This window comes from Citrus sinensis, chromosome 7 (assembly GCF_022201045.2).
Source record: "Citrus sinensis cultivar Valencia sweet orange chromosome 7, DVS_A1.0, whole genome shotgun sequence".
NCBI lineage: Eukaryota > Viridiplantae > Streptophyta > Magnoliopsida > Sapindales > Rutaceae > Citrus > Citrus sinensis.
The window spans coordinates 18,999,151-19,071,239 of NC_068562.1; the positions used below are offsets into that span (position 1 = coordinate 18,999,151).

A 72,089-nucleotide genomic window follows, 5' to 3' on the forward strand; every position below is an offset into this window, starting at 1 on the left:
TCATTGCCGTAAAATTCCCCTTGCATCTTGTTCTTCGTCTACTAGCTTCAGCTGTTAAGCTGCTTGACAATGCCTTAAAAGATCGTGATTGTGTAATTGCTTTGGTGGGCTTTGGTGGGCTTAAGCAATCTTTTCCTTTTACTCTTTTGATGCTGATTGGCCTAATAGCGCTCATTTTTTCTATCTTTGTGTTTCTTGCTTGCAACTTCCACTTTTTACCTTTGGGCTTCATTTTAGTCTTGTTTGGTCAATTATCTACCTCATCTTCATCCGATTTGGCGTACCATCATTAGCATTTTTTTTTATTAGCTAAAATCCTCAAAATTTTATTAGCTTGTAAGAACTTCGTTTTCCCTCCAATCCTCGTTTCCTACCCTTATACTTTTGCTTCTAAAATGGTTATCATTGCTAGCCACCCTATCCTGCTCCTTGTTCATCTCACTGCCCTTGCTTTGATCACTTGTAGATTTTTCAGCTTTTATCAATCAGCACTAATTGTTCCTTGTCAGCCTCTGATTTATGACTTGTAGCCATTGGTTCCCACTTTCATCAAACTCTGCACCTGCTTTGTTTGGATATGGGCCTTTTTGTCCAATCAGGCTGTGTTGTGTTTGATGTGATTTTGGACTGTTGGCTACTATGACATTTGCTTTTAATTGGAAAAGTTCATGGTTAGCTCTCTTCTTGATTTGGTTCTGCTTCACCCTTTTAGCCTATGCAACTGCTCTCATTTATCCGCCATAAGGCAAATCTTCATTTTGTTGACCTTTGTATTTCAAACATTCTCTATATTGATGAATATGTGCACAATAACAGTAGAAACCCGGCAATTTTTCATAACTGGCATTGGAATTCTACCACCTTCTTGCTACAAAAACACAATCTTTTTCAAAGGCTTTATGATGTCAATAAAGATTCTAACATGAGCAAACTAGCCTATGTGTTCCTCTGTTTCATTTGTTTCTATTTCCTTCACCATGCCAATCTTTTATCCCAGCTTTTAAATAGCATCCCTATTCATACACATTATGGGTATATCATAAGTCAGCACTCAAAATGATATATGCATGAAAGATTGATTCTTAATATCTCCAATACCATCTGGTTTAGATACCACTAACAGAGTTGTATCAAATGCCATGACCACCCACCCATGAACACCGTTTTCTTGTTTTCTTCAAAGCCAAACTTGAAGATGAATATATTATCCTCCATACTTTCAATCTTTACTTCTTTGACCGTTCTCCAAGCTTGTCTCTAAGCTTGTTGCATTGCTTCCTTCAAACCATCCTTGTTTATAGTTCGTGTGAGTAACACCTTTCCCACCCGGTAATGTGCCGCAATTTTCTCCATTTATCTTCATTCTCCCCATAAAAGTTACTATATCTTCCTCTTCTTCTTTTAAATCTATTGCCAGACATTTGTCGATTAATTCCTCAGCATCCATAATTTACTATGTTTTCAGCAAAGGAAGCTTCTCTGCCAACCCTTTAAAGACTATAATCAATTGCAACCCGTAAGAAGTAGCATAACCTAAGCTTTAATAAAAAATAGTAAAGAAAGAAAACTAAGAATAATAAAACACCCAATCAATGGGTAACTGAAAGTAAGCCATAAAAGCTTCAGTCCTATTTCATTTTAGTACCCTTTCTGGGAAAAAGTAGTGTAGAAGAAAGGCAAAGACAAGCTAAATTTTGCACAACTAAAAACGTGAAAAGCAAAAGCCATTATTATTTATTATTATTATTATTTTAAATATTTTTTTTTCTTTCATATTCTTGGAATTTTAGGAATTGAATACGAGATGTTGACTCTAATACATTGTTTAGAAGCTGTTCAATACTTTAGTCCAAGAAATCAGACTAACAAATAAAAGAGTGATACAAAAAATGAGTTAATGATAAAAAATACCCTTCATGCATGAAAAAGCAAAATTCTTTACTATGGTTAGAACTTCCAGTTGGTTGAAGTGTCTACAGACGACAAGGATACTAAAAGATCAAATGTCACATGGGTGATGGGTGGACAGAAATAACCGATGAAGATGATCGTCATTTGATCCAATCAGACGGTGCACATCTTTCATTGCTACCCTCCTCTGCACAACTAACGTTCTTGATGCACCACAAGTCTTGGCCCAAAACAATTTCCTCCAATGAGGGATGGGCTCTGTCATTTGTTCTTAGAACCCACCTCAGCAACAACCACATTCCCCATCATTAGGGATGGCAATGGTGCCTGCCCCATTCCTCATCCCCATTAAAAAATTTTGTCTCCATTCCCTACCCCATTTCCCATAATTTTAGTGGAGTGGGGATGGAGAATCCCTTTATTCTCCATTTATTTATTTTATAGTATATATAGATACATAATTTCAGTAAATTAAAAACTAGAGACTTAAAATAAAATCATCAACATATTATAAAGTATTTAAATTATTTTAAAAATTCTCTAAAAATTTGAAACAATATCTTAAAATGGTATCAAAATTAAAAAAATATTTGAAGAAAGCAACACCATAAAAGAGAAAAGTAAAACACAACAATATTTTAGAGTTGAAAAAGAATTATAGTATAGGGTTTTCTTTTAGTCACATCCTATTTATATTATATAAAAATAAAAATAAAATTTATTAATTGACATTATATTAGATAAAACAAAAATTATTAAATAAGAATTAAAAAGATATTTATATATAATGGGGATTGGGGTGGGGAATACAAAACTAAACCCCACCCCGTTAAGAATCTGGGGATTATTTCTCCCACATTCCCCACTCTATTCTCCAAAAATTATTTAAAATTTTCCTCATTTGGGGTGGGACTCCATAGGGCCCCGAACTCATGGAGAATTTTGCCCTCCCTACCCATCATTTCTAGACTCTAGCCATTTTATGAGTGAAGGCACATAGAAACTTCATAAGCCGGAATGCATACTTACCTTTCATGCAAACCATACAAAAAAATAAGCCCAAATGGCGTAAATACATCAGCAGCAATGCCAAAATTCGTATTCCATCTTAATTTGCATAATTTATAGTGGATCCAAATGTGAGTAATATCCATACACATTCTGGGCGGATATTCTAATTATGTGAATCCACACATTTAAAATATTTATTTGTAAATTTATAACGTTTTAATTGTTAAAAAAATAATCTTCTAATACAAGACAAATGTAAAATAATCTAAAATAATATTTATGAGTACTTGGGTGTATTATAATATTTATGTGTAATGTGTTTAGAGCTTATGATTTGTGTTTTCTTACATAAATTATGTTTTTTATTTAATTTATTTAAAAAAAATATCCAGATACAGATTTTTTTTTTTTTACACACTGTGCAAATCCTCAATTTATACATCTGGATCCGTATTTTTTATTATACGAATTTAATTTTTTTCAAATCCAAATTTTTTTTTATCTTTAGAGATGCAGGCCGAATCTGAATTTATTTGCCATCTCTGCATGATAGGAAAGAAGGCAGCTAAGCCATGGCATCCATGCATCAAGCGACCTTGAATTAACACAACGTGCATATTTTAAGGCTGCAGTTTGAATTCTTCCTTTTTATTCCATACACTTAAAATTGAAAAACTTGGGAGGAAGAATGCCGGCTTTCGGATCCCATTTAGATTAATAATATTTTGGGAAGGGCCATGAATGTGCCCATTTAGTAAGTGGAGAGTACTCATTTGGGCATATTTTAAGCCCAATATATATATATACTCTTAAACTCCCACCATTAAATAAATGAGAATTAACATAATTCTTTCATTTCTTGTTATCAAATAACCGAACAAGTTATATTTATGACTTAATTAAATAACAAGATCGCTTAAATGGATAGCAATAATTATTAATTTAAACGGATAGTAATTATACACTTTATTTATTTATCATGCGGACCATTTATTGGAAATTCTTACATATGCTAGAAAAAATAAGATTAATGTCTCTATGAAAAGCTCCAAATTAGTGAAAACTAGGGGATCAATCGATTCTGCGAGTTTTCTCGAGTTCGGGGATGTTGGGATAATCTCATCACTCATTAGCAATCAGGCATATTCAATTTTTCCCCTGTGGTTTGTGATCAACGTAACCAATAGCTATCTCAACTATGTTAATTCACAAGATAAATAGTTTTAAAGTAAAAACGAGAAATTGATCTTCAATTTAAACTTCCGAATACGTTTATTAATAGTAAACGAAGCTTTGTTTTTCAAAATACTTACTTAGGTAACCTCACTCTTCCAATATTACCCATTTCATTTATTTTAATTTAGATCTACAAATTAGGGCAGAAAATATAAATAACTTTCAGAGATAACAAAAAAAAAAATTACAGCATTCAATTGCGAGCTTTGTGAATTGATTGCATTAGATAACAAAAAAAATAGCTAGGTTTATATCTATCTCAATTTCTTAGCTCACAGGTAACATGTTATTTTGGGAAGCAGATTAATGTGATATATGAACAATCAAAAAATATAATGCCATCAACTTCTCATTCTCAAGAAAATCCTAAGAAGGTGAATTTTATTGATGTTAATAGTACATTCAGTACCATTCAGAGTTTAGATCACTTATATTAATTTCGATCAGTCTTTGAATTCGGAAAGGAATATCCTTATAAATTATTAATAAGTCTTGAAAAAATAAAAAAATCTATGTTACTCACAACCTTAAATTAGTTGTTTTTCCAAATATTGTCAGGGTCACATATACGGTCGAAGTCACCGTCCACAATTACGACAACAATTATAAACTGTTAAATTTTAATTTCAACAATATATAGGAGCAACATAAGCAGCTGTGGAAACTTTAATGACAGTATGTAGCCACGAGAATTAACTGCAACGTAGCCAACTTTAATTAATTTTTTACTGTATTATCTCATTAAGTTTTGTTTAATACTGCTGTATTATTATTTTTTATCCTTCATTCATTAATTAGCCGTCACAAGAAAAGAGAGTTTCTGTAAGCCCCAATGTGACTGCAAAAAGGCAGGCATTACAAACGCCACTTAATTTATGATCGAAAAATACTTATGTTTGTAAACGTTAGTGGCTGTGACAAAAGACTCCACCTTTGCCATACCTCAGCCATCACAAAGTCAATTAATATTTTAGTAGTCTTAAAAATTTCAAATTGTGAATTAAAAAAAAAATGATGAATCTCGACACGATATCTGCAATGGTCATTAATGAGGTATTATCGGTAAATAGAACGTAAAATAAGTAAAGTAAAATAAAATAGAACATAAATGATGTAAATAATAAGTAAATAAGTAAATAAAATAGAACATAAATAAAACATAAATGAAGTAAATAGAACATAAGACTTGTAAATGAAAGGTTAAATAAGTAAATTAATTTAGGAGTAGTAAATTGATGTATTATTGGTAAATAAAATAAAAACTTATCACTATAATATAAAACTAGTAAATTAACATTATATGTAAAATAAAGCATTAATCAAGCAAATAAAACATAAGACCTATAAATAGAAAGTAAAAGTGTGTTATTGGTAAATAAAACCAAAACTTATAGATATGATATAAAACTTGTAAATCCATATTAAGTATAAAATAAAATATAAATGATGTAAATAGAACATACGACTTGTAAATGATAAGTAAATTAAGAAAATTAACTTAGGAATAGTAAATTGATATATTATTGGTAAATATAACAAAAATTTATCAGTATAACATAAAACTCGTAAATCAACATTATATGTAAAATAAATTATTAATTAAGTAAATAAAACATAAGACCTGTATATATAAGATAAATCAAGTAGATTAACATAACAGTGGTAAAATGATGTATTATTGGTAAATAAAGCATAAACTTACATCTAACTTACAAATGTAACATAAAATCTGTAAATTAACATTATGTGTAAAATAACATATAAATTCTATAAATGAAATAGAAAACCTATAAATGACATGTAAAATAAGTAAATATTATAAGAGTTATTAAAAAAATAGAAACTTACAAATGTAAAATAAAAATTCACAATTTACTGTTTTTATTTCTAAAATGAAGAATGATAATTTTGGTTCTATGTAATATCTATGACGATATATACGAAATTTTATTAAAGATAAAACTTATTCCCAAAATTAAATTTTGAAAACTATTTTTTTATATTTTTCAAAGTCATTTGTAAGATAAGTGATTTTAAAAATTTCTAAACCTCATCGACAACAGTCTCAAATGATCTTTTGGTATAAGTAAGAAGAAAAGTTTGAAACTTCATAAATTTTTATAAAATTAAGAGTTAGATCCAATTTTATTGATATTTCATATATGTCTAGTAATATATGAATATTTTTATTTTATTTCAGCTTGATCTACATCAAGAAAAATAATTTTGTTAATTAACTTGTATAGTAAACAAATAATATGATAGAAAATGAGGAAAAAAAAGTTTTTAAATATCCTAGCATGAGTATAAAATTTATGGTTAAACCAATTTAAAAAAATTTATAATTCTTTTTAGTACAAATGTTTTGTTTTCAATTGATAAGTAATTTTTTTCTTTACTTAAACAAATTAAATAAATAAACTATTTTTAAAAAAAAGTCTAATGTTGATTTACAAGTAATGTTATTTTTATATGTATTTATTCTGTTTGCAATCTTAAAACACCAATTTACCACCTTTATACCTTTCATTTACTAACCTTATGTGTAGTTTATAGAATTTATATCTATGACAATATTAATATCGTAATTTTAATCGCAACATCGTAGAATTTTCCTTTGTTTATTTTAGTGTTTAGATAGTCAAACGATCAAACTATCAAACACTGCTTAGGACCTCAATCAAGAAAAATAAAGGTGCATAAGAACAAATGAATGCTCTAACTTGCTTAATAACGAACCAAGAACTTTAACCAAGATTTGAGATGATTAACAAACAAGAAAATGAACAAACTAACATGCAGTCACACACAGAAAAAGAACTCATACTTTATGTGGTTCAGTTGTGCAATGAACATAACCTAGATCAATGGGAGAAGCCACCACAATGAGATTTATTGATGATTCAAAGTATTTTTACAAAGCACACACAGAGAAACTAACAACGAACAAGATAACTCTTTCTCTCTCTCTCTCTCTTAATTATCTCTAGAAAGCTCTAAAGACCATGCTGAAACTGACTGAAAAATCAGCTTATATGGCTGCTGTCTCCAAACCCAGGTTTCATCAGATTCTGCCACGTGTACGACGACCTTGTAACAAACTTGATTCCTTCCTCACGTGCTTCATCACATGCATCACTTAATCTTTAGCCAAAACGCCTACAAGCAATGACGTTTTGAATTCATTGACTGAATCACATGCCTTGCTCGTGATAGCTTGAACATCACAATAGGCAAAACATTTCTTGTCATCAAAGAACCAAATAAGTTATACACTTTAACTTATGACTTATAACAATATCTCTTCCTTAAATGGGTAGTAATTATTGACTTATCTACTTTATTTAATTACCTAGCCAATATCATGTGCACCATTTATCGCATATTCTTACATCTGCTAGACAAAATAAAATTAATTTCTTTTTGAGAAGCTCTGAATTAGTGAAAACTCGGGGAGAGATCAATTCCTCGAGTTGGGAGATGTTGGGATCATCTCAACGCTCATTAGCAATCAGGCATATTCAATTTCTCCTCTGTGGCACGTAATCAATAGCAATCTCAACTTTTTTAATTCACATAGATAAATAGTTTTAAAATAGAAAAGAGAAATCGATCTTCATTTTAAATTTCCTAACATGTTTATCAATAGTAACAAAGCTTTGTTTTCAAAATACGGTACTTAAATTAGGTAAAACCACTCTTCCCATAATACCCAAACCCATCTCATTTATTTTAATTTAGATTTACCAATTAGGGCGGAAAATATAAATAACTTTCAGAGATAACCAAAATAATTTTGCGGCGTTCAATTGTGAGATTTGTGAATTGATTGCATTAGATAACAAAAGAATAGCGAGGTTCATATCTATCTCAATTTCTTAGCTCACAGGTAACATTTTATTTTGGGAAGTAGATTAACATAATTTATGAACAATCAAAAATTATAATGCCATCAATTTCTTGTTGGGGAAAAATCAGGTTTTTAATTTTTATAAAATCTTTTAAGGACCGCTCTCATATAATATATAGGAATTTGTAATCTAGAAATCGTACCTTGAAAATCTGATTTGGATTTTTCCGTTGAAGTGATTTAAGCTCCTAGATCACGATCCGCCACCACCACTCTTGTTAGATCACGATCCGTCACCACCACGCTTGTTAGATCACGAACTGTCACCAATGATCTTCCAGGTTATGACTCAGGTTCGATCTGCACTTGACGTGTGGGCGCCTTTATCACTACCAAAGCAACTAGCACAAGAAAAATTTTCTCTCAACAATAGAGAGAAAAATCTTTTTCTCTGATCTGTAAAAGTAGCTTTCGCTTTTCTTCTTTAGAGAAAAATAAGCCTTTTATATCACCCTTTAGTGAAAACCCTAGGCTCCAAATAATCAAAAAATAAAACCCACGTTATTTGCTTTTTCAATAGGGGACCCACCTTGTAAAATAACATAAAGTCCCTTACACAAAAGCTAATTAAATGGAGCCTCCCACTAAATGATATATTTAGGCTTTTAACCCAAATAGCTAGTTATCTTACTTATTAGTCTAGTAGTTGTGCAATCAATTAAATGAGCTAACCCGGAGATCATTTGGGAACATACAATAGTGGCTACAATAATTAGGCCTGTAATTAAACTAGCCCAATTATTTAATTCCAAATATACTCCACTAAAAGATTAGAACTGACTTCCATAATTGTATGCTCGAATAATAATTTGTCCGAAGCCATATTGATTTCTTTACTGCACAATCCTTTGTACCACATCGTTAATTAAATTGATATCTCAATTGTCCAATCAATTTAATAACATCTTATTCCTTGATCCTTACTGGTTTTCTCTAATGATCATTTTCAACATACTAAATATGTTGACACACTCTGGCCAGAGAATTCTATGATCAAGTGCCGAAAACCCATCAAGAGATGTGTTGTACAAATTCTATATTGTTAATCCATAACTCCAATACTCATAATTGCTCCCACCAAGATACCGGGTAATCTTGACCACAAGGATGTGTCGTGCCCATTGGTAACTCAAATGGAATAACAATTACAATCATGAAATCATAATTAACTCAAGATTAAGATTACAGTAAAATCAACGCCTATGAGATTTAATAAGTTTGACAGTTATTACAAAGTTAATTAAATCTCATATGTGATCCAGTTCAATGTAGTCGTACTACATCAATAAATTCATACATGATTAAGACAAATCATTCAATGAATTTATTACAGTCTATACCTAAATAAAGTGCCCAACTTTATTTATCAACTGCGAACTAAATTTATTTAATCATAAGATAACTTGTATTTATGTCTTCTGTGAATCCACATGGTGATCACATAAATACATATAATATGATTAAATAGACTTTAATACAAATATTAATGCAATTAAAATATTTGAATAAAATACTTCATTTATTTTATTAATCATAAAAATTGTTTATTACAATTAAATAAACACATATGCTTTTAAAGAGCATATTTTCCCAACATTTCTCATTCTCAAGCAAATCTTCATAAGGTGAATTTTATTGATGCTAATGATACATTCAGTACTGTTGAAAATTTAGATCATTTAAATATTAATTTCGATCAATCTTTGAATTCGGAAAGGTGAAAATTTTTAAAATTCCATGTTACTGACAGCCTTAAAATTAATTTTTTTTCTAATATTGTCAGGGTCACATATACGGTCGAAGTCACCATCCACGACAACGGTAATAATTATGAACTTTTAAATTTTAATTTCAACGATATATAGCAACAATACAGGGAGCTATGGAAACTTCAATGACAATATATAGCCACGAGAATTAGCTGCAACATAGCCAACTTTAATTAATTTTTCATTCTATTATCTCATTAGGTTTTGTTTAATACTGCTGTATTATCATTTTTTATCCTTCATTCATTAATTAGCCGTCACAAGAAAAGAGAGTTTCTGTAACCCCTAACGTGACTGCAAAAGCAGGCATTACAAACGCCACTTATTTTATGATCAAAAAATACTTACGTAACCCTGTTTGTAAACGCAAGTGGCTGTGTTTGTAAAGCATATAAATTGGATGCATGAGCAAAATCCAAAGATGCTAGGATTTGACTTGTGAATGCCTACTGCCTAATTATCGAACTTGCTTCAATTCTTAACAACTGAAAATCTAAGATTAAGATAACTGAATTTCAAGCTCTACCATTCTATATTGGTGAACTTTTGGGCTAGAATCTAAATAGATTTTGACTAAGTGTGGCTAGATCGAGTTCAGCCGACCAAGCGATTGATAAGAAGCTTGAATGAAGTTTTACACTACAAAGATTATGGGTTATGATTTCTTGTTGCTTCCAATATAGGCATTTCTAGTTACTTTCAGGAACTCAGATTCTTGTGTTCTAGTTTTTTGCACGTACTTTCTAATTTGTGTTTGTGATTCCATATCCTTATGCTTACTGGCCTATTTGCTTTTGCACCTAAGTGCTATTTTCACTTCATTGCCTAATTGTCAACAAGTTGCATGAAGTCTTGCAATGCTTATCAAAAACAATAATGTTGCTCATGTTCGTTATAAGCCAAAAATTGCATATGCATGAACCAATATATTTGGCACATTGAATGTGTAGGTCAATTTCAAATTTAGAGTTATATTGAAAATATAACTATATGTGTCTTAATGGATATGAAGTTCGCGTGATGTCTTTACAGTCTTAGGTCCGAATAAAAAATAGTATAAAAAAATAAATTTCTATAATCGGTATATTGGTTTGTAGAAGAAATATTGTTGAGTTTGTCATTGATAAGGGAAGAAGTTAACCTCTGACTTGATTTCTCGGTAACAGTAACTCTCCTTATCTGATTTTAATTTGAAGAACCAATCTTTTGTGATATTGATTTGAATACAAGAAAGACCTTGGCATAGTATCCAGTGCAAGAGCTACTCTCTTGCTTCATTGGTTAAGGCATATATGCAGTTTCTATTCTTTTATAGGCAATTCGAATTATGATTCCATGTGTTTTACTCAATGAAACAAACTTAAACCATTGAATATTGATTTCCACAAGGTAAGCTGTTGGTTAATACAGCCATGAGCTTTTTCAGAACTTAAGATGACTGTTGTTTTACTGCTTTGCATGCATTTGCAGGTTTGTGAATATTTTGTAGAAGCTGTGGAGAAAAATCAACATGGCTGGTTTTGGTTCTGTGTAAATGGCGATGCAAGTAATTTATTAGCTTGATGAGAAAATTAATTAGCTCTGCTTAATTTATGTTATTTACGAAAGGTTAGACCTGAAAGTTTAGACATTCAAAATGATAATGCAGAACAATAAATATGCATGCATGTGTTTATTGAGCTTACGTTACGTAGTTACTGTAGTTACTGTTGAGTAATGAAAATGACCAGCTCAGTTATGTGAGTAATGAAAAGTACCAGATCGGCTATGTCCTCATCCCTCACACTGAAGCGAATCTCCCCAGCTGAATGGTACGAGCAGAGTCCTGGTAAAACATCGTGTACGGACATGTGCCAACTAGAAACGAGCACCGACCAGAGATACGTACCGACCAGATGCTCATCACCCAAAGAAAGAGGACATGATTTCACGAAATCGCAACAGTTTCGCCATGCCCCGAACCGCTGGGGAGAACGTGACGTCCCACGTTTACCCACGATTCGGTGGTTGGAGACCCATGAGGGTCTGTCATCACCCGAAAATGGGGGGCATGAAGCATACTCAGAAAACGTGGGATGATGGCTATAAGAAGCCAAGAGACCGATGAAGAAAGGGATGAAAAAATTGAGAGGGAAGGGAAAACTCTACCAAATTGAAACCAGATTACATTCCATACAAATCTTTTAGATACGTGAGGTTGAGAACATTATAAGGAGTTCACACAATTTAAATTACATAGTTTTTCCGTAAACACCTTGTGCTAACTTAAGCTTTGGACGGTTTACGCCGGCAAAACCATCGGCGTCTCTGATATGTTTTTGTGAACGCAAGCTTAGAAAGAAGATAAATGGTGATTCGAACCCTAGGAGCTCGGGAAATTGCTGAAGTAGAGAGACGGCGGTATCTTCTCCATTGACCACACAAGCGTTGGTGGAACGATCTGGTCAGGTAAAGGGCGATCAGATTTCAGCATCAACAGTTACTAAATCATTTACAGTACAACCTTTATAAATTAATAGGGTTGATCATATAAAATTTATTAATTAAAAGAGATATTAAATAATTAATAATTTATTAATTTATAGAGTTATTTACAATTCAATTAACATATATTTAATAACTAAATATTTAATGTATTATATCAATATTGAATCTGGATTAAACTATATATTCAATAAGAAAAATAAGAGATGAAATTCAACTTAATTTAAATTTAAGAAAAAACAAGTAAATAGTAGAGTTACATTTTATATAAATAAGTAACAATAGAGTTATATTTTATGTAATTAGAATATTACAATCAATTACTTTGTAATTTCAATAAATTATTAATTTATTATTTGAATGAGACCACAAAGTTATATAAGATTTTTTTAAAAAAGTATTATTTTATCAAAATTATTAATTTAGTCCATTGACCCAATTGGGACCGTAAAAATTTATTATATAATGGAGATTATTAATTTATCAAATATTAATTTATAGGATCTACTGTACTTAGAAACTCATAAAATTCATACATATGCAAATGAAAATTAATGAGACAATCGTATCAATCAATATAAGCTCAAATTGTCACATTTCTTCACTATCCAATCATCTAATCATATAGCTAATTTATTGTACGTTTTCTTATGATAAAGAAAAAGATTAAGAAAAAATTACAAAGTAGCCACCACCATTTTAATTAAAGGTTAGGAAAAATAATTTGAAATTTTGTAACATCATCTAATTTATTTCTTACAGAGTTTTTCTTTTTTAATTCCCAAACGATGTTTCCCTTGGTTAATCTTGCACATTTTCATTTTTTGCTTGAAAATAAATAATGAAGATTGTTGTCCTTGCTCGATCAAATATATCTAGACAATATTTTCCTGTTTGGTATAATAAATTTAAACATATAAACACAATTATTAAAATAAATTCTTTTACCAAGAGTGTATTAGATATTTAGGTAAGTTTAGATAATAAAATTTAAAATTTAGAATTTTATTAAACAAATAGATTCATTAATAAGTAATTTAGAGGGTTCAAATAATCATGTCCGCACTGAATATGTTTATACATATTTCTTTTTTTTTTAGTAAATTAAATCATCTGGTATTCGAAGACCACATTGAGCTTCGAGTAATTCAGATTCGAGTCAGGTAGGACCACTAAGGTGGTAAATCTTTCTCAACAAATATTTAACGCAGTTGCATTCTCAAATCTCGAACCGAGGACCTTCGTTAAGTTAGAACAGCCCCATGTCAATTGATCTACGTGCTCTTTGGTGTTTATGCATATTTCTTATTGAGTGAGAAAAGAATTCGATGCAATTACTTTGCAAAGATAAATAGATAATTTTTTTTTCTTCTGTGTTTACTCTTTGGTATTAATTATAAATGTATCAAATAATAATTAAGTAGGTATCTTGCTTTCGATACTTAATAGATGACTATTGATCAAAGACATGCTGTTGTGCATGTTATGGTGCATGACGGTGCGCGTGTTATATATATATATAGAGAGAGAGAGAGAGAGAGAGTTATTTGTTATGAGAACCTTGTTCTTCCAGTCAAATTCGCGGACCAAATTTAACCATTAACTACCTTGGCATTTGTCAACTGTCAAATTTCTAAATCTTTGCTCCATCCCACATATATGTTTTCTCTCTAGGCTTGTTCCCTTTCCGTTCTTTAACTGTTTTTTTTTTTCCTTTTTTTTCATATTCTGCCAATCTTTTCTTTCTTTCTTTCTTTTTTTTTTTTTTTTTTCTGTTCATTTTGTCTCTCAATCAAGATCTTTCAATCTTACCATCATGTCGGATCCAAAAGTGCTAAACGAAACGATTCCTAATAAGGTTATGAATTTTATACTAACATGCCAATATACTAATCAAATCAACTCCCACGGCATTTGGCATCATAATCCCTTTAAATTCACCACACCAATGCTATTGCTGCAGATGGTTCTCATCTTCTTATCCACCAGAGCTGTATACGTTTTGCTTCGACCTTTACATCAAACTACAATCATGGCACAGATTATTGTAAGTTCATTGCATGCCTTAATTTCTAAGTATCAATGTCTCAGACATTTGTTGTCCAATGGCAGAACGAATTGATAGCATACGTTAATATTATGCCCCTGGGGTGCGGAATGCGGACGACTTGCTTTCGACCTCCTTGTCTGGCCAACCAATTGAATTCGAAATCATTAATTATATATGTGCAATGACGTGATTTAAATTATAAAATTCAATATTTTAGACATTTCTTGTCCAGTAGGATATGAACAGATAGCGTACATTATTATGTTCGTAGGCCATGATTAAGTGGCTTTCACCCTCTGTCTACCTAATAACCGGAGTTTGAATTCTAAGGTCACAAAACCGGAAAATTTCTAAGATATATTAAAGATGTCATGTCAATCATATAATAAATAAATGATGATATAATATGTGTTCGTTTATTTTTTAAAAATCACCATACAACTGATATTCGCGTTAAATTTAATTACATATTTCATTAATTAGTTGTATTACTTATAATATATTGTGGAATTTCTCCCACCACTGATAGCATTTTTCTTTGATTTCATTTATGAGTATTGTGTTTTACAATCTAGCTATACATGTTGATTATCTGCGTTTGCTTTTTCCAGGGTGGTGCATTAATGGGCCCCTCACTTCTGCGTGAAATTCCTTTGTTTCCAATGGGAAGTAGATACGTGCTTAGAACTTTTGCTGAATTTGGCATGATCTTACACGCATTCGTGTTAGGAGTGCAGATTGATCTAGGATTAGTAAAGCACATAAGAAAAAGAGCAGTGATAATTGGTATCACAAGCACATTACTACCATTAGTGTTTGGCTTGTCAAGCTTCCGAATCGTACAAAGAACAAGCCATCTAGATGATGAAACAGCAAGCTCAATCGCTGCTTCAGTGGTGGTTAATTCCATGACTTCATTGGTTGTCATAACTGGCCTCCTTAAAGAACTGAAAATGCTAAATTCAGAGCTGGGTCGCTTGGCTGCATCCATCACAATTGTTAGCCACATATTTGGTTGGAGTGCTAGTATGATTTTGTTGAGTGTTAGAGATTCTCAGGATAATTTAACAACTATAAAACCATTATATATAATTCTAGTAGTAATCGTTTATTACATCATTGTGATTTTTCTCGTGCGACCATTAACAATGCGGATAGTCAGCAAAAACTCAGAGGAAGAATCTATGAATCAAAATCACTTTATAATAACAATATGTATAGTTTTGGTAACTACAATTTTGGGTACCCTTGTTGGCCAAAACTCCATATTAACTGCCTTTTTTTTTGGCCTGTGTTTACCAGATGGACCACCATTAGGCACACAATTAGTACAAAAACTTGATTTTTTCACATCAGGATTCCTGCTTCCTGTTTTTTGTGCTATGAGTGGAATAAGAATGGAATTATATCTCATAAATGAGAAATCATTTATAAAGATCGAGTTCATCATCTTAATGTCCTATTTAGGGAAGTTCACAGGTGTAATCGTACCATCACTGTTCTTTGGCATGTCTTTCTTGAAAGCTTCGTGTCTTGCTCTCATCATGTGTTGCCGAGGAATTGCCGAGATAGCCGTCTATTGCATGTGGAAGGACAGGAAGGTAAATATCTAATCTCCAAATATTTTATTGAAAAATATTAAAGTAACAGAATACTAATAAAAAGAGAAGTAATAAGTAAATCTATTTATCACAGTTTTTATCTGTCTAAATATTATTGCTCTATTTTATTTAGAAGGGTAAATGCTTCTTTAATCCGTATAATTTAGATACTTATAATTTGTATTTTTAAAAAAATTACTAGTTTCATGTTATATACGTCTTGTTATCTCAATTTAGTAGTTTTTAATTTACAAAATTATTAGTTGGATTCAACAATTACAAGTAACGAAAGGGGGGTTTTAGTAAAATACAATGACTAACTAGGTAAGAGAAGCATTTAGCCTAAGTAGAAAATCTTTTTCAATTAATTTAGAGTACAGTTATGTAGATATTGTCATATATCAACTAGTGGATTGTGTTATGCGCAGATCATAACTAATCAGATATTTGCGATTATGATAACCAACATGGTGATTATAACTGGGATTTCAACAACTATCGTGGGTTACCTTTATGACCCGTCAAGAAGATACAAATTAGACGTGAGAAGGGCAATCTGTAAATCCAAGCAAAACAGTCTCCGAATATTGGTTTGCATACACAAAGAACAAAATGTGAATCCACTAATAAGTCTCCTTGAAGTGTCAAATCCAACAAGAAATAGTCCCATTGCTGCCTTTGTGCTTCAGCTTATGGAGTTGAAAGGCAGTGTCACCGCATTTCTTAAACCGCACCATCAACAAACCAAGAGTGAAGCGGCTTCTTCAACTCAACTTATCAATGCCTTTACTCAATTTCAAAGATGCTATTACGGACATGTTGTGGTTCAACATTTCACTACAATTGCTCCTTATGCAACCATGCATGATGATGTATGCACACTTGCACTTGACAAAAGGGTAGTCATTATAATTGTTCCCTTTCACAAACAATGGGGAGTTGGTGGCATATTGGAATCAACTGACCTTTCGATACGAGCCTTGAATAGAAATGTACTTCACAAGGCTCCTTGCTCCGTTGGGATACTTGTTCACCGAGGCCAAAACAAGAGCAACCGGCCGGTATATACGGGGGAATTGTTGTATCATATCGTTATGCTCTTCATAGGCGGTGCTGATGATCGAGAGGCGTTGGCATACAGTAGACGCATGGCTGAGCATCCAAATACCAGCCTCACTGTAGTTTGGTTTATAACAACTGATCAGAATAGACCTAGCACAGAGATGCCGGATGATCATGAGCTTGACAATCAAGCATTTGATGAGTTTAAAGATAGTATGGTAGGGAATAAGATTATTTTTAGAGAGGAGATTGTGAAAGATGGAATAGGAACAACACAAGTTATACAAGCGTTTGCGGAAACGTTTGATTTGTTCATTGTTGGTAAAAATCACGACCCGTGTTGTAAGGCTACATTAGGTCTTTCAGAATGGATTGAGTACCCTGAGCTAGGGATTCTGGGAGACACGCTGGTGAATTCAAACGATGAGTTTTCAGTTTTGGTGGTGCAACAGCAACCGAAAGAAAGTAGGCATGAACTTAAAAGCATTCAGTAAATCGTAGATTACCAGAAATTTAAGAGAGAAATTCAGCTAATTTCTTTAAGAAATTATACTAAGCATCATTCAAGTAAAAGCAGAAGGTGTTTGACAAAAGTATTAAATTGTTCGATGAAATGTCTCAATGGAGAAATGCTTAGCGGCAAAGTTTGTATTCGAATTTTGGAGCTACAAGACACCAGCAAGGCCTGAGAACAAAAAGTTCTTGAAGTTTCGAGAAGATCAATGGACAAGAAGTGCATAACCAACCTTATAATCTCGGTCCTTTGTAACAATAGCTCACCTTGTTATTAATACAGATATGTTGGTTTACAAAAAGTTCTGGACCTTTTTTTTTTTTTTTTTGTGCATTTTATTCTAAGTTTGGCTTTAGTACTTTTCAGGAAATTTAACTCTTCACATTCTAGTAGCTTTGAATTTCATTGCAAGCAATTAATCTGCTGCCATACTCCAACGTTAAAATTAATTAAACTTTACATATTTTTATGCAAGTTTAAAAGCTTTAAAAGGACTTGAATACAGCTTTGCAAAATTCTAAGCAATTTGCTTTTTCTTTTTTCTTTTTTATTTTCTCTCTACTGCCATTTTAAATTCACATGTTTTTTTCTTTTTTACTTAGCAAATTCCTAATTTAGCCATTGACTCACTGCTTAAGCGAAAGAAAATCAGTATTCTTCTGAGACTGGTACGCATTGTCATTACCATTTCAACTTCTAACTGGCCATTATTCTATATTTTTATTTTTATTTTTAATTATTCTTGTTTCCATTAGAGATATATATATATATATAAGGTTTGTACTTTCTAGAAAAAAGTGTATGTTTGTTTGTTTGCTGTTTAATAATGAACATGTCAATTAGAAAATGTGCATATAGAACTGAAAATCTTGAAAATGAAAAAATAATAGAAAATTTAAACAATATAAAAAAGAAGGTCTTGATAAATTAAAAAATTATATAGATTTAAGTGATGAATCAGTAATGAAACAATAACTCCAAGCAAGTTTTTAAAAAAATGAAACATTAATGTAGAATGTTCTAAACAAAATCACACTGTGAACAAAAATAATGTGACATAAGGATAAAATCAATGTAGAAAAGATTTTACACTAACTAGTAACTATAACTTATCGATTCCAAATACTCCAATTTTTTAAAATAGATTCTTCAATTAATAGCTTTTCTAACCAATACCTTGTCGTAACAAATTTTTCTTATATTCTTCTACCTCATTGAAAAGGTTGCAATAATCATCTTCATTTGAATCAAGTGGACACCATGAGATTGTACCAACCCTACTCGTTAATATAACAATTAACATAATTTTCACCACGATTTTTGTAGACAAAAATCTTTGTGAAAATCTAAATTTTCAATATTCTTGATGTAGGATGTGATTGCATGCCACATAATTTGAATACTATCAGATAATCAGATTTTATCGATTTTGATTAATTTTTTTGATCATCTGAAATGTGTAAGTTGTATAGTGTTTTGATATACCGCATAGACTCCTTGATCTAATCTTGTCTTTCTACAGATTTCATAATAAGAATAAATAAAATTAGCTCGTCGATATATTGTAATAATGTACCCATTTTAAAATCTTTTCCCTTTTTTTTAATATTTTCTTATTATTGGAAAGTCGTGCTCAACCTACTAACTTTTTGGAGGTTTACTTGAATGACAAAGAAAGAGGCCACAGAGGATCTCCATCAACTTTGTCATTGACTTTCATTTTTCCGATTTTCCAGTCATTTAAACAAGAGTCTAAGCCGCAGGTCTTTGCAATGAAGTTAAAATGAGATTAATTAATTAATTAAAGTGCAACACTAAAATTAACTAATTAATTAAGCCTAAAAGTTAAAACATGGATTAAGAAATAAAACACAAAATGGATATGTCCTCCTGTTAGGTGAGTCGGCATTAGTGGTGGGCACTGGGCAGCGCCAAATGGGACCATTGGGCTATTACTTTTTGTTTAAATGCAGCGTATTCATCACGTAAATGTCTTTTCTTCTTCTTATCTTTTTATTTTTTAAAATAATAATAAATGAATCTTGTCCTTATTAAGCCGTACAAAACTGCCTGCCATTCATTCTCCTTGGCTCACGCACATTAACAAAAAGAAAACGTCATCAAACATCTTACCAAATTTTAGAGAATCATATTTTTTTTAATTGATATTATTACAAAATATCACTTTTACCGCTATTAATTTGCTCTCAATTTTTTTAATTTTTTTAATTTTATATAAATGAAAATCAAAACCTTTCTATATAAACTTCGACATGCTGAAAATTCGGTCCTAAATATCTTTTTTCACGTCAAGATATCATTAGTTGTGCAAATTTATGTAAAAAAAAAAATTGACCTATATAACTTGTGAACGCTATTAATTTGATTACAAAAGCACTTATAAATCCCAATTAAAATAAATTAATTTTAAAATTTTGTAAAATTATGAGTAAATTTTCGAATAAATAATTTATGATACAATAAGAAGATCAAGAGAAACTTCATACACATGAATAGATTTATAACATATTACATAATATAATATTAAAAAAATATGGCCCGACTAAATAAGAGTAGAGCTTATTGCTATAAGTATTGGATCCAACACATTTCAACTGTAATAATTATCTTTTAATCGGGAATTGAGTAAAGTCTAAATAAAATTTTGTTATTTTGTACTTGTTTAAAATTCAAACTCAGATTATCAAATAAAGAAAACTATTTACTATTAAGTAACATATGCATGTAACCAAACTTTTAGGGATCAGGCTACGGTGCAACTGTGGTACCGTGCCACAGTTGTATCTAACCGTTGAATGCAGTTGGATTGGTGGAGTCCACTGATATCCAACGGTTAGATGCAACTGTGACACAGTACCACAATTGCATCTAAAGTTTTCCCAACTTGTAGATATATACACACATTCGGTTACTCTAAATTAGACCATCCCTACTCCCTAGCCTAGTTGTTGCCTATTAAAAAGATAAATAAATAAATAACCATTAAAGGAAATTTTGAAAACTATAAGAATGATGTGAACAAAGATGATGATTCTAGGGAAATATCAAAAATGGCCCACCAAAAGGCAGCAACGCGGAAGGTACAATCCAAATGTGAAACCAACAAACCGGTTGACATCGACCAACTTGTACAGCAAGTAAACCTTTTACCTCAGCTCCTCATCTTTGACTGGTCAAATCTCCAGAAGATGTGACCACCCAGTGACATTGGTGTGGGACCCAGTGGGACCCCTCACTTTTAACGAATTAGCGGTGACAATTGCTAACACGATTTGGATAGCAATTTATTTTGTCAGAATTTTAATTGAGTTTAAAATTTTTTAAAGTCTGAACGAATTTTAATAAATATGTGTGTTTGGATGGCATATTTATTTTTAATATAAACATTTAAATGATATATTTATTTAATTTTTTTTAATATCTAAATGTAAGTGATATTTTATATTATTTTTATAGATAAAGAAAATTTTAAATATGATTATTTGATATTTATATATTTATAAATTAAAATAAAAAATTAGAATTTTTTAGTTTAAGAAATACATATTTTCTTAAAGATATTTTTAGAATTCAATATTTATTTCTTATTTAAATTTTTCTTTATTCAGAAAAAATAAAAAAAATTACTTTTCTATTTAAATATAAACATCTAAAAATAAATTATAAATAAATAAATTTAAAAAATAAAATTAATAAAATTTCAGACTTAACACGTTTCACAAACAATTCCTTATGAACTCCTCAAATTTAGTATAGAGCTAGGAATTAGGATTAAAAATTTGGATTCATTTGCTTTTTCTATTATGTTTTTCAAAAAAAAATTTGATTTAGCTCCCAAGAATACGGTGAAATAACTTTATTTATCAGCCACTCAAATTTGAATCTAGAGGAGAGAGAAAAGGAGTTGCAAAAATTAATTTAACTTTATCTATGGCTATATCTTTCGAAAAAAAATTGGAAAAAAAAAACTACAGATTCTTATTTAATAACTAACGAATCACAGTGAGCACAAAGAATGAAACCAACCCTGAATTCAAATCCCGTGGTTAATTTAAATTATAATGATGTATAGAATCGGTACATAAAGACGACAATTTTTTCCAATTTTTTTTTTTTCCAATTTCTTTGTTTTTAAAAATGGATTTAATAGCAAGTGTAATTCAATACAAATACAAAATTGAATTGAGCCTCTCTGGTTCTAGCAAAGAGGCCTCAAAACAATATTAAGAAAAATAAGCAATAGAAGCTTCTATATGTATATATACCTACAATTTTGAATATACATTACAAAATGTGGTAGAAATATACAAACAAACAAACAAACAAACAGAATGCAATTAACAAATGAAGGTAATATTCTTATTCTTCTGAATTCTATCAGTCTAACTCCCTTCCAAATGTGTAGTAACTGTAAAATCTTTCCAATTCTGTGCAAGTTTCAAAAGAGCAATGACTCGAAGAATGTGTCATGATCCCTTGGTTCTTCCTTGGCTCTTGATAACACATTGTCTTGCTGCTGACCCTCATTCATATAAGACCTCAAAGCATTTCCATATCCGGGAAAACCGAAGCTGCCGCTGCCCTGCAACATTTCGAGGGTATAGGGTGCTTGGCCTTCAGATGAGGATACCCTCAGATTGTGAACAGGATTGAGAATCGAGTTGTTGTTAGGATGATGAGCCACTGCCGATGCCCTTACGGGCAGTGTCCCGTTGTTGTTACTATTGCTGTTACTGTTATGGTTATTATTGCTGCTATTATCCGGCAGAGCCCTGCTGCCGCTGCCGCGAGCTGCCGGAACATCATGGTTGTGCTTTCCCTCATAGGTTGTGATCACTGCTCTAAGATCGTGTGATGCTCTCTCAACATGCTTTCTCACTGGACAACCTGGATGCGTACACTTGTAATAACTCCTGCAATTTTAATTACATAACAAAATTAGATTACTTACCATAACTCAATAAAAGAAAAGTGTTAATTCCTAAGAAAGTGAATCCTGAAACTTGGGGATAAAAGCAATATGCATGCCATTTGCTGCTAAAAGGTTTAAAGCACTTGCTTTGCAGTTAGGCACCTTTAAAACAAGCCTATAAACAGAATCCACCTTTCAAGGTATATAAACTTAAACCTTATATAAAAAAAAAAAGTCTTACATAAAACCATAGTAACATCCAGAAGTCCTAACTTACAGTGAAAAAGGAACCATCAATGATGAAAAACATGGTAGATGTCACTTACAAATGCTACAATCCAGAGTAGAACATCCAAATAGAAGAAGATAATTTAAAGTGAATAAGAGAAAAGATATTCACCTTGGATTTGGATTCCCCTTTACAACTTTTTGGCCATATTTCCTCCATCTGTACCCATCATCTAGAATGTCAATGTCACTGGTGGTTTGAACAACAACTCTTGGTTCTCTCACTGTTCTACTTCCAGGAGCTGAAATGCCTTCACTTTCACCCTCAATTTTCCTGAATAAAATCAAGCAAGCAAATGTTAATCCAAACAAGTATTCTTAAAATAGTTATCTTAATAACTTAACAATTAAGATTACTCAAGCCTACCATCTTTTGGCCTCAGGTTCATCTTCATCAAAATCATCTCCTCCTCCAGCTCCTCCTCCTCCTGATTTACTCTTCTGTGAACCCTGATCAACGTCATCATCTCCCACCGATATCGAAGAATTCTCTGGGGTTGCAGCTGAATCCATCTGTCCACTTCCATGTGTAGCATATGACTGATCTTGTATTTCATTTGAATGTTGAGTAGATGCTTGGATGGCATTAGAATTAACCGAGGATGACGATGATCTCCTTGTAGATTGAGGCTTGGGATGATTGTGACTGCCCTTGTAAACAATCTCAGTTATCTGCCCATCCAATGACCTTTCAACTTTCTTCTTTGTTGGGCAACTTGGGAATGTGCACTTGTAATAACTTCTTGGATTTTCACTTCCTTTGACTTGTTTTTGCCCATATTTTCTCCAATTATATCCATCATCAGATTTTTTACTCTCTCTAATGGGCTGAGATTGTTGGTGTTGGTAGTTTCCAAAATCTGATTGGAACCCACTGTTGCTCTGATTGTTACTTTGCAAAGTTGTTGAAAAACTCTGTGCCAATTTCACATCTTGCTTTGTGGATTCCTGATAATTCCATGGTTGGTTTTGCTGTGCCTGAAAACATAAATCAATTTAAACCAATTAGTGAGAATTTAACAGACAACAACAATTTTACAAAGTCTAAAAAAAAAAAAGAGGCAGAGGTAGCTTTAAATTGAATGGATTTAAATTACGTTACATACAATTGATGATGTTGTGTTGGGCCTTGTTTGTGTTGGAAATGAGAAATCAGATTGATTTTTGTTTTCCTGTTTAACACGTTGCTGGTCGTTACTGCCAATATTGCTCTTCCAGTTGAAAGTTTGAAATGCTCCAGTTGTTGGAGATGGCAGAACCTGTACATCAAGACAAAAAATAACCAAAATTAAAAAATATATATACACCCATCAATCTAATTATGTCAAGAACTCAACAAGCATCATAAAACTCTGAGAAAATGTTCAAAACAGAACAAGAAAACAGAGACCTCTCATCATATTTATCAAGTCAACCCAAGTCTTCCAGATTTTAGATAAAAATTCATCTTCAATATAACATAAATATAAACTAAATCCTTCTCAGGCCCACCCCCGTGAACGGAATTCGAACCCAAAACTCTTGTACCATCCAGGGGTCGAATCCCGGAATTTGAACCCCAGAACTCTTTTACCATCCAGGTGTCACACCCCGGAGTTCTTATACCATCCTGGAAAGATTTTACCAATTGAACCAACAAGCAGAGACATGACATGATAACATATGAGTATATACAAAGAAGAACAAACTTACGTTGGAAGTGTTAAGCAAAACAGGGGAGTCCAAGAGCTCAGCAGGGCTGAGGCCAGCAGGAATAGAGAAGTAAGAAGAAGGAGAGAAAAGTGAAGGAGGGGAGATGGGCAATGAAGGAGGCTGGATAGACTTGAATTTCGGCACACCCGACCCGGTTCTCTCAGCTATACGATCCGACAATCCATGAGTTGTTGTTGTTGTTGTTGTTGTTGTGTTGCTGTTATTGCTATGAAGTTGAGCATGATCGGCCGGTGCGGAAGATGTAAGAAGATCAGTGAAAGAAGTGGGGTTCATGAAGGGATGTGTTGAGAAAGTGAAGTTGTTTGTTGGGTGGTGATGGTGTGAGTTTGTTAAAGTGTCTAAGTTACCAGAAGAAGAGGCCATTAAAATTGAGAAGCGAGTATGATTGACCCAAAGAGCTTTTTAAGAGATAGATAGGGAGAGCTTTGAGAAATTGAAAAGGGAAAATTAATTTGGAAGGAAGAAAAGAAGAAGAAGAACAATGGTCACGTATCGAACAAGTCACTATTTATTTATTCATTTATTGGATAATACCACTGGCCCCCTTGTATTTATTTGATATGTTAATGAATAGCATAGTTTCTCTGTTTGTATCACATGGGTACTCAATGCTTATTATTGTTGTGTGTTAATTTTTTTTTTCTTTTTATCATAGGGTCACATGAGAGAGGTAAATAAGCAATCGAAAAATGTTGTAAAGTTAGATCTAATGTTTGATTTATAGTATACGCTTTGTTTACTTAAGAATCATCTTAACTAAAGAGAAAAATAATCACACTATTAGAAATCTAGATCTGAAAATAATACATAAATTTTTTTTTCAATATAGTTCAAACTTAATATTTTTGACCCATTTAATTATTATTGGTGAAGATATTATTTTAATGAGAAAAATAATTTTTCATAGTATTGGTTGACTATCAACAAAAACACTAAAATGAAAAAAATAATAAGAAATAATAAGAAACAATCATGAAATTTATTAAATAAATAATGTTAATCATTGTCTTAAAACGGAAGTACCTTAATAAAAAGAAAAAAAAGCATCAAATCATGCTTATTCAAACACAACAAATTTATTTATTCTAATTTATTATTATTATTATTTTTTTTTAATACTTGAAATGCCTAATTTGACACAACATCGATAGGGCATCTCACATGAGACCTATTTGACATAGAAAGAAAAAGATATCCTTATTTGTGATACTAAAAACGTTAGGGGTCTGAATGTTGTAATACCTTTTTAAGTTAGTTGTTTTATTTGTTTACTTGGAGGAGGTTTCCGGGAAGGTAAGCGGAAGGTTTGACCGTGGAAAAATGTTGCAAGGGATTGGTGCTACAGAGTGTGTTCGTGTTAAAAGACAAGACATTGTGCTAAATTTTTGTGTTTTTCTTTCCTTTTTTTCTTTTTTTTTTTTCTGGGTCAAAGCTCGTGCGTTTGACTGGATGGCGGCTCAAACTGAGGTATCTTTTTAGTTTTACATACGTGTGTTATGTAAAATGCAAGCCTACTTTCGGGGGAACACCAGAATATCATATAATTAATTAACATAAGTATAATATGTATAGATAAATTTTATATAATTATTAATTATATAATAAATTTTTATAATATATACATATATAGGGTCCGGTTAAGTTACATTTACATTTAATGTAACTTACGGTTTGTGAAATTTCATCTAACCTCTTATGCTCTATGTTATTTATATTTTATTTATGAATATTATAAACTTTTTGAATTGTAAATTTTCGTTTAATCCCTTATACTCAATTTTGTTTATTAAAACTCTAAAGTATGAATTCACCCCATAATTTTAAATTATCAAAATAACCTCCATTTAATTAAAAAATATAATTATTGTTAAATCAATTATAATTATAATTATTATTTTATTATAATCATAAATATAATTATATTTTTAAAATAGATTATTGTTATTATTAATAACAATAATAAAAGCATTATAATTAATTTATTTATTAACAATAATTAATAATTTTTTTATTAAATTATTAATGATAATTATTATTAATAATTAATTTTTGAATAATAATAATAATTAAAATACAAAATAAAAATTATAATAAAAATTAATTAAAAAATTTGTAACAATTGGTTTACAATTTAATTCATTCTAATTTTGATTCTATAACAAAATAAAAAAATAAATGGTAATACAGCTCATTCTAATTACGATTTTTTCAGTTCAAGTAAATAAATTATAATGTTATTTTGTTTATTTATTTATTTATTTATTTTTCTCTGAAATGTTTTCTAAAGAGAGAGAGAGTGTGTGTGTGTGTGTAGATTGTTTTTTTTTTTTTAACTTTTGAAAATAATCACATTTTGTAAAATCTTACATAGAATAAGATGTAGATCAATTTTAACTCGATGAAAATATATTGGCTGTTAAAAAAAAGTAAATAAAAATAAATATTTGAGAAAATATATTATTAAGTGAATAATAATAATAATCATTTTAATTTATTTACTTAAACTGAAGAAATCATAATTAGAATGAGCTGTATTACCATTTATGTGTTTATTTTGTTTTAGAATCAAAATTAGAATGAGTTAAATTGTAACCAATTACTATAAAATCATTAATTAATTTTTATCATAATTATTATTTTGTATTTTAATTATTGTTATTGTTATTGTTATTATTATTCAAAATTATTTATTAATAATAATTATCATTAATTATTATTATTAACAATTTAATAAAAAATTATTAATTATTGTCAATAGATTAATTAATTATAATACTTTTTATTCTTGTTATTAGTAATAACAATAATCTATTTTTAAAATATAATTATATTTATGATTATAATAAAATAATAATTATAATTATAACTCATTTAACAATAATTATATTTTTTAATTAAATGGAGGGTGAGAATTTAAAATTATGGGTGCAAATTCATACTCTAGGGTTTCAATAAAATAAAATTGAGTATAAGGGGTTAAACAAAATTTTACAATTCAAAAAGTTTATAATATCATGAATAAAATATAAATAACATAGCAAATAGGGGGTTAGATGACAGTGCACAGGCCGACCGTAAGTTTCGTTAAATGTAACTTAGGCGGACCCATATATATATATATATATATCATAATTTTATTTATTTATTTATTATATAACTGATATTGTACTTAAGATATATTTTAAAATTCTCCTTCTTCTGCTCTTGGATTGAGTTAATTGATTTTTTTTTAACTTTTGTAAAATGTTATAGAGATAGTTTATGGCTAAAAATAATTTTATTGAATTAGTAGTTTTCAAGTAAGTTTATTTATCAATATCATTTAAATTTAATTTTTTAAAAATAAATATTTAAATTTTGATTTTGATTTTATTCACCCTCTATTTTAAAAAAAAATGAATTTTGTGAATTTAAGATTAATGGGATTCTAAATTTAAAAATTAATTTAAATTTTTATGTTTGGATAAAATACACAGTAGTTATACCATAACGATATCCCCATGTGGATGGAACCAAAAAGTCTAAGGCACCCAAAAAGAAAAGGCGAGAGGACAAACCAAGTGGAGAATTAACATCCAACTTCCTAAATTGATTTTTAGTTTTCTTTAATATAGTTTCACGATAATTTAATTTTATTCCTATCGATGTGAGTGAGGTTTAAATTTTAATAAAATAATATAAAAAATAAATACCCCTTAACATGTTTAGATGATAAAAATATAAGAACTATCTTATATATTTACCCTTACATATTTGATAAAATTACATTTAATTCTCAGTCAGTCAATATTCCCTAATAGAATGATTTGAAGCTCAACATGTTAAGGGGTATAATTATCTTTTTATTTTATTATTATTATTTTTTAAAAGATGATGAATGACACAGTAATCCTTAAAAAAGATACCTAGCACAAGGGTAACGGCTTTGGATGAAAAATAATTATATTACCTAATAACGTAGCTAGTTTAAATAAAATTCAGTATTTATGAGTAGTTGCTTGTTATGATGCAAAAGATTATGTAATTACACGATAATTTTGTGCTTTTATTTATATAAATGCATATTAATGTATTATATTGCTTATAATATTTTTTTCAAAATTTAGGTAATTTAATCTACTCTATCCACTTATGTGAATATGGTTCGAATCTAAGTAAAAAATGTGAAAAATGTAGTTATATCTACTCTCTCCCTTGACGTATTGAAATGACAAAAATATAAAAAAATTATATATTTGCACTAAAAATTATAAAAAATTATATTATGCATGTTTAACGAAATTGCATTGGAGTATTTCCCAATTAGATGATCTGAAGTAGCTCACTCTTATAAATTAAATAGTACCCTTTCAAGCAGGGGTAAAAACAACGAAGAAAAAGATCGCTTTTATATTTTTATCATCTAAACATGTTAAGGGCGAGTAACTGTCTTTATTTCTGTATATTTGCACAATTAATGACATAGTAATCGCTTAACAAAGATACTCTCACACAACCTAACAAATTTGAATGAGAAGGTAACTAAATTACCTAATAACACACATATATAGTTTAAATAAAGTTTAATGCTTCTGAGTAGTTGATAAGGATAGTAATGGATACCACCTGCTGTGGGTTTGCCATTATCTAATAACATATATAGATAGTTTAAAATGCAAGCCTACTTTGGGAGGAACTATAGAATATAATGTAATTAATTAACATAAATATAATATATGTAGTTAAATTTTTTATAATTATTAATTATATACTAATTTTTAATATATATATATATTTATTTATTTATTTATTGTATAACTGACATTGTACTTCAGATATATTTTAAAATTCTCCTTTTTCTACTCTTCGATTGGACTAATTGATTTTTTTTAAACTTTTGTAAATGTAATAGAGATAGGTTATGGTTAAAAATAATTTTATTGAATTAGTAGTTTTCAAGTAAGTTTGTTTATTTAATCATTTAAATTTAATTTAAAAAAAGTAAATATAAAAAATTGATTTTGATTTTGTTCACCCTCTATTAAAAAAATTGAATTTTGTGAATTTAAGATTAATTAGAAACTAGATTTTAAAATTAATTTAAATTTTTATGTTTGGATAAAATATACAATAGTTATACTATAAGGATCTCCCCATGTGCATGGAACTAAAAAGTCAAAGGCACCCAAAAAGAAAAAGGCAAAAGGGCAAACCAAGTGGACAATTAACATCCAACTTCCTAAATTGATTTTTAGTTTTTTTTATTATTTAGTCTAACAATAATTTAATTTTACTCCTATCTATGTGAGTGGGGTTCAAATCTTAATAAAATCATATAAAAATAAATGCCTCTTAACATGTCTAAATGATAAAAATATAAGAATTATTTTATGTATTTACCCAGTTACCCTTATATATTTAATAAAATTATATTTGATTCTTAGTCAGTATTCCTAATAGAATGATTTGAAAAAGCTCAACATGTTAAGGGGTATGATTATCTTTTTATTATATTATTGTTTTAAGATGATCATCGACATAGTAATCACTTAACAAAGATAGTCTAACACAAGGGGTAACGGCTTTGGATGAAAAATAATTATATTACCTAATAGCATAGCTAGTTTTAATAAAATTTGGTATTTACGAGTAGTTGCTGGTTGTGATACAAAAAATTATGTAGTTACAAGATAATTTTACACTTTTATTTATATAAATGCATATTAATATATTATATTGCTTATAATTTTTTTATTCAAAATTTAGGTAATTTAATCTACCCTCTCCACTTATGTGAGTATGGTTTGAATCTCAATAAAAAATGTGAAAAATGTAGTTATATCTACTCTCTCCCTTGACCTATTGAAATGACAAAAATATAAAAAATTATATATTTGCACTTGCATGTGTAACGAAATTATATTGGAGTATTTCCCAATTAGATGACTTGAAGTAGCTCACTCTTATAAATTAAATAGCACTCTTACAAGCAGGCGCAAATCAATGAGTTTTGTTGTATAATTTTGTCATCCCTAATTGTTGCTATATCATGCCAAAAATTAGTAGAAATTTCAAATTAGTAACCGTGATAAATTTCTATAAAGTAATGTACATCAGTTCTTTTTATGTTATAAGATGTACAACATTTAGATTGATTTTTTAACTGTTCGTTTCTCTCAGCGTTCGAACGAAGCAAACGAACTAAAAAATATTACTTAAAAAACATTCGGCCAAGCCTGCAAAAACATTGTGATACATGCTTAAACACGCTTGAAATTTAGAGTTTGGTCATGACTTAACTCCTAGTACCGACACATACAAAGGCTATTAGCTTTTTAACTTTTGTGGATGAGATATTTTTGGCGATGTATAAAGTCGTGCGTATCTAGAAGCTGTAAGCCTGTAACAAGGGGCGATGTCTTGTCTTGTTGTCCGCGCAGCAGAAGAAGCAGAAGCTGCCCACGTATCTTCGCTTTTGTGAAAAGTGCTTTTAATTGCTGGGACCCCAAACCAAAGCAATTGCAGTGGCTATCCTCTCCTGCCTAAAAAGTGCTTTTAATGTGTTTCGCGCTCGAGTTAAATGTATGGTTTGGTGGCTCTGTTTGGGCTGTATTTTCTTGACAATTTGCATTTTGCAGCCACAATAATCCTTCGAGCTCGAGAGAACTCTATGGTAATATAATTTGCATTTGGAAGGATCTCCGAAAGGGTTCGGTTATATTGGAGTTCTTTTACAGTAGAACACGAATTTTAATCACACATATAAAATAATAAATAATAAATAATGAGTTATAATAATTTTTTTATTATTTATTACTTTACGTGTATAACTGAAATTCGTACTCCACGATAAATGAATTCCAACATAGTCATAACCTCTTTGAAAATGTTGAAAAATTGTAAAGCTTTACCTTTATTTAGAACTCTATACAAATTTTACTTCAACTCTTTATTTTTCTTAGTTGTTACCTTCTACAAAAGTTGCACCCAACAACTCAAAATAATGGCACAATTAAATAACACTTAAATTTATTGGGCGCAACACTTGTGTTAATATATAACGTAAGCTAATATGACCCCCGGAATGGTAAAATCCTCCACGGATTTGGGGCCTCATGGAGCCCCACCCAAAATAGAAAAATTTTGAATAATTTTTAGGGAATAGGATGAGGAGTGGGGAAAAATTAATTCCTAAATTGTTAACGGGACGGGGTTTGGTTTTGCACTCCCCACCCCACCCAATCCTCATTATATATAAATATATTTTTAATTCTTATTTAATAATTTTTATTTTATCAACTATAATGTCAATTAATAATTTTTTTAATTTTTATGTAATATAAACAAGATATGAATAAAAGAAAACCCTACAATATTTTTTAACTCTAAAACATTGTTATATTTTATTTTCTATTTTAAGGTGCTGCTCTCTTTAAATATTTTTCACTTTTAATATCATTTTAAGATATAAATATATTTTTAATTCTTATTTAATAAATTTTATTTTATCAACTATAATGTCAATTAATATTTTTTTTTAATTTTTATGTAATATAAACAAGATATGAATAAAAGAAAATCCTACAATATTTTTTAACTCTAAAATATTGTTATATTTTATTTTATATTTTAAGGTGCTGCTCTCTTTAAATATTTTTCACTTTTAATATCATTTTAAGATATTGCTTCAAACTTTTAGTGATTTTTTAAAAATAATTTAAATACTTTATAATATGGTGACGATTTTATTTTAAATCTCTAATTTTTAATTTACTGAAATCATATATGTATACCTACTATAGAATAGATAAATGAGAAATGAGATGAGGGTGGAAAAATCATTTCCTACGTGAGGATTTCTCATCCTCACCCCCACTAAATTTATTAGGGAATGGGGTAGGGAATGGAAACAAAAATTTTTAATGGGGTAGGACTCCCCACCCCCACCCCATTGCCATCCCTTTGACCCCTAGACACTCTTAGAATAACAGTCTAAGTGTCCTGAGCATAGCTCGAAAATAAATATCAATTAAGGACAGGCCTCTACTTCCATATATTTACTTCTACTAATATTAAAAAGATATATCTTCCTCTATCCATATTTAAAGAAAGTGATTTTGTCTCAGTCTCTGCTTACCCTAGTGTTATATCCCTAATTCCTTTTTTTTTTTTTGATGACATGAGACTATTGCTCAAATTACAACTCATATTACATGAGAGTATAACTGATATGTACAATCATATATATATACTGAGATCTGTTGACATCAATGCTGATATGGCACCGCTCATATTTTTTAACCCTCTCAAATATTCGAGGGACGTGCTTTCACTCAAGCTCTGAGGCTCCAAAGAAGGACATTTAAATTAAACCTGTGTAATGCGTCTGCGGAGGCTCGAACCCCTTCCCTCACATTTGTGAGAGAGTGGCTCTAGCCACTTGGGCTAAGCCCAAGTGGTTTTATATCCCTAATTCCTGAAGAAGCTATTTTAGGAAATATTCGAATTTAGTTATATCTAGGATCTTGTCGCTATCATAATTAAACTGAATGAGTTTTCAAAAAAAGAAAAAAGAAATGTAAACCGAATGATAATTTTAAATTGCCTTAAGGAATATGGGATTCATGTCTCTTCAACGACCAGCGGTTCAGTCGAAGACAACAAAATTGAGTTGACTTTTTAATGCCAATTATTTTAGGCCTCTGCGAAATCTTTGACCAATCCTCTTTTTTTTTTTTTAATTGAATTTTTATTGCCTAGTCAATTTCTTCGAACAGTTGTACTGAACAATATGTTTTTTAATCAGGTAAAATATCAGACCAAATGTATTAAAATGGCCGAATGGGGCTTTTGGGAGTTGAAATGTGGGAATTTGACCAATTAAGAAGGGAATGGGCTCTATCACTGCCAAATGTAAGCTGAGACAAACTTCAAGCCAGCTTGATATTAAGAAGCACAAACAGACAGGCCGACTTGCCTGAGCTTGGTTCTTGTCAGAGGTTCCCACAAACGACAACAATACAGGCTCAAATTCGCCGGGGATTAAGAAGCCAGGTCTCATTTTTTGTTAAAAAAATCAAAGCAACACCATTTCAAGATAATTTGAGGCTGTCACCAGATGGTGTAAAATATAATTAAGTGAAAAACCAGTGGTTGTGACTTGTTCGTTGAAATCCTGTCAATAAATGCAGTCTAGTCCCTCACTTCCGGTGAATTCAAACCTGGATTCTCACTTGCAGCTTCCATTTTTCGAGTCAATTTTCACCTGTCAACCACATACAAAAACTCTTCAGTGACATAATTCGTCGTATTGGCCGGTCTCCCCCATAATAATAAGAATATGAAGTTCATTGTGTGTGTGTATCCTTCTCTAATTCAGATGTACTCATTTTTTTTTTCATGCGGACACGCTTTTAAGCCGCACGGTTTAAAAGAGTCATATTTTAATTATATTAAATTGCACGGCTTTATAGCGCATTAAAAAAGAACTCCATTAACCCGCATGGCTTAACAGTGTGTCATCATTAAAAAAAATGAGGACGCTTGCACTTAAGAATGATATTATATGTGTGTGTATTCTATTTTCTGTTGAATTTGTCCAAGTCAATTCCAGGCATCTTATTCTTTTTGGCATGAGAAAACATGAGTAAAAATTTGTTTGCACCAAAAAAAATCAATAACATCTACTTAGATGTATTTCAAACTTTGAGTCGCCAGGATAGCATTTTGCTGTAGTAGACATATTTAATGAGAGGCAATGAGAAAGGAAAGAAGATCTCAGGTTGAATATGACATCAGCGGAAGTTGGATGAACAGCTAAGGAAGCAAAAAATTAAGAGCTGAGGTTGAATATGACAAGCGAAATTTGTGTACAGGAATGAATACATATAAAGGGGAAAGAGAATAGCACCTGGAAAGGCTTTGTCTCTCCACAGAAACAAAAAGTTTTGGGCTTCCATGTAATGAAGAAATGATTGAGGAAGTAAAGGCCTAAAGGATGCATTAAGCTTTACTTTAATCAATCCTTGACATCTCAACAGAGCATTGACCAGCCCATTTGGAGTCAAACCCACCACATGTAAGATAGTCATGTTCTGCAAGCAATTGATACTAGCTAGTGCTATGAGGCCTACATCAGTTACCGAACAATACGATAAATTTATCTGCAGTAAAAGGAATAAACCACTGTTGTAAGTTTGGAATCATTGTCCAATGCATCAGAATAAACTGAACAGAAGAAGAGATTACCTGTTTCAGGTTTTGGGAGTATTGAGCAAGTGGAATCATTCCGTTATCATTAATATTGAAGCACTTCTTGATATCCAGCATTGCTAGTTGCCTACATCCCATGGCAATGGCTGATAGACCTATTGCCGAGATACGAGGGCATCCTCGAATTTCAAGAACTTTTAACCTCAAACATTCTGACAATGATATTAAGGAGGTATCTGTAATTCTTTCGTTATAGGCTATATTGATCATCTCAAGGGAAGGACAACCATGGGAAACTGCCACAACGCCCACATCAGTTATCCCTGAAGACCTATATGAAGAGTAGAAATAAAGTCGTTGCAAGAATGAATATTATATGGCATGTAGTAGCACCGATAACATGAAAGGTATGCACCTGGGAGCTTTGAATAAATTTAGCCTAGACAAGATCAAGCTTCTTTCGTTTGAAAACAGTCCTATGAGCTCTCCAACAGAAAACTCTCTGCTCTAATGGAACATAATCTTGTAGGTTTCTTAACCACATAATAGAATTAAACACTACAAATTATTTGCTGGCAATGTTCCCAAATCAGAGGATTAATGAAAAACTCGTTAATCAAATAATAGACATTTCCTACAGTGATATCATACTATGCACAAAGGTGAAAGGTTACAAACCTGTACAAATCAAGCTCCTTAAGCGTTGAACAAGTACTTCCAACATGTGTGAGTCCCTCATCAGTTATATTTGAGCAGATTCCTAGTTTCAAACTAGAAAGTTTGGAACATCTTGAGATGGACTTCAGGCCTGCACAGATATTTCCCGAGTCATTCACTTAACTTTTAATTCACACAAAAGAAATATCAGGATCAAGGTAAAACCTTCATCATTGACTTCATTTTCCGTAATGTCCAATTCCTCTAAATATTGACATTGCTGTCCAATCAACACAAAGGCTTCCCATGAAACCAATTTACAACACTCCATTCTGAGAGAAGTGAGTGAGGTGCACGATTTTGTGATGCTATTGATAGAGGCATATGTTATCTTGTGACAACATGTGATATCTAACTTCCTTAATTCTTTATGAGATTGAACAACAAAGGAGAGTTCCTCATCTGTTACTCCTGAGCACTTGCTTAAACTCAACTCCTTGAGAGAACCATGCCAATTTCCAATAGCTTTTATCCCAGAACGAGCGACTGGACAATCTTCAAACTTAATTGATTGCAGCATCGGGAAATTATGCAGACATTTTGACAGATCTGCACTGACCTGAAAAACCATTGAAGATGTAATGAATGAGATAATACTTCATAATTGCAAGGGAGATAATACTTCATAATTGCAAGGGAGATAATACTTCATAATTGCAAGGGAGGTTAACCTAAGAAGTATCATACTTACCCAAAAGCTGTAAGCTAATATAAGTTGCTGTAGGTAATCAGCCCCTTTTATCAGAGAAGACAAACCCACATGACTTATATTCTGACACTTTGACAAGTTTAGAGCCTGTGAAAGTTTGAAAACATTTTTAGATAAATTTTAGAAGCCATCTTAACTTGAAACAGAACTCAAGATCTTACTCAAAATTCTCAAATCCATAAAATTTGATGTATGCAAAAGAAATATACCTTTAGAGATTTGCAACTGTATTCAAGGGATGCAAGGCCATCATCATCAATACCATGGCATCCCTCAAGAACTAGATCTTCCAGATATTGTAGTTTCACGACAGGTGGGAGACATTTCTCTGTTATCTGCAATATGAAAACATAGATTCAAGTTTCCATTCCTTTTATCTGGGAAAACAAAGAAGGTTGAATCAATTATTTGCTTAGTATTTAACACGTGTAGGTTTGTAGAGCCGGCTAGGGTATGAATCATAAATAAATTAGACATAATTTAATGCGCCCTCTTTATCACTACTAGGAAATTCACTTCTACGCAATCCAAAATTTAGTTTTCTCTTCTTTTCTTTCTGGAATAAGCTATAAGAAATCAAATTTAAACAAACAACATAGTGGTCATGCATTTTCTCTGACTGTGGTTGAACAATGAAAAGGGAAGATGAGTTTACGACATGATTTTCAACAAGTGTAATCGATTTTGTAATACGATTTTACTAACATACCATAAAAAGCAAGATTTTGAGGAATAGTTTGTCAACTATCATTTTACCCCCACTATCTAAAATCACTGCAGAACCGTGCATGACCCCAATACCAAAAACAAAAGATGACAGCACAATCCACTTCTTGAGCATCCTCAGAAAAGAAACTAATGTCATTATCAGGTCACACTGAACTAAAGAACATGATTAAAGCATCAACTATTGGACAACAGCAACAAGTAGTTTACAATACAACCTTAAGAACATTCAAGCATCTATTTCACTTTAAAGTACAAAAATTAAACAAATGGCATGAGAATGCAAATCGAGTTAAAAGACCAACCATTACAACATCAACACTTAAAGCAAAACATGTCCTAGCAATCAATTAAATGGACTATCAACTCTTCCCTGCATAAGCGGAGAAAATGCGGGGATAAAGGAAATATAACTAACAAGATTTTGGGTATATTTGGGATTTACTTTTTATCTACCATTGTTATGAAATAAAACCATTGGCTGTAAAGCATAAGGGAACAGGTAATTAGCCAAAAAAAGAGCTGTACAGTAGTGCTATAATTATATAGTTGAATTCGATTGTTTGTATCCAACTGATATGACATTTAATGTGTTGCTCCATTAACAAGGGTTAATATAATGAACTAACACTTTACGTGTGACAATTAATGATTGGTGATACGTCACCTTCGCATTCAAATTATTGATAATAAAAGCTGAATTTGACTTACGGGTAAGTAAGAGAGATCCAAAGTTCTAATCTCCTGACATTTCAAAGCAACCAACTCCACCCCAAGATCAGTTACGCGAATGCACCACTTCAAGCAAAGCAGCTTCAGCTTTCTACAGCAAGCAGCAATGCGTCCAATTCCCAAATCAGTAATCAACTTACACCTGGCCAACCACAACCTCTCCAAATTCTTAGCCTCAGCAATCGCCGCAGCTGCGGCGTCACCCATCTCTGTCCCATTAGACAAGTCAATCTCGGTCAAAAATCGGCAATTCACAGCCAAACTCGACAGTCCCACTTTTGTAAACAACCTTGATCTCGAAAGATTTATGCTACGCAAAGTTAGCTTCCAGGGTGATGATGATACAATGCTCAATGCGTCATCATTTGCACGGGGGCAAAGAGAGAGATCGAGTTGTGTAATAAAAGGATATCGAGCTGAGGTTCTTGAGAGAGTTTCTGCGCATAAAGGCTTGAGGATTTTGCGATGGCGAGACTCAATAGAGTAAAAATTTCTGCAAGTGAGGGAGAATGATTTTCTCGCAAATGGGTCGTTGTTAAGATGATCAAGAATGTTGAAAATGATTTCTTCTGAGAGAAAATCAAAAGGGTTGCTGTTTTTCTTTCTCTTTGCTTCCATACCTTTTCTTTTTTTTTGTACGAATGATTTTGATATAACTGTTAACAGAAAACGCAATGCCGGGTGGTTGGTTGATTGACTGCTTGATACACTGAAGAAGATCTTTTTATCAAATTACCATAACAGGCTTTAGCTAAATTGATATCTACGCGGATTTATTCTAATTTTTTGTATGGTCAATGACCAAATAGCCCTCATACTACTTATTTATTTATCTATTATGCTAAAATTATATTCCTATAATTGTTATGCTAAGTAACTCTTTATAATGATTATACAGTTGCTTAGAGAAGAGATTTTGATGGGGGTCTAGCTATGGTGCAACTATGGTATCATACCACAGCTGCACCTAGCTATTGGATTCAGCTATAGTACATGTGTGCAGCTGAATCTAATAGCTAGGTGCAGCTGTGGTATGGTACCACAATTGCACCATAATTGTATCCTTTTGATGGTATGCTATCTATTTTAATAAAAGTATGCGTAGTGGCATCTCAAAACAATCTTTATAATCACTGTTCCCCGAAAAAAATAAAGCGAAAAATTATAAAATTCATATTTGTTTTTTAAAATAGACCATTTGTATTAACCGATTTACAATACGCCTAGTGAATGCCAAAATACAGTGTAAATTTTAGGGGAAAATAATATGAGATTTCATCTTTTCTCACATATTGTAACAAAATCTAATTCTAAGCTTTCTAACAAAACGAAACAAAGTCTGATGTTCAAAGTACATTTTTAGTGCTTTATAAAGTATGTTGCACCTGGCTAATAATTTCACCTAACCGTACTTGACTTAATTACTCATTATTATTATTGTTGTTATTGTTGGTGTAATCATTTTATGGGACTCCCCTATGTTGCAACAGTTGCAACGTACCACACTTTTTATCTTCATTCTAGACAGCCGTTGGATGTAAACTAAACAAATCTAACACTTCAAATTATGTAGGTGATAAAGGCAGTATCAACCAGTAACCGTTGAAGCCAGTTCCACAAAAAATCATCCAATTAGATGCAGATATCTTATGAAAATAGAAATTAGGGTTTAACGGCTCGTGGTTGAGAATGAATGTACAAACACCTAAATCGATTTCCTTACATATGTTGCAATTTGTTGGGGAAGAAGATCTTCACGATTCGTGTATGTTGCATCCTGGGGTGGGGCTGTAAGGCATATGAATTAAATGGCGAATTTATTTGTGCAGTGGGTGTAATTGATTTCATTTGATAATTGCATCGTTGATAGCAAAATCGTAAGAACACAATTGCAAAGCACTGGGGGAAAGGATTTGGATGATTAACATATTTTGTGTGTTATCTTACATTTGAGTTGAAAAGAGCTTATATATATTTCATGCATGCTACTTGTTTGATGAAATTCCTCAGAGAAGAAAAAACTAAAAAAAGAAAAAAAAAGAAAAATACAGTTTCAGATGCCATTCTTGCTAAAGAGAGTTCAACAAAGGAGATTGTAGTAACTCGTCAGTTCTTTAGCCTTTAAACAAACTAGTTACTGCCCAGGATATCTAAGATCAGATCAATACAAGTTGCACTAAGTAAAGATCAAATAGAAACTGTCACAACTTAGCTAATAAAAACTGGACTTCCAAAAATCAGAAAGAACCAAGAATCTAATGTAAAAGCAAACCAAGAAACAGAAAATTTACGTGGTTCAACAGAGTACAAGGTACTCTGTTTACATCCACGGGAGAAGTGTTTTGTTGAGCTTTTATTGGTTCACAAATGGAGATTTTGTACAGAGTCTTTACAAGATTCTATTCGAGAACAAGAAGCATTATTTCTCTCTCTAGAACTCTCTCTACAGGACTCACTTACCACTATATTCCACTGACCTCATTCACAGCCTTTATAACCTGTATCAGAGGCTTGAAACAATTTCTAGATCGTTCAGTTTGTTGACACGTGGGTAACAAACTTAACGAACTCATTTCAGGCTCCCGCATGTGCTTCCTCACGTGATCTCTTAAGTGACTTATCTAAAACGCGCCACAGTCATGTCGTTTTGGATGCACTTGTATTCTGCTTATAGCAGATGATCTGCACGTGAGTTTCTTAACCAAATTAGAAGCCTTAAACGTTGTCGTACTTCTCAATTCGACTTGATTCACTTGTCAGCTTCACAGAGATATATTTCAAGTATTAAACATGAAAAAAAAGCAATAAATAGCAAATTAATTAATGACAACTTCTACAAAAAAAAATCTAATTGATCCAATGCACGCGAGAAATTGACTCTATTATAAGGCAAGTTATGAGGCAAATCGATGCCTGTAATTCCTAAACTTACACGACCGCCCAGTATCTTTTTCGATTAGTTGCCACCGTCATATATCGGCCGTTAGTTTTACTTACGTCGTTTATGATTTTATCGGAAGACACCAAAACTAATCGCGATTTCTTGGGATGAAAAACACTTCAATCATTGGATTTTTGGGGGGTGGAAAAGATTTCGATGATCTCAATTGTAGGGGTGTGCAAAATCTTTGGATGGACGCCTCTCAAACTAGAGTCAGTATTTCTTCAAAAAAAAAAAACTAGAGTCAATAAATTTTATACAGTACTTGTCTACAACAGGCTATAGACCTTCACTCCTTTTTATTTTCAACCGTTAGATTCATTTAGTTTACATTCAATGGTTGTCTACAATGGAGACAAAAAATGTGGTACGTTGCAACTGTTGCAACATAGGTGGACCCCATTTTATGATGTCGTGATTTTACTGTAATTAAATATAAATTATGTAAATAAAATATAAAACTTGTAATTTATTATAAAATAAAAAATAAATTCAAAAAATAGAATATAAGTAGAAGATAAAATAAGTAAATTAATATAAAATTGATAAATTGATGTATTAATAGAAAACAAAACAAAAAACTTTACTAAACTTGAATAAGGCTTCCAGCTAGATTCAATAGTTGGGCTTATTTAATTAAACTTATTTCCTACAACCGTGCTCTCTCATAGTCATACTTATTTGACTTATTAAACTTCCAGCAATTGAGCTTTCTTACCACCGTACTCTCCTGTAACTATGCTCTCCTGTAAATATGTTTTCCTACAGTCATGCTTATTTGACTTATCCAAGCTTCTAATGGTTGAACTCTCCTATTATTGTGCTCTCTTGTAGTCATGCTTATTTAACTTATTCAAACTTCCAGCTATTGAGCTCTCCTGTTATTATGCTCTTTTGCACTCGTGCTTATTTGACTTATTCAAGTTTCTAGCTACTGGGCTCTCTTACTATCATGCTCTTTTGCAATTGTGCTCTCTTGCAGTTGTGCTTGTTTGACTTATTCAATCTTCTAGTTATTGAGTTCTCTTGCTATCATGCTCTCTTGCAATCATGCTTAATTTGACTTATTCAAGCCTCCAACTATTGAGCTCTCATGCTACCATGCTCTCTTACTCTCTTGTAGTCATACTTGTTTAACTTATTCAATCTTCTAGCTACTAAGCTCTCTTGTAATTATACTCTCCTGTAGACTGCAGTCATACTTATTTGATTTATTCACTTCTTCAGTTGCAGAGCTCTCCTATTACTGTACTTTCTTATAGTTATGCTCTTTTGCTCTCTCACAGTTATGCTTATTTGACTTATTCACTCTGCTAGTTGCAGAGCTCTCATATTATCGTACTTTCTTATAGTTGTGCTCTTTTGCTCTCTTGCAGTTATGTTTATTTGACTTATTCAAACTTCTAGCTATTGAGTTCTCCTACTATCGTGCTCTCCTGCAATCATATTTATTTTGACTTATTCAAGCTTTCAACTACTAAACTCTCCTACAATCATGCTTATTTGACTAGAATCATATTTTCATTTTTTGACCTTCCACATTTCTTATTATAACAACCACCCTTAACTGTTTGAAGTCTGATTTACGAAAGTTAAAAATAGGTAAAATTATTATTATTATTATTGACACACACACACACACACACACACACACACACACACATAAAGTCATTCTCTAGTGAGAACATCTTCACCTCGTTAAAATAAGGATGTCATCACTAGAGAATTGTTATACATATATACATACATACATACATACATACATACATACATACATACATACACGCTATTAAATCATGTGGTTCAATAGCGTTTCCACATTGACTTTACTAGACTACATAGTTCAATAACTTGTCCGCATGAAAAAAAAAAATTAGGCCGCTCACATGAGAGAAAGACTATATATCACTATATTCTAGCCATCATTTCGACTTCTCTTACATACAAATTCCTCTCTTTCAACTCTCTGAGTTTAGTGATTAGTATTAAAAATTGTTTAATTATCAAGCGATAATAATGTTATTTTGTGCTTATGTTATAATTTATATTTGTGTTTATTAGGGAATATTAATTATGTTTTAAATATATCTAATTTTGTGTATTTGTGTGTGTTTATTAGGTAAAATATTAATTTCACATAATTTGAGGTTCTAAACAGATAAACGGATATCAAATTTAGATTCCAGAGTTCCGAAAACCTTAAGAGGAGTCAAGATCGGCTTAAAATTGGGCTTTGTGTAAAAATAGTTGATTTTTCCTGTTGACCGAACACTGATTAGATGATAAAATGAGCTTACAATAGATATGAGTGCATGGGATAGTTGTCAATTTTGACTAAATCTCAACCATTCATGATTCAAATGGCCATGATTGTGCCACGTGGCAATGGTTGGTGAAGCAAGTTGTAGGATCCAAATCTTTGTATTCGGGTCGACCCGATCCACCCATTAACCCGTCAAATCTCAACTGTTCTTTGGCCAAATCAGACGAGTCAAATGATATCACGTGTGATGTTGACTTTTGAAGTTTGACCAGCCTTTAGATCTTGATATAATGGTTGTGAGGAGCATATGCATGAAGTTTATGATGGACCGCAAAATATTGGATTATAAATTTATTTTTCTATAAATAAAGCCTCATTTTTATATTTTTAATCATCTCTCTACATCTTTTTTCTTCTCAATTTCTCTCAATCTCCCTGTAATCTTGTTTTTCAGGTGTGTTTTTAATATTTTGTATAAATAAATTTATTTTTATTTTCAATTTTAGTTGTTTTTATTACTTTTAATTATAAGTAATTTAATTTTAATATTTATTTTTATTTCAATTATGCTTAACTAAATAATAATATTTAGGGTATGGTGAAACTCTTAGGAAATAAATATAATTTAATCAAATTCTATTTTTAATTTTATAAATTAAATTGTTTTCTATTTAATTTTACACATATTTTATATTTTAAAAATTTGATTTATGGTAGACAAATAAGGGAGTTTGGCACAGTAAATTCTTAATATCTTAATATAATGTATGGTAAAATGGTATTTTGACTTATTGTAGACAAATTAAATTTTAGCATAATAAATACTTAATCCATCATAAAATTAAAGGAAAAATAATAATAATTTATATAATTAATATTTTGGGCAATAAATCTAAAAAAATGACAAAAAGAATTTATTTAGTTTTATTTACTACTAAGAGTGGATCCACAACCCTATCTAATTTAATTTCATAGTTTTATTTTAATTAAGTTTTTATATTCAAGGTTTATTTTTATTTTTAGATAAAATAAAATAAACAAATTAAATATTTTCTCTGAGGATCGACCTCGGACTCATCGAGTTATAATATAACAAGACACTCTTATACTTGGGAGTTAAAAATTACTTTTAAGTTGTGTCATTTAGATAACTTGTATGCATTTCTCTCTTGTGACTATTTAGTACTTCTTTTCCTTACTTGAAATATTTAACTGTTACACAGGCAATGTCTTCGGACTCTAACAACTACTATGAGCTAACCATTTGTGAATAACTTGTTGAAGACGACGATTACTAGACTATCATAAATAATCAGACACCTTTTGTTGCAAATTTTACTTATACTATATTTCATCCCATATATTTTTCTTCCATCTCTGGTTGAAGCATTGATGAAATCGATAATCACATGGGTGAAATGTCACTTGATCTCTCCATGTCTTTTATGGGGTAGGCAACTCAATTTCTCTTGAAAAAAAGCTAAAGATAACAACGACCTAGCCATCCTCCTTCAAGAACTATCACTATGCATCTAGATTTCTTTATGCATGGTGTTATACTTCTTTTGCATTCTTTTTCTTAGGTACATAATTAGTCATTTTCAACCTGCTCTCACCTAACTTAGCCATTATGATAAGTATGCACGTTCTTTGGAAACAAAGAAACTTTCCTAATCCCACAGTCTAACAATTCTCATGGTTTTATCAACTTATAAACATTCTTAACCACAAAAAGTGCCCTCTTATTGAGAGTTGGTACTATGTATGCTCTTAGCCTAAACTTCCTTATTTAATTATTTGAAAGAGATCACTTAGTAGGTCATAGAAAGATTCATGGTTTTTTGTTACTGAGAATTGGGAATTTGGGGGTTGTCATGACATATATCCTGAATGTAGAGTCCAAACTCATTTTGCACCCCAGGTTGTTTTTTGAGGTGATTGTACAATATACCATTTTGTGACTTTCACTTACTTTACTTTCTTCTTTTTTTTTTTCTTTTTCAATGACATGGGGCGGCCAACCTGAAACATTAAGTAGGCAATGAAAGGGATCTATTATTAGGCATCCTTTATAACCTAAAAATTCAAAACCTAGGATTATCTCTTGCAATCGGGCTTCTTATCAATATTTGGTTTTACTTCTCCTACAAGTAAAGTTCATGAAAGCCACAAAATGGAATATTGTATAATCATCCCAAAAAGCTACTTGGGTTTCTGAAATAAGTTTGACTCGACATTCATAATATATGTTATGACAACACCCAAGTTCCCAATCCTCAGTAGCAAACAACCATGATTATTTCCATGACCCTCCAAGTGATCTCTTTTGGATGATTAAAAGAGAAAGTTTACACCAAGAACATACATAATACCAGCTCTTAACGGGATATCCCTTGTTGAGGTTAGAAATGCTCATAAGTTGATAAAACCACTGGAATTGTTGGAATATGTAACCAAAATATTTTTTTCTTGTTTTCAAAGAATCGTACGTGCCTATCATAATGGACTGAGTTAGCGAGGCGGGAGCACATCCAAGTTCTTCTACACCAAACGACTTCTAGAGTATTTTTGTCATTCTACATAAGAAACAAGGGTAGTTTAAGGGACGTGAGAAAGGGTATTTTGGGAAATGAATTGTGATGACGCGTTAGTTACTCATATAAAATAAATAAAAGGCGACAAAAGTAGTAACGATGTCATCTGGGGGCGTGATAACCTGAGGAAGGACAGATTCCAGTGCACATGCTGGTACGGCTAATTTAATTATAATAAATAATTAATTAATGCATTTGGATTAGACTAATGTCACACTTAATTAAGTACCTACGTTTTTCTCTCTTACGCTCTTCTACGGCATGAGAAACTAACGCAACAATTACAGTTTCACAGCTGCTACTGGTGTTGGCGCGTGATCACACTCGCTCAGCTTAAGTATGTTTTGTGTTTTCTGCTTCTGCAATTGTTACAGGGCACCTTCTTTGAAGACGCAACATATATATATATATATATATAGATCTGTCAAACTCCAAGGGGATCCTCTCTCTCTAGTTTAATTACGTTGGAATCGTTTAAGCTGGAATATACTTTTATAACTATACAATTAAAATTATAATATATTTATTATTATTTATTATTTTATATGTGTAGTTGTCATTTGTACTTTATTTTAAAGCAGCTTCAAGATAAGCATTGCAATATGTATATTTCAAAACATTGATGATTATTAATAGCTATACATTTATAGTGAAGAAGTGTTTGACCCAATGTATTAATTTTTTCTTAATTAAGCTTGATTTAATATTAGAAGTACATTAATTTTTCTCGATTAATCGAATACTTTGTATGTAAATATTAAATATTTAATATGATTCATAAATTTATTTTCTTCCTTTGAGTCTTAATAAGAATACTAGTTCTTATTATCGGTAAACCAATTCGTTGTATAAAGATGATAAGATTTCATTGGAGCCAATTCTAATAGATTTATTGGAGGGTTCCATTAGTATGAGTCTAGTAGAAATTGAACCTTCGAATTCGCCAATTATAAATTGGGCGCTTTAAATATTCAGCCGTGCGTACCTTAGTAGGAATCCTTGTAAACGATAAATAACCAAATTTTAATTGAAATGAAATCTTCAAGATAAATCAATGCAATTCCGGTGAAATTAATGAAAGGACATCAATTCAAGTTCTAGCTTTCGAAATTGAGAGAGATCAATAATTTTTATTATTTTTTACATTCATGGACCTAATTTAATTCAGCGGGATCTTTCATTTACATTTTCCTCTAATCAAGCATCATGACTCCACCTTGCGGTGTGTACAAGGCCCAAGAACAAATTCACCACCTTATGGCTAACCGGGAATTACTAGCGATTCCAGCTTCGTGCAAGCGAGTTGCAGCTTTCAATCCGAATTAAGAACGAATTCTTGGAGTTAGCTCACCCTTGCGAGATCTCGACCCTTTGGCCTGGCCATTGTAACACGTGTGTTGCCCAAGGCATAAGGGGCACGATGACTTGACATCATCATCACCTTTCTTCGGCTTATATCACTGATAGCCTGCTCAGGGTTCCAAATTTGAAGGTGGCAGCTAAGCACGAGGGTTGCAATTGTTGCGAACCTTAATCCAACACCTTATGGCAGAGTTGACGATAGACATGCACCACCTATTCCCGCGTTCCTTAAGGCACTCCTGTCCTTCAAGGGGATTCCCCGGCATGTCAAGCCCCAGGTAGGTTCTTCACTTTGCATTGAATTAAACTAGATGCTCCACCGCTTATGCAGGCCCCTGTCAATTGCTTTTGAGTTTCATTCGTGCAAATATACTCCCCAAGGAGGATATTTAATGCGTTAGCCACATCAGTGTATAGGTTGATAACCACAACGTCGAGTATCCATCGTTTAAGGCTACGACTATTAGTGCTTTCGTTTCACTCCCCTACCTTTCGTTTCTTAGTGCTTTCTTCGTGGGTGTTCTTTCCGATCTCTAAGCATTTCACTGCTCTACTGAAAATTTCCTCCGCTCCCACCTTTCTCTAACTTTATAGTTTTAGGGATGGCAATGGGGCTGGTTCAGGGCGGGGCACCATCTCGAATAATAAGTAATCCCCATACTCACCCCGTACCAAAAAATTTCTATTGGGGATAATTCGGGATTATCACCGATAATCCTTGAATGGAGCAAAGATTAAAAAGGATGCTGGATCCCTAGTTTGGTTAGTTCTTAGTAAAATTAGGTTCTTTTTGGATAACTATTTATTAGAGAACTTAGGCCATTAGCATGCAAGAGCACCCAAACTGAGTTTGGATAATTTATTTATTAGGGACTGATTTTGAAGCTGGGACATTTAAACAGTTCAAATGATGTTCCTTCTGTTTAATCTGATATTTTCAAGTGTTTGAAACTTATTCGGAATTTATGATCAATCTGCAGTCTATAAATCCCCAAAGTTTGTGCAGAATATGCATGATATTTAACAATCTGCAGAACTCTCCCCCCATCGACAAAATATATATTGCCCAAAATATATATTAAATGTTTCTCTTGTCAAATACTCTTAACTTAAAAACTCTTGTAGTATAAAAATGATGGTCTTTTCCTTGAGGAATCGAATTATTGAAAGATTCTTTTTTCTTATAGAAATTATTGAAAGATGTTAAAACTAACACTGCCGGAATAATCTATGATAAGAAATTAAAAAATATTTAAAAACATGATAATTTAATGAATTTAAAAATATTTCGGATTTAGGTTCTAAGACTTAAAAAAAAATTCCCGAATCCAAACCCCAAATTTCTTTGGGTCTTGGCCCTATCTCCAAAATGGCCCGGTTTTATTTTTGAGATATTTTGGGGCTCTGACCGGACCTGAATTCATCGAGGGCCTATGAGTTCGAGGGTGGTGGAGAATATTGCCATGTCTAGGCAGTTTCCACTGCTTGTCGAGTGTCGAGGGCCAAGCCTTGGAATTTGACAGCAGACTTAAAAAGCCACCTACTTATGCTTTGTGCCTAATCAGTCCAGATAATGCTTACGTCCTCTGTATTACCTCGGCTGTTGGCACATAGTTAGCCGATGCTTATTTCCTAAATACCATCATTACTTCTTCTTCGAGAAAAGAAGTTCATGACTCATGGGCCTCCTACTTCAATTCGGAGTTACCCCGTCGGGCTATCGCCCATAGCAAAAAATTTCCCACTGACGGGCTTTGTCTTATTCCCAGTGAGGTTGATCATCCTCTAGGCCTAGCTATAGACCACCACCTTGGTAAAAAAATATCAGTATTATTGAATAATTAAGTGTCAGTGTGATAACATTTGTTATACTGATTATTGTTGCTTGACTGTTCGTTCCTTCCGTTTCATAGGTTTTATGTTTTAAGAAGGAATTTATTGAGTTCCCAGCGAAGTAATAGAAGAGTTTATAAAGATGGAGGAACAAGTCCAAGACTAAGAGAGCAATTCTGAACACAGTTATAAGGATATTAACAATAATAAAAACATTGGAAGATCACCCAAATTATTTCGCCTTACTTTAAATGGACCAATATAAGTACTTACGAAACTTTTTTATTGCTTGCCTTGAGAGATTTAGATAGGACCATCTAAGTAAAGATTATTTAATAAAACCATATCACATGTTTAAAAAATTCTTCATCATTATCACTACCATAAATGGTTGGTAATATCTTAGATTGAAAAGAAGAGGTCTAAAGTTATACTCTTTAGTAAGATTAAACAAACATGAATCTTGTGATATCCTTTAGCATATTTTGAAATTTGCCGTTTTTAAAATTCTGCAATCGAACTGCAGTCATGAAAGCTCCAAGCATCTCACAACAATATAAAGATTAGAAACGTGTTTAATAGAAGAAAACAGCAAAATTGTCCCACAAAACAACGTTGACTGCAAAAATGTACCCAATCGTTTACCGAACTATGGAACAAAGATGGCGTATAGTCGGCTGAAATTCAAATATTCGGTTTCACCAGAAAAATATGAGACAACCATAGAACTGGATCTGTATTTCACCAAATTAGCTCGAAGCTCTACATGACTACAGTATTTTGTGAGTACTCTTCGACTATTACATATTCTCGGCGCATCCAAGGCAATCAGATAAAGCAAGAAATTAAGAATACAGCAGAAAAGGGTTGATCATTTCTTGGCGAAAGTGATAGCCATCGGATTCTGTGGGGTGATTTTGAAACCCTGAAGGGCCTGCATGGCCATGGATGACTGCACATCATCTTCAAATTCTACAAAGGCAATGCCTGGCTTTGCTTCAATCATTCGAACTTCCTTAAATCCTGGATATTGCTGGAAGAGCATTTCAAGCATTGAGCTGGTGGTTTCGTGGGGCAAATTCTGTATGAACAGTATATTATTTGGAGCAGCAGCTTCTTGTGTATTTGCATTTCGAAAAGAGGCCTGCACATAATACACAAAATCTACCGTAAACAAAACATGTCAAGTAATATTCTGAAATACAAAACCTACCCTAAATAAAACATGTCAAGCAATATTCTGAAACACATGGACATTTGCTTTTCGCAAACAGAGGTATTGAAGGCATGGCTGACGGATTTAATACAAGATACTGCAAGTGAGTTCTTATTAACCACTAATTCCCATCCAAAATCCAAGACTTCAACAGGTCATTGTATACCCATAGAGAAGATCTATAACCATCTTTTAAGGAAATCTTTATCATAAATCAATCTTTTAGAGAATTCATTCATACTGAGGTGAATTGCTCAAAAGCAACCCCCATGGTTACAGAATTATGAGCCCATATTATATTAAGCTCATTCCCATGTAGCATTAAACTGAGTTGGCAAAGAGTAAACTTACAGCTGTGCCACTATTGCTTTGAGCACCTGTTCCATTAGCCATAGAAGATTGCTGTGCTTCTTCAGCACGCCTCTTTCGTTCAGCTGCAGATGCAAGTTTAAATCAACAAAATTGCAAATAACAAACTATCAGTCAAATGAGGAGAAAAATAACAATTATTTTTCAATCGCTGGTTAGTAGGCAAAACAAAGAGTGTTTGTTGATTAAGAAAATTTAATCAAAACTGTGTTATCACTTCTGGCCAGTTGAAGGCTTTTCCATTTGTCTTCAAATAGAAATCAAAATGATGATACAAAGGTTTCCCCATACAACAGAATTATGAAATTGCCTAGTAAGAAAATAATGTCCCATGAAACTAGCCCACGGATGTCTCTCGCAGTGCACGTTCTAAATTACGATAATTGTTAACCAGGGCTACAGCATATAGCAAGTAATTTTACTTAATACCATAATGTCATGTCATTCCATCGATAACAAACTACCTTGAAACTTCACAAAAATACGAAAATGTTAAGTGAATCACTGAAGAATACTAGCGATGAATCCAAATGAAAGATAGCCCACAAACCTTTCTCTTCTTGCTTTTTCTTCTTTTCTCTTGGAACGAAGCTTCCATCTTCTTTAGCAATGCAATCTGACTTTGACTTAGCATATTGTATACGCTGCACCACATCAATCACGTATCAGGTCATATTCAAATATCAATTCCGACCAACTTACATATAAAGGACATCCTGAAACATATAATTGGTACTGCCACTGTGTGCATCGTGCTCTCAATTCCATCGTACTGATGCTAAATTTAGATCAGATTCTTTACATGGAGAAAATACCATAAATCTCAATTACAAGGTAGGGGTTATGTGGAGCAAAGACATAAAATATTGACAAAACATAGAAAACCACTACAGATGCACGATTATGAAAGTATTATCAGTTAAAAGTATCATATTTATAAATCCTAAAACAAAGGCCTCATAAATAGTTCATCATGAAGTATTTGAAGCTGATGTCAAAAAGGGATTCTTTTCGTCAAGCTGTTGTAAGATAGGAACAAGGCATCAGCAATGTCAACAAAATAAATGCTTACAGGAACTAGACTAGAAAGGTTGTTATCATCAATGTTAACAAACAGATGCTTTTGAGGAAAGGTTAAGTGAAAGACATCAAGTGTTTCCAACAATATCAAGTTCCCGAACTTCTCAGGAAAGTCACCAATCATAAATCCATTAACAATTTCATGGTACCAAAGTCGGTATGTTTATGGTTGCCAGGCTGACAGTTAGAAGATTTGTGTTGTTAACACTCTTAAGAGTAATGCTAAGTACAGGCTCTTTATCTTTTGGACGCCAAAATCATTTTCTGTACTCTGCTATTACCATAAATCAAAAGTAGTTGCACCACTGTTAAGCAATATATCAAAAGCCAACACTTGTTCACTCCTATTTAAGTAAGACCATTCTCCTAAGGTACATGATAATTCTCAGTTGTGAACCACGCTAATATACACAAGTATTTAGCATACCCAACAAAGATCAAACAAGTTCACCAAGATTTTCCTAACATACTAGTAATAAAGATTCAGCATGTATGCTATTTTGCATCATTAAGCATCAAAATTTAATAAGAAAACCAATCAAATTAAAGAGGATGGAGTACAAACTTAGAATTAAATGTCTAAATGATTCCACTAACAACAATGAGATCCAATAAGAAGTAAAATAACTATCACTGCCAGTTCCATTTTGCAATCTTAATAACTAATGAAACATCTGAAACTCAAATTCACAGAATAAAGCTTAAGTGGACAGGCAAGTCAGGATGAGCTTCAAAATGTTAAAGAACTTAATGCATGCGTCCGCAAACCATATATGAGAGCACAGCAGATTATGCAATATATATATAATTGAGATTAATAGAGATTACCAAAACCCACCATAGGCTTATCATAAAATGGAAAATTCTGCATTTGCCGCACTGCATTACTGGCAGCTGTCACTTCGCTAAACACAACCCATGCTTGTCCTCGAAGCTTGGGCGTCTTCAAGGCCACAACATCGAAAATCCTCCCATATTGTGAGAATAAACAATAAAGGGACCTCTTTAATTCTGTAACCAAAAATAAAACATAAAAAAAAAATCGGCACATATCACACTAATCTCATTGCAAGTTTAACACTGAAATTACAGCCTACCCAAATACATATTCACAAAATTTTAACATAAAAATAGTAAATTTTCTACTAATAGTAAATCTTCTTACAAAATTAAAACAATGCTTATACCAAAACCCTAATAAGATAATAATAATAATTAGGGCTACAGTTACCTTCTTTCTTGATCTTTTCATTGAGATTTTTAATGTAAATCGTTTGATTAGGAGGTATATCTCCAGTAATCATGGTGACTATCAATTGAAGCTCTTCAGCTCAATCAGAAACCCGAAAAACCCTGAGACCAAAATCTTGAGAAGGGGAGAAATTTTTATTTTTTTATTTTTAAATCTCTGCTTCGGACCGAGACTGAGCCCTAGCCTATTTTTTCGCTTGTTCATTAATTGGGCTTTCACTATTTTATCTGTCAGGCCCAGCTGAAGTAACGACATTTGTGTTCCTGTATTTTAACAAATTTGCTTAAAAATATTTTTTAAGCATTTATTTTATTCGGGTGGCTAGCGTACCCTGCCGCCAAATTATGTTAAAAATATTTAGCCCGGTTGGCCCAATAACCTTAACACGTGAATCATGAAATTGATGAACGATGATAATTGCTAAAGTTTGCACTAAGAAAGATGATTATATAACACTCAAAAGTGAGGTTGATGTCAAGTTGTCTACTACTAGTGGCATGTTTTAATTGTGCAACTTCGACCTTAATCATACATAGCTCCATATGTTTTTTAAAATGCTTTAGGGATCTCATTGTTATCATGAGTCTATCTAGCTTTAGTAAGTGCTAGAGGTTATGATCTTAATTCAAAACCTTTTAACACTTACTAGAGAGCTACAATATTATTTTTCAAAATTAAAGAAAAATGGTCCCCTCCCCACATCAATGAATCTTAGTTATTCTTGCTTTTGATGCCGAATTTACATATGTTTCTAGAAAGAATTTTATGGCATTTTTTTAGGGTAAATTTTATAACTCTTGTGAAAGTGGTTATTTAACTTTAAAAATTTATTAGAATCTATCTCAATTCCGATATATGTATTACAAATTAGTTCAACTAGTATTAAAGTTAGGAGAGTCTAAAGTTCAAATTCACGCTACAATAAAAATATAAAATAATGACATGATGAGTCTTCTTAACATTGGTCATAATAAATTTTCAACTAGTATATGTGTATGTATTATGTAATGTCTATAGAATAAGTTACTTTGTTTATTTAAGAATTTGTTTGTAACTATTGTCCTTCAATTTAATTTTAAAAACATAACTACATTATTTGATGCACACTTTCTGCTTTCTTTTGAATTGAAATTTGATTTTGCTCCAAATTTAACTTCACCAATAACCACTACAAACTTTAACCCACTAATATTACTAACTTGTAATTTTTTTTCACAAGAATTTTAAATTAAAAATCACAACATCTCAATTCTGATGGACTCTAAGACATGAGGATGAAATATTGAGCATCAGGGTTTAAGATTTATTTACAGATTGCAGAACAACGTTGTAGAATACCTAAAATATATATAGAGGTCCACACACACACACACACACACATTTCTTAAGGGGGTATGGCATTAAGTAAAACAAGGTGGTCCACATGTCTTTGTGCTTCCTCCAATTCCAGCTTTTATCTGCAATTGATTGAAACACTAGCTAGTCCAACTGCTGAAAAAGAAAGACTATTAGAAGCTACAATTTTAAATTACAATATGAAGGTTTTCTGATAGTGATTCTGTTAATAACGCAGCACATAGGTCCCATTCCAATTCTATTGCTTTACCTAATTTCCTTTCCATGAGTCAAAAGGATTATTAAAGCTCTTTCTTCTTTCTTTCGAAGGGTAAAGATATATTCAGAAATGATAAGAAATGAAGCAACTAGCTCGAATGTTAACAAACAATAATTGTCGTTTAAAACCTTAAGTCTTAAACATTAATTTACTTTAAACTAAAGTGATGATAATGCACTTATTTGATCGAAAGCTATATATATATATACATACATATGTTGGGTCCATCTCATTTGAGTGCCTCAAGCCCAAAGTTTAATAAGTTTGGGTAATTAAATAACTAAAGAAACATTGAGGGGCTAAGCGAAATTTTATAATGAAATTTGGTTTTATGAAGAAGAGAAAGTGGAGGTGGCACTAACCATTTTTTGAGAGAAGAAAAAGACGGGAGAGAAATGAAGAGAAAGTATAGTTGAGATTATTTGGGGGTAATTAATCTTTAATTGGGTGATCCAAAGGCGAAATTAACTCTGTTTTCTACTAAATTTTGAGGGTAAGTTCCTGCTATCGCCCTCTATAATCCTACTGGTCTTAATTTTTATTTTATCACCTCGTTGGCTATTATTTAAGATACCCACTTGTTAGAGGGATAGTTATTTAGTTGTTACTGTAAATCAAGAATATTGAGATTTTAATGTTGCTAGCCTCTAGTATTATTTAGAGAAGAATTAGTGCTATAATCTCATTAATATAGTGGAAGATTATATCCGACTACGGTCCCATGGTTTTTCCCACTTTGGGTTTTCCATGTAAAAATTTGTGTCTCTTGGTTTTTGCTTTGGATTTTGTTGGTTTATTTTTTTGCCTATTTATTTGTGGTACACATCCTATTTTAATCACACAAAGATGAAAATAGTTTGTTTTTGCTTAATTTGCAGCTGTTTGTGGTCGTCTATTTCCCAACATAGTGGTATCAGAGCTTCAGATTTTGTATTTTTATTACTTGTGTGGTTGAGATGGAGGAGTCCTCAACATGCATGATTAAATTAAAATAATGAAATTATGGTATTTGGAAGTCTAGAATGGAGGATCTGTAATACATAAAAGATTTACATGAACCCATTGAAGGCGAAGAAGCTAGACCCGCCGATTTAGATGATAAGAAATGGACTCAATTAAATCAGAAGGTCGTGGGTACTATTAGGTCATGGATTGATCAAAGTGTGTACCACTATATAGCAAACGAATCCAGGGCTGATGCTCTTTGGAGAAAATTGGAGACGATTTATGAGCAGTCAACATCACATAATAAAGTCATTATGATAAAAAAGGCTTATTAACTTGAAATGTAAGAAGGGGCACAATATAACTGAACACACTAGTGATTTTCAGGATTTAATGGATTAGTTGGCTACTATGAAAATTATTTTAGACGATGAGTTATAAGCATTGTTGTTGCTTAATTCTTTGCTTGATAGTTGGGAGACATTAGTGGTGTCAGTGAATAATTCAGCGCCGAATGAGAAATTAACCTTGGATATGGTTACAGATAGGCTGCAGAATGAAGAATCTAGAAGAAAGAGTGTTGAAGCAGTTTCCTCTGAGTTAGATGCATTTGTTTCAGAAAAGCAAGAAAGACGGGGGAGAAGCCAAAGTAGAAATTCCCACCAGCAGAATAATGATAACCCCACAGAAAGATTTAAGTCACAGAGCAGAAATATGAAGTGCTTTCATTGTAAAAAAATGAGTCACATTAAAAGGGAGTGTAGATTGTGGAAAAGAGAACTGGCGAAAGAAAATGGTAATGCTAAAAAAAATGACAAAGAGAAAGCTGTAGCCATAGTTGATGGTGATTTAGGTATTGTTTATGATGAGAGCTCAATAAATCTCACTTGCCATACCAGTGATTAGGTGATTGATTCGGGTGCTACTGCACATCATGATTACTTTACATATTATATTGGTGATTATGGCCATTTCGGATAGGAAATGAAGGGGCATCTAAGATTGTGGGCATAAGAGATATTTGGTTGAAAACCAGCACTGGCTGTAAGTTGTTGCTTAAAGATGTTAAACATGTACCAGATATTTGTTTTAATTTGATCTTTATAGACAAGCTTGATGATAATGGTTATACCAACTAATTTGGTGAAGGAAAATAGAAGCTCACCAAAGACCCTCTAGTGTTAGCTAAGAGGACAAAAGTAAACACTCTTTCTGTGATAGAAGCCAAGATCAAGAAAGAAGATGTAAATGTGGCTATAAAAGATCTGACATTAAGACATGGTATAAAAGGCTTGGTCGCATTGGTGAGAAAGGGTTGGAAACTCTTGCCAGAAAAGGATTTCTATCCAGTTTTGCAGGTATGTCCCTCAAGACTTGTGTTCATTACTTAGTTGGAAAGACACTCAGAGTAGCTTTTAAAATTTTTTCTCCATCTAGAAAGTCACAAATACTTGATTTGATTCACACTGATATTTGCATGATGCAAACTAGATCAATAGGAGATGTACTTTATTTTGTGGCTTTTATTGATGATTGTTCTAGAAAAGTGTGGGCTTTTACTTTGAAATCTAAAAACCAGGTGCTTGATATATTTAAGTTTTTCTATACTTATGTTGAGAGAGGAATATGAAGAAAATTAAAATGTGTCAGGGCAAATAATAATGGTGAGTACAGAGGACCATTTGAGCAGCATTGCAAATCTCATGGAATAAGACTTGAGAAGACTGTACCAAAACCCCGCAACAGAATGGTATTGTAGAAATGATGAACATAATAATTGAAGAGAGGGTCAGGTGTATGCTTTCTGATGCTAAATTTCCTAAATCTTTCTAGGCGGTAGATCTGCGTACTGCAGTTGACTTGATTAGCCTTTCTCCTTCAGCTCCATTAGATGACGATGTACCTGAGAGAGTTTGGATTGAGAAAGATGTTTCTTATAAACACTTGAGAGTGTTTGATTGTAGAGCATATGTTCACATCCCAAAAGATGAGAGATCGAAGCTTGATGATAAAGCCAAGGAATGCATTTTCTTAGGCTATGAGCATGAAGAATTTGAGTACAAATTATGGGATCCAATGGCAAGAAAATTGATCAGAAGTAGAGATGTTGTGTTCCTTGAAGATCAGATAGTTGGTGATGAAAAGAAGAGTGACGAACCTCAGTCTTCTCCAGAAATTCCTATTATTCCAACTTCAGTTTCTCCATTTGTAGTTCATAATGAGCATGAGGGAGTTGGAGAGGATAATAATAATGGTTAGCAGAACCAGTTGAGCAAACACCTCCAAAACTACCAGCACCCTAGTTGAGCCAGAATTTTAGAAGATCCATTAGAGAACGAAGACCTTCCACTAGATATCCTCCACATGAGTATGTGATGCTTACAGATGAAGATGAGTCAGAATGTTTTAAAGAAGTCATGTCTTACCAGCATAAAAGTGAGTGGGTTAAAGCCATGTAAGAAAAGATGAAATCCTTGAATGAGAACCAAACTTATGACCTAATGAAACTGCCTAAGAGAAAGAGGACACTGAAGAACAAATGAGTTTATAAGTTGAAGATTGAAAACAACCCACAACAGCAGTATAAGGCTAAATTGGCTGGGAAGGGTTTCGATAAGAAGAAATGTGTTGATTTTAAAAAAATATTTTCTCTTGTAGTGAAGATGTCTTCTATTCGAGTTGTTCTGGGATTAACAGTTAGTTTGAACTTAGAGATTGAACAGCTTGATGTAAGGACAACTTTCTTGCATGGTGATTTAGAGGAGGAAATATACATGGAGCAACCTAAAGATTTAGTGTCAAAGACAAAGAAGAACTTATGTGTAAGTTGAAGAAAAGTTTGTATGGGCTAAAACACGCACCAAGACAGTGGTATAAAAAGTTTGATTCTTTCATGGAGAATCATGGTTTTAACAAGACTAAGTACGACTATTGTGTTTTTGTGAAGAAGTTTGATGATAATAATTTTATCATTCTTTTGCTTTATGTGGATGACATGTTGATTGTTGGCCAGGATGCTAGTAAGATTGAAAATATAAAGAGAAAGCTTAACAAGTCTTTTGCAATAAAGAACTTGGGACTGGCAAAACAGATTCTTGGCATGAAGATTTCCTGCGATAGAAAAGTTGGAAAGTTATGGTTATTTCAAGAAGCATGAGTTGAAAGGGTTCTTAAAAGATTTAACATGAGCAATGCAAAATTTGTTTGTTCTTCACTTATGGGTCATTTCAAGTTTAGTTCCAAACATTGTCCTACAAGTGAGAAAGAGAAGCAAGAGATGAGAGGTGTTCCTTATGCTTCAGCAGTTGATAATTTGATGTACGCCATGGTTTGTATAAGACTAGATATTGCTTGTGCAGTTGGTGTAATCAGTCTGTTTCTCTCTAATCAGGGTAAAGAACATTGGATAGCAGTAAAGTGGATTCTCAGATATCTCAGAGACACTTCCAAGGTATGTTTATGTTTTGGTGGTGACAAACCTGTGTTACAAGTGTACACAGATACAGATATGGCGGAAGATGTTAATTCTAGAAAATCTTTTGCAGTGAAGAACTTGGGACCGAAAAAATAGATTCTTGGCATGAAGATTTCCCGCGATAGAAAACTTGGAAAGTTATGGTTATCTCAAGAAGCATGTTCTTGAAAGATTTAACATGAGCAAGGAAAAATCTATTTGTTCTCTACTTATGGGCCATTTCAAGCTTAGTTTCGAGTATTGTCTTGCAAGTGAGAAAGAGAAGCAAGAGATGAGAGGAGTTCCTTATGCTTCGGCAGTTTGTAATTTGATGTACGCCATGGTTTGTACAAGACCAGATATTACTCATGCAGTTGGTGTAGTCAGTCGGTTTCTCTCTAATCCGGGTAAATAACACTGGATAGTAATAAAGTGGATTCTCAGATGTCTTAGAGGCACTTCCAAGGCATGTTTATGTTTTGGTGGTGAACAACCTGTGTTACAAGTGTACACGGATGCAATATGGCGAAAGATGTTAATTCCAGAAAATTCCTATTAGGATATTTGCGTGAGGGAGTAGTCTCATGGCAGTCCAGACTTCAGCAGTGTGTTGCTTTGTCTGCCACTAAAGTAGAATATATTGCAATCACTGAAGTAGAATATATTGCAATCACTGAAGGTTGCAAAGAAACTTTGTTGATGAAGAATTTCCTACAAGAGTTGGGTGTAAAGGAAGACATCTTTGTTGTGTACTGTGAAAGTCAGAGTGTCGTTGACTTTGCCAAAGAATTTGACATACCATTCGAAATCTAAGCATATTGATGTGAGGTATCATTTGATACGAAAAGTGCTTAAGAAGAAACAGTTGCAGGTTGAGAAGATATATACAATAGAGAATGAATCATATATGATCACAAAGTCATTGCCTAAGGAGAAGCTAAAAAGCTATATGCATAAAGCAAGCTTGGCGGTGCCCCTCATATGATCTGGAGGGGGAGATTTGTTGGGTCCATCTCATTTGAGTGGCCCAAGCTCAAAGTTTAATAAGTTTGGGCAATTAAATAATTAAAGAAACATTGAGCAGTTAAGTAAAATTTTACAAAAAAAATTTGGCTATATAAAGAAGAGAAAGTGGAGGCGGCAGTAACCCTTTTTTAGAGATGAAAAAGACGGGAGAGAAAGGAAGAGACAATAGAGTTGAGACTATTTGGGGGCAAGATTTTTAATTTTTAATTTTTAATTGGGCGATCCGAAGACAAAATTAACTCTGTTTTCTTCCAAACTTTGAGGATAAGTTTCTGACATCGCCTTCTACAATCCTGCTGGTCTTGATTTTTATTTTATCCTCTCGTTAGATATTATTTGAGATATCCACTTGTTAGAGAGACAGTTATTAAGTTGTTATGGTAAGCTAAGAATATTGAGATTCTTGATGTTGGTAGCCTCTAGTATTATTTAGAGAAGAATTAGTGCTGAGCCTCTAGTATTATTTAGAGAAGAATTAGTGCTGTAATCCCATTAATATAGTAGAATATTATATCGGACCACGGTCCCGTGATTTTTTCCGCTTTGGGTTTTCCACTTAAAAATCTATGTCTCTTGTTGTTGGTTTTTGCTTTGGATTTTGTTGGCTTATGTTTTCACCTATTTATTTGTGGTACACATTCTATTTTAATCACATAAATAAGGAAAGAGTTTGTTTTTGCTTAATGTACAGCTGCTTGTGGTTGTCCATTTCCCAACAATACATACATATGTATATAAAATAAATGTTCTAATACACACACACACACACACACATATATGTGTGTGTGTGTGTGTGTGTCCTGGACTTTTATATATTTGACGAACCAGTATTGGAAGAAAGAAATTGCGAGAAAACAAGCAACAAACAACTTTTTTTTTTCCTTCATACACACCCTCATTAATAAATTTTTTTCAAAGAACTAGTATTGGAAGAAAGAAATCATGAGAAAAACAAGCAACAAACATCATTTTTGTTTCCTTCGTACACACTCTCATTAATAAAAGAAGGAAGTTGTTTTTTGTTTCTTGGTTCATTCTCTTGCATATGTCACTTATTAGTTATTACAATCATGTATAATTCAGCTTTATCTCCTAGCCTTATGATACAACTGAAGGGAATGGTTAATATTTAGTATATATCTTGTAGCTAGGTTTGCTGATAGGGCAACATTCTTATCAGAAAAAGTTTAAAAAGGGGCGTTCGCATGCCACGTACATAATTTATCTCAAAAAATAAATATTAAAATCATATCTAAATTATATATATATATATATGGTCTTAATATGATCATTATGCCAATAGATTGTTTATACATTTGAAAAGAATATGTGCATGCTAGAGATGACCAATGGGCCGGGCCGACAAAGGAAGGCCAATGTGTGCTCGTGCTCGTGCCGTGCCTAAGAAAAAAGTCTGATAAGCTTTCTTTTTTTTTTAAGAGCGCATGCCAAGTTGTTAGTATATTTTTTTAAAGCTTTTGTACTTTTTTGGATCCATGTGCTTTTATTCAAATATTAAATAATCAAAAATTCAAAACTCAAGTCAATATTCAATATAATAAGAGAATGTAGTATTCATTATTAAATTTGACCATATGATATTAGAATTCTTTTTTAACACTTAACAACAACAACAATAATAAATTTTTCTTATATCTAGGTTTGCTGATAGGGCAACATTCTTATCAGAAAAAGTTTAAAAAGGGGCGTTCGCATGCCACGTACATAATTTATCTCAAAAAATAAATATTAAAATCATATCTAAATTATATATATATATATATGGTCTTAATATGATCATTATGCCAATAGACTGTTTATACATTTGAAAAGAATATGTGCATGCTAGAGATGACCAATGGGCTGGGCCGACAAAGGAAGGCCAATGTGTGTTCGTGCTCGTGCCGTGCCTAAGAAAAAAGTCTGATAAGCTTTCTTCTTTTTTTTTTAAGAGTGCATGCCAAGTTGTTAGTATATTTTTTTAAAGCTTTTGTACTTTTTTGGATCCATGTGCTTTTATTCAAATATTAAATAATCAAAAATTCAAAACTCAAGTCAATATTCAATATAATAAGAGAATGTAGTATTCATTATTAAATTTGACCATATGATATTAGAATTCTTTTTTAACACTTAACAACAACAACAATAATAAATTTTTCTTAAGGGTTAACTTAATTGTTAACTTAAACTTACATAAAGTCATAAATTATAGTTCATAATAATATTAATACATATTTATAAATCATAATATTTATAATTTTATTTATTAAAATCATATATCAATTATTTATTTAATAAATTATAAACATAAATCAATTATAATAATTTTTTAACTAAAAATTAAATGAACTTAGAAAAATAGTACTAATAAAATATATTAAAAAAATTTAATTTCAAGTTATTTGTAAAATTATAAAATTTTAAGTTTACTTTCATTAAAAAATGATACGTGCTTATTGTGAGTTTTTTTCCACGCGATCATTTATCTCATCTCTAATCGTACCGTACTTTTAAGGTCATGTGCCTAAAATTTTAAGTCCGATCCAACCCACGTACGTGCCGTGCCACATGCCCCACTAAAATATACTCGTACTGTGCCGTACTATACAGATCCATACCGTACCATGTGCCATCCAGGCCATTAACCATCCCCAGTGTGTGCAATATATATTTTCCCCTTATGATCACCAAAAAGATTTTGATTCTAAAACAAGAGCTGGCTCGAAGTTCTTTATTCAATAAGCTGGAGGTATTTTTTTTAAATTTATTTATTCAATCTTAAAATATGATATTGGAAAAAATTAATTAATAATATAATAAGAGTAATGATGGAAAAATTAAAGACTCTAGCCTTCCACTATAAAGCAACGGCCCCACCTGCGTATGCCATTAATCCTTTTTGTATTCTATAAATGGAGCTAACCCATCATTTATTCGTTCGCCATCACTATATATCTCTCATTAATTCTCTCCGGTTTATCAATTATGATAGCTCAGGCGATGCCCGAACAAAACCTTCAACAAGCGATTCATCTCATAACCAAAGATAGCTGTTCCGCCTTAGCAAAGAGGTGATAAATACATTATGATTTAATTTTACATTAATCTTTTGTATTTATTTTGTTTTCTGACCTTTATTCACCTAGAAACAATCTTCATAAAGCATATAAAACATAACCAACAAGTGCGTGGATCAGATGGCATGAGACTGTTCTAACTTAATCAAGATCTTCGGTTCGAGACTTGAAAATACAATTGTGTTAAATATTTGTTGAGAGATTATTACCACTCTAGTGTTTTCAGATACTAGATGAATTTAAACACCGAAAAAAAAGCATATAAAACGTAACTTTTTTTTCTTTTAATTTTAAAATAGAAAATAGAGTTAGCGTTAAGGCATAGTCCAAATCGAGTTTTGTTCTCTTAGCTACAAAATTCATACACAGGTGGCTAGGCGAAAAAGAGGCAGCTTGAAATTACTCGGAACTTGCAAATACTTATTTTGAGAAATCTATCAGTTCCATCAATATATGCCCTCATTGTTTGAAATTTGTGTTGATATAGGTTGGAGGGAAAAATCGCAATCGTAACCGGAGGTGCTAGAGGAATTGGAGAGGCAACAGTGAGGCTTTTCGTCAAGCATGGAGCCAAAGTAGTAATTGCTGATATTGATGATGCAGCTGGCATTGCTTTGGCTGACTCATTATTGTCATCATCACCTTTAGTCACCTATCGACATTGTGATGTAAGCTTAGAACAAGACATCCAAAACTTGATCAACTTCACCATCTCCAAACACGGCCGGCTAGACATTCTCTTTAACAATGCTGGAGTCCTTGGAAACCAATCAAAGCACAAGAGCATCACTGACTTTGATGCAAACGAGTTCGACAACATCATAAGAATCAACGTTAGAGGAGCTGCCTTAGGGATGAAGTACGCGGCGAAAGTGATGGTGCCAAGAAGAAGTGGGTGCATAATTTCTACAGCAAGTGTTGCTGGCATAATGGGAGGTCTTGGGCCTCATGCTTACACAGCCTCGAAGCACGCCATTGTAGGGCTAACAAAGAACACAGCTTGTGAGTTGGGGAAATATGGAATTAGGGTTAATTGTATTTCACCATTTGGGGTTGCTACTTCCATGCTTGTTAATGCATGGAAAAGCTGTGAAGATTGCATGGATATAGGGACACCATGTGTAGAAGAAGAGGAGAAAATGGAGGAATTCGTTAGAGGTTTAGCTAACTTACAAGCGGTAACTTTGAAGGCTAGAGATATTGCTGAGGCTGCGCTTTATCTTGCCAGTGATGAATCCAAGTATATTAGTGGTCATAATCTTGTCGTGGATGGTGGGTTCACTACCTCCAAGAATTGTGTAGGCTTGTAATAAAAAAGTTGGTTCATTTGTTATTTGTTTAAGGTTTTCTGTTTGCGCAAAGTATATGTGGTGCTAAAAGTGTGAAAGTTCCAAGAATTTGAGATCTCTTATTGTACTAGTTATATATAATTTCCTGTGAATTTTTATTGGGTAAATACTCTTTTTAGTGCCTAGAGTTTGAGTTAATTAATTTTAAATTTTTAAAAATTATTTAAAAATATCTCCACTGTATATTTTCTCTGTTAAAATTTATTTAATTATTTTTTTCTTTCTACCGGATTGATTAAATATAAGAAGAAAAAATTAATTTAGCATTCTTAAACAGTCAAATCCATCCATTTTGGATGTTTTGAGTAATTTTTAAAAATAAAGAGATTGAATAATAAATTATCCCAATCATGAGGACCAAGGGGATCTATCCATTTCTTATTTAAAAGTCCAAGCCGCTAGAAACTAAGTTCAATTTTGATTTCAGTTTCTAACTACATCCATATTATATTCTAAATATACTCATATGCGAAAGAAATGTTAAAACCCAGTCTAAAAAGCCTCCTATAAATATTTAATTGGGCCCTAATATAATAATGCAATGACTTCGGACCATGTTGACATGAATGAGAATCCAGTAATAGATATATAAGCGGATAAAACTGTGGTACAACTGTGGTACCGTGCCACAGTTGCACCTAACCGTTAGATTCCTACCCATTCAAGTGGCCCTCACTCATTTAAGTGGATCCAACGGCTGGTGCAACTGTGGCATGGTACCACAGTTGCACTGTAGCCCGACCCTATATAAGCTGTGTTGATACTCTAAAGATCTGACGCTACAAAATCATTTATAACAATGTACAATTAGGCTTGACGATAGTTCATGCAGCCATTAACACTACAAGGATCCACACGATAAAAATAGTTGTCGAATAAACCTTTATCAAGTCAGGTCGTTAATAGATCAACACATTAAAACTCATTTCATAAGGGGTTAGGTTTGAGTTTAAGATAAAAAAATTCATTTTACCCAATATTTATTAATATCTAATATTAGTAATTTAATAAAGTTGATAATTTGAGTTATAAATTTTTAAAGAAAAAATAAATTCATTTTAAATTGACTACTTATTTGAAGTTATGACAAATCCTAAAATTCCTAGTATTTATTGAAAATTTGTAGTCAACTGTACATTTACAACTTCTCATGTAATACAATTCTCTTACTATAATCTACAATTTTTATATTATTTGATGACATTAAACATGAAGAATATTCATATTTTCTTTTGCTTTGGTATTTTATTTCTAAAAAGTTTTGTTTTACAAATTGCTATTTTTGTTTTAAACTAAAAATATAATACCAAAAATAATGGATTAAATGGGTCAGTTTAGAATATGATAACAATAACAAATGAGTTATGAGTTCTCACTTTTTGACCCAATAAATTAATGGCTTTGTTCTGGTAGTATAATTTAATATGGCATAACAAGAACACGCTATGAAACCATTTAAACACGACTTATTGCCATGCCTACTTACAATTGACATATAACTACATATGCATTATTATCCAAAAATATTTTTATTATCCAAATGTCCGGATATTGGTTATCCTCTGCATCGTATATTCAATATAAGTGGTTGGAACAAATTGAGTCAATCCAATGCTCTTAATGCCTTTGTGCCTAGACTAGTAAAGTGCAACAAAATATAATATTGTTTATGTAGCAAAGAGGTCCTAATTATAGCTAGTTGTCTACCTATTAAATTGTCTTTCTGTAAAATCTCGTAAACTATATATCTATTTAAATAAACTTATCCCATTTGAAGTCTTGTTAAGTCAAAATACTAATTATCATTACTGTAGGTGTGTTTTCAATATTAATAACAGTATGCTAAATTCTTCTAAAAGTTTATATGTATTTATCATTTACTCATGAATGTAATCAAACACTTTTTCTTTTATTGTTGTTTCATGATTTTTTAAAGATTACATATTTTATTTCTATTTCATTGCTCAATTCTTATAAATATTCTGCATCTTTCTAATTAAACCACTTTTATTCTCTCAATTAATTAACAATTCTCTTTTCAAAAAAAAATATATATTATTCACTGGCAACTAACTCATTGAATGACATTGAACTATAAAATAAAAAAATGTTAAATAAGAGACAAATGGGAAGATAAGGTAAATTAATTGAAGAATATTTAACAGTCATTAAGTCCTGTAAAATTCAATTATGGAAGACAAAAATTCTAATTTGTCATAACATTTTAGCTAAGTCCATGGTCAGAATCGTAACCAAGATTCTTCAAATGAATCCAAAGTAACCCAGATCTTGTCCGTCAATCATCTGTAATCAACCACACATGCATGAACAAGTAATTAATTAGATTCTTACTTCATATTAACAAATGTCAATATAGTGAAAAATATAGTTATGTCAAAGACCATATACTTTTAGAGGAGGAACTTTCATCAAAACTATATGTGATTCCAGCATCCAATAAAGAAGACCTACGTGAAGTAAAAATACAGAAAAAAATTAGAATATAAAAAAGGTTGTGTAATAATTATATGTTAAGCTAAACATGCTTACTGATTTTTGAGCATTGGACAATTTCTTTTATCATATGATTGTCTAATTTTTCCACATCCATACCAATGCTTGTTTTTATCCTTCACCTTAGCTTGTGCCTTCTCTTTTCTTTTTTTCAGCCTTTTTCCACACCCTTTTGCCCTAACTACAAGTGGATCGTTCAAGACATGTTGGTCAGTACACTTGTTTTTCTCCACAACTTCTGGATCATGACTTATAACTGACTTAATCTTCCGAAGTGAATTTTCAAAATCATCCATCAGTATCTTACTTGCCTCCTCACTAATGACAGCCTTATCAATAACATTTAAAGCAAGTTGAAATAATGTAGAACGCCTCATGAGAATTGAATTATGGAAACAATCTTCTATTTCTGAACCACCAGCACCAATGACTTTATCACATCTTGCAGATTTTGTCCATCTCTTCAGTATGTATTGATCCGGCAAATATGTAAATTGCTTTCTATGCAAATAAGCTAAAATGTGTTTACATGGAATTTGTTTACTCTCAAACTTCTTACAAATACATGAAGCAAAATCTAAAGTTTTGTCAAACAAAACTTCCTGCACATCATCATCTTCATTCTGGCTCACAACTTTGTACACACAATAAAGAGCATCTTCTTTTACAGGTTCGGCTTTATGTTGCATACTATCCCACAGTTCATCCTGAAATTTATAAAAAAATTCACGTGTGTAAATATTAGCCATTTACTTCTCCATCTTCAAAGTCAATTTCAAACGAGGTTTTTCATTGATGTCTACATGATTAGCATTTAACTCTTCATGTCTTTGGTGATTAAGAGCTCTATTAAATCGTATCATAAAATCCAATAATGAATTTTTTTAGACACATACCTCTTGAAGAAAGAATGATAGCTCTTTGCTTGTTGACTGCCGGACATTCCAGCTGAAAAGACATGATTCATATATGCAGGCAACCATTTTGAACGTACTTCAAATAATGATTTTAGCCATACATTATCATGTAGCTGCTTGCCTTTTTTGATAATCTCCATCCAATTTCTATCAAAATCATCCCTACTTAGTGACTTCCAAATGCATTTTTGAAATCAAGATCACAATCCTTATTCTTAATTGAATGAATCTTATTATAAAATTTATTCAGTATGTGCCAGATACAATACCTGTGAAATGTATTTAGAAGAGTTTCAGAAATGGCTTTCGTTATAGCTGGATTTGGATCAATAATAATCATTTTTAGTAGATCACCCGGCATGACTTTTTTAAATTGGTCAAACAACCAAACAAAAGATTCAGTAGTCTCATTGCTTAAGAATGAACAAGTAAAGACTGTTGTCTGACCATGATTACTAACCCTTATAAATGGTGCAAAAATCATACCATATTTATTGGTATTATATGTAGTATAAAAAACCACCACGTCACATAAAAAATTATAGCCCCTTCTAGATGTTGCATCAACCCAAAAACAATGGGTAATTCGATTTTCATTATCAGACTCAATTGTAAAATTAAATGATGAATTTTTCTCTTTTTCCAACTAAAAATGCTCTAACAAATCTGCATCATGTCCTTTCACCTTATTCTTTGATGTCGTTTCATTGTTATATAAATCTTTCACAAGACATCCAATATTTTGTATACCTCTAGCTTGCAACTCAAGAACACTAATTTGTTGATGTGTTGGTATATTAGTTGCTGCTAAGTGATGAGTCAATGGTCTTTTTGCTTATGACAGATTACAGTGTAATCCTAAAAGGTGTACTCTTCGAGGTGTTGTTAACAAGTGGTTATGATCCTCTTCAAATACGCTGACTGCATAAGTTCCCAATTTGGACTTATCCACTGCTAGTTTTGCCTCACAACTGTCTCTCACTTACCGCAATGTCTTTTTTTTTTAACCACCGCTTTAGTGGTTGCCCCTACTTTAGTATTATATTAATGAACTAGTAATATAAGACCCACAATTTGTGTGGTTCACATGAGAAATGTATGTTACAATTATTGTAACTTAGCATTTGCCTTTAAACTATAGTAAAGGTACCAAATTTTTTAAGTGGTTCATAAAACTGGGGGTATAAGGAAAACATATAAACTTATTAGGGGAAATTTAAAAAATCGTTAATACCTTTGATCAAATTATAAATAAGACAAATGAAATTCTAACCTTTTGGGGGCCAGCGGCCACTACCGTATTTCTATAGAGTAATGATACAACCACAAACTCTTGTACAAACTTATCTTGTACAAACTGATGTGGCATTAATTCATTGGTTGAATGGAAATATAAAATAAAAAAAAAATCATGTGGGTCAAGAGATATTTAATTCAATCAATGAATTAACGCCACATCAGTTTGTACAAAATAAGTTTGTACAAGAGTTTGTGGCTATATCATTACTCATTTCTATATGCGGTATTTTCAATTTTGGCACTCATTTGACAATTGTGCAAGTTTGACAACGACATTTTTTCCTTAGTTGTTCCATTTATATATTTTTTTTCTTTTCAATTTTATCCATGTATAATGATTAAATTGATTACTAAAATTGAATAATTCTTTAAAAAAAATTAGCCCATATTTAACTAATTACAATATTCATTTTGATACCAAATATTCATCTTATTTAATAATCATTTATTCCCTATGCTTTTAAACCAATTACCTAGCCTATCCATATATTATTAAAAATTGACAAAAACATCCTTCGTACATTTATTTTATTAAAAATCTACTTAATTTTTTTCCACTTGTTTCATGATGGATTTGTCTGAATTTTATGTTATAATTGAAAAAATAACTACTTTACCCTTTCAAAGTCTTCATTAACGATAGAAGTAATAACTTGGATGTTTTGACTAATTTTTAAATATAAACACAAATTTTATATCATACCCTTAAAGAAAAAAGAGAAATTTACTCTCAAACTTCTTATACTTTACATATTATTCTAAGTGGATGTTTGGTGAGCTATTATGATATGTTTACTAAACGAATATCGGAATAAATTGGAATCGAAATGGGTAGGAATCGAACTAGACTGGAATAGAAATGGAGAATGGAAATAAAAATAAGTTGTTTACTTGAACTATAAGAATTAGAATCGAAATGAGTTGGATTGCCATTAATGTGTTTACTTTATTTTAGAATCAGAATTAGAGTAAGTGAGATTGTAACAAATTAGTAAAAAGTACTTAATGAACTATTGTAATAATAATTATTTTGTATTTTAATTATTGCGATTATTTATTCAAAAATTATGATTATTAATAGTTATTGTTAATAATATTTTAATATATTAATTAATTGTAAAAATTTTGTCAATAATAATAATAATAATTAACATTAATATATTAATTAATTATTTTTATTTTTATCATTAATAATAATAATAAATAAAAATATATTAATTAATTATAGTAATATTTTAATTAATTGTAATAATCAATTATAATATATTAATTAATTAATTATAATAATTTTTTTGAACTAAGAACAAAATGGGCATTTTTTTTAAGGGCAAAATGGTCATTTAAGGAATGAGAGATTGATTTCCACTATCAATCTCTCATTTCCCTTCCCAAATTTGGGTGGGCCCCATAATTCATATTTCCGATACTACCTTCATTTTGCAAAGTAAACGCAATCAATAATTCTAGTTCTAGATTTCGATTCCCCAATTAAGGAAGTAACACATCATTTATAGAATTTCGTCTCATCCTCCTATGTCTTATTTGGTCATAAAATTATGGTGTTTGTAAAAATAAGGGAAGACTCTTTTAATTCATAAGGTAGAGTTAATTATTCAACTAGTTCTTGTACTTTAAAAGTTACTGAAGGTATTCATATTGTATATCAATTTTCCTTAAAATTTAATTAGTTGTTCTCAACCTTTCACCTGTTGTATGTTAGATTTATTTTAACTTTAATCTTTGCCCAATAGAAAGATTATTTTATCATTGAAAAAGTCATGTTCGATAACTATGAAAGTAATGAGAAGAACATCTTGAATAAGTTTTAAAAATATGTGTACTAATTGGTACTAACTCATATTCTAGAGAGTAAAACACAAATTACCCTAAACCAATGAGAGAATTTGAGTTCCAAATTTTTCATTAATTGTGACTCAAAATTATTATTTTAAAAGCTAACAACACCTTAGTTAGGTTTATTGGCATATCTTTCTCTTAATTCTAAGGTGGGAGGTTCGAGTCTCCCTAGTGGATTTGAGAGTTTATTATTATGACGGATTTTAATTATATTGGACTTTAAGTATTGGTTAATTATACATTTAAATGAACTTCTATTGTATTAGACTTTGATTGAATTGTTTATAATATTAAAAAATAATTAATCCTTTAGAATTTCTATTGATAAATACAAGAGGATAGATGAAATCAAACAAACAACAAACAAATACTGCTAAAAAAGTTTTACTGTGAAATTCAAAAAGCAAATATGAAGAAATTACTGTAATTTTTAAAATTTATCGTAGGTTAGACATTTTTATTTTTCATCTTTAATGTGACAACCTTAAATCACTTAACAATGAATTATAAGTCATTTGCCATATCACGTGGGATATGAATTATGTATCTCAACTATTTATCTATATGGTAATACTCTTTCTCAAGATTCCTTCGAATTAATCTTAGATATTCATATTTTGAAATATAATTATTTAGTTGAGGTCAACCGCTCATTGACCTGATAGTTGACAGATTCAAGCTTCATTCCTAAAGTTAGGAATTTGGGTCTTCTTATATGTGGTATGCGAGTATCCTAATTCTTAGATCACATCAAGTGTTTATAGATATCTAATTATAATGTAATATTAAAAAAATTAATTAAGGACTTGAACTAAATTTCTAAATAAAATTCAGGACTCCAATTAAATTTATACATAAAATTTATGTTGAAGTGTAGTTTAATTCTTTTTGCTGATGATAAAGAGGGCTTGTGTTTAGTGAGCTATTTTCAGCCCATTACAGCATCAATGTGCTCGGATCTCTGGCCTCACATATGTAAAAATTTTGATTACACTAGTAGGTTATTTAGAGTCCGTTTAGTATAATTTTTTAAACAAAACTTATTTAAATAAAATTTTTGTTAGTAGAAGTTTTACAAATAAATTTTTTACTAAATAAATTTTAATTGTTTGGTTGTCAATGAGAGTTTTGATTTAAATTACAAAATTACGTTAATGGACAAGTTTTTTAAAATTGTATTATAAATAGTATAAAATAAGATTGTAAAAAAAAAAGGATATTTTAGATATTTAAACATTTTAAAAACCTTTTCAATCTCTACTCCCAAGAGTTAAAAATTCGAATATTTGCTAGTAGAGGTAAAATACCTTATTTAATCCTTAAAAGTTCTATTAAAAAGAGAAACAAACAATGACAAAAATTTTGATAAAAACTTATAACATTAAAGAAGTACTTATTATCAGTAGATAAAGCATACCAAGTAGGTAATTAATTATTTTATAATTTATAGAGAAACGATGTAAATAGAGTCAAAATAATAATAACAATAACAAAAACAATAATAAATGATTGCTTATATATTCAAGATTTTTTTTGGAATTGAGGTAAAGTAATTTTTAATCTATA

The 72,089-nt window shown here is 31.7% G+C and overlaps 5 protein-coding genes across 5 annotated transcripts; 2 read left to right on the forward strand and 3 right to left on the reverse strand.

Moving 5' to 3' along the window:
- Nucleotides 1–11,604: 11,604 nt before the first annotated feature.
- Nucleotides 11,605–17,528, forward strand: LOC107175495 (cation/H(+) antiporter 14-like). The gene is made up of 5 exons (XM_052431359.1): nucleotides 11,605–11,907; nucleotides 14,285–14,368; nucleotides 14,983–15,397; nucleotides 15,674–15,972; nucleotides 16,401–17,528. Exons 1-5 carry the CDS (start codon nucleotides 11,605–11,607, stop codon nucleotides 17,526–17,528), a joined length of 2,229 nt encoding a protein of 742 aa, XP_052287319.1.
- A 4,276-nt stretch (nucleotides 17,529–21,804) lies between these two features.
- On the reverse strand, nucleotides 21,805–24,959 carry LOC102621617 (WRKY transcription factor WRKY24-like). The gene is made up of 5 exons (XM_006468068.4): nucleotides 24,462–24,959; nucleotides 23,876–24,028; nucleotides 23,137–23,747; nucleotides 22,882–23,043; nucleotides 21,805–22,482 (listed from the first exon to the last, which is right to left on the reverse strand). The coding sequence occupies exons 1-5, from the start codon at nucleotides 24,843–24,845 to the stop codon at nucleotides 22,008–22,010; spliced, it is 1,785 nt and encodes a 594-aa protein (XP_006468131.2). The 5' UTR covers nucleotides 24,846–24,959; the 3' UTR covers nucleotides 21,805–22,007.
- Nucleotides 24,960–33,273: 8,314 nt separating this feature from the next.
- LOC102614204 (F-box/LRR-repeat protein 3-like) lies at nucleotides 33,274–38,225 on the reverse strand. The gene is made up of 8 exons (XM_015527062.3): nucleotides 37,537–38,225; nucleotides 36,309–36,434; nucleotides 36,082–36,186; nucleotides 35,556–35,949; nucleotides 35,352–35,481; nucleotides 34,710–35,004; nucleotides 34,372–34,624; nucleotides 33,274–33,726 (listed from the first exon to the last, which is right to left on the reverse strand). Exons 1-8 carry the CDS (start codon nucleotides 38,173–38,175, stop codon nucleotides 33,716–33,718), a joined length of 1,953 nt encoding a protein of 650 aa, XP_015382548.3. The 5' UTR covers nucleotides 38,176–38,225; the 3' UTR covers nucleotides 33,274–33,715.
- Nucleotides 38,226–49,220: 10,995 nt separating this feature from the next.
- On the reverse strand, nucleotides 49,221–52,644 carry LOC102621915 (U2 small nuclear ribonucleoprotein B'' 2). Its single transcript, XM_006468069.4, has 5 exons — nucleotides 52,447–52,644; nucleotides 52,054–52,226; nucleotides 50,686–50,779; nucleotides 50,118–50,200; nucleotides 49,221–49,694 (listed from the first exon to the last, which is right to left on the reverse strand). Exons 1-5 carry the CDS (start codon nucleotides 52,517–52,519, stop codon nucleotides 49,422–49,424), a joined length of 696 nt encoding a protein of 231 aa, XP_006468132.2. The 5' UTR covers nucleotides 52,520–52,644; the 3' UTR covers nucleotides 49,221–49,421.
- Nucleotides 52,645–62,495: 9,851 nt separating this feature from the next.
- LOC102614491 (short-chain dehydrogenase reductase 2a-like) lies at nucleotides 62,496–63,897 on the forward strand. Its single transcript, XM_006468189.2, has 2 exons — nucleotides 62,496–62,581; nucleotides 63,075–63,897. Exons 1-2 carry the CDS (start codon nucleotides 62,496–62,498, stop codon nucleotides 63,895–63,897), a joined length of 909 nt encoding a protein of 302 aa, XP_006468252.2.
- The last annotated feature ends 8,192 nt before the right edge of the window (nucleotides 63,898–72,089 follow it).

What these genes read in the sequence shown, in the direction of transcription:
- LOC102621617 (XM_006468068.4), bottom strand. Translation starts at nt 24,845, where the DNA reads ATGGCCTCTTCTTCTGGTAACTTAGACACTTTAACAAACTCACACCAT. An exon ending in GAACCTGAGGCCAAAAGATG is followed by an intron (nt 23,044 to 23,136) that starts GTAGGCTTGAGT and finishes GATTTTATTCAG; the next exon opens with GAAAATTGAGGGTGAAAGTG. An exon ending in AAGGGGAATCCAAATCCAAG is followed by an intron (nt 22,483 to 22,881) that starts GTGAATATCTTT and finishes TTAAAATTGCAG; the next exon opens with GAGTTATTACAAGTGTACGC.
- LOC102621915 (XM_006468069.4), bottom strand. Translation starts at nt 52,519, where the DNA reads ATGATTACTGGAGATATACCTCCTAATCAAACGATTTACATTAAAAAT. An exon ending in CATTTTATGATAAGCCTATG is followed by an intron (nt 50,780 to 52,053) that starts GTGGGTTTTGGT and finishes GATGTGGTGCAG; the next exon opens with CGTATACAATATGCTAAGTC. An exon ending in GAAAAAGCAAGAAGAGAAAG is followed by an intron (nt 50,201 to 50,685) that starts GTTTGTGGGCTA and finishes TTGCATCTGCAG; the next exon opens with CTGAACGAAAGAGGCGTGCT.
- LOC107175495 (XM_052431359.1), top strand. Translation starts at nt 11,605, where the DNA reads ATGTCCTCATCCCTCACACTGAAGCGAATCTCCCCAGCTGAATGGTAC. An exon ending in CAATCATGGCACAGATTATT is followed by an intron (nt 14,369 to 14,982) that starts GTAAGTTCATTG and finishes TGCTTTTTCCAG; the next exon opens with GGTGGTGCATTAATGGGCCC. An exon ending in GCATGTGGAAGGACAGGAAG is followed by an intron (nt 15,973 to 16,400) that starts GTAAATATCTAA and finishes TGTTATGCGCAG; the next exon opens with ATCATAACTAATCAGATATT.
- LOC102614204 (XM_015527062.3), bottom strand. Translation starts at nt 38,175, where the DNA reads ATGGAAGCAAAGAGAAAGAAAAACAGCAACCCTTTTGATTTTCTCTCA. An exon ending in TATTAGCTTACAGCTTTTGG is followed by an intron (nt 35,950 to 36,081) that starts GTAAGTATGATA and finishes ATGGTTTTTCAG; the next exon opens with GTCAGTGCAGATCTGTCAAA. An exon ending in AAATGAAGTCAATGATGAAG is followed by an intron (nt 35,482 to 35,555) that starts GTTTTACCTTGA and finishes ATATCTGTGCAG; the next exon opens with GCCTGAAGTCCATCTCAAGA.
- LOC102614491 (XM_006468189.2), top strand. Translation starts at nt 62,496, where the DNA reads ATGATAGCTCAGGCGATGCCCGAACAAAACCTTCAACAAGCGATTCAT. An exon ending in TGTTCCGCCTTAGCAAAGAG is followed by an intron (nt 62,582 to 63,074) that starts GTGATAAATACA and finishes GTGTTGATATAG; the next exon opens with GTTGGAGGGAAAAATCGCAA.